This window comes from Corylus avellana, chromosome ca2 (genome assembly GCF_901000735.1).
Source record: "Corylus avellana chromosome ca2, CavTom2PMs-1.0".
Taxonomy (NCBI): Eukaryota; Viridiplantae; Streptophyta; class Magnoliopsida; order Fagales; family Betulaceae; genus Corylus; species Corylus avellana.
This window is the reverse complement of record NC_081542.1, coordinates 26,989,079-27,061,167: the sequence shown is the minus strand read 5'-3', so window position 1 is coordinate 27,061,167 and position 72,089 is coordinate 26,989,079. Positions and strand designations below refer to the sequence as shown.

Genomic DNA, 72,089 nt, shown 5'->3' with positions numbered 1-72,089 from the left:
ATTGCATTTTGATGAGCATAAAGAGACGGCCAATTGTTGATGTACCTTTGCTGCACACATGGCAGTTAGAACAACTTGAATGCAAATGTGTCTTATCAAGTCTTCAACTGTAGTAGTTTGATTTTGTTGCATTTTATGAGGTTTCTGCATTTATCATTACCATCCATTCATCTATGCCGTCAAGATTTATGGGTTGATGGAGTTAGCTTCCAGAATCAATTCCACATGAGTTAAAGTAACAAAACCTGGTGATATTGACATGCTTGAAACATAGAGCTATTAATGATAATATTGACACCTATCTAAAATATGATGGATAGTAGCAAAGCATAGAACTTCTTATGAAACATAAATTTGCTGTCTGGGGTTGAACATTTTTTAACCCATACATAAAATGTTGGTAGTCTTTAGGTGCATAATTTCCTATTGATGAGCATATAGGGAAATACCAATCCATAATGTATCTGTTAGGGTGTCATATTGAATGAAGGGCAATCCTGTATTTCTGCATCATTGATAATATATACAAATAGAAAAGCCAGCCGCTCTAGGGTTGAGTTCTTGCAATCTTTCATATTCTCTCTTTCTCTCGAAGGTCATGTAACTGCAGCATTTCGATCAGAATGATGGGAAATGCATACTAGAGAGCAACATTATAAAGAATGTTAGTTTGAAACACTGATTGTTCATCAAGTATGTGTAATTGAGAATTTACTTTTTTATGATAAGAAATTAAGTCATCAAGATATTGGAAAGGAACTGTTAGGTGGCATGGTGAGTTAAATGGGAATTATAAAATAGCATTTAGAGAAATCGGATAAGTTTTTATATTTGTCAACTTTAACTGAAGATAATGACTTCTGAGATGTCAGAATTGTTGAGGAGGATCAGTGTTGCCAACCTTGGTTCAAACAATTGTGGGTTGGGTTATTACCAACTATAAAATCTTATTTGATTGGGGGAATTAATGACTATGAGGTATCATGCAAGGCTTGTTGATTCCTGTGAGCATTATGACATGAAATCTATCTCCTTGTGGTATGTATGAGGTTATTTATATGAATAACAATGTTAGTTTATATACTCCAATCTAATAGACAAGTTTCTCTTTTGTCCTTATGCTTGGAATTTGAAAATATGGGCTTCTACATTGATGCATGGCATGCATATTAGCTAACAAAGTCTCATGTGATATATACCATGGATGTGTGTGCCTGTTTATCTTTCTGCTGACATTCTTCACTGGCTGTTATATTTGTGTTTCTTTTTCATTTTTCCATTCTAAGTATTTTCTGTCATTCATTGGGTTATGATTGAGTTTTTGCTTATTTGGTGTTCTTGTTTCAAAATCGACATGCAGAATCCAAGGAAGGAGGTAAATGCAGTGCTGAAAAAGGAGGCGGCTTACTTTGGTGATATTGTGATTTTGCCATTTATGGATCGCTATGAGCTTGTTGTTCTTAAAACTATTGCTATCTGTGAGTTTGGGGTGAGTTTGTGTTTTATAATCTATTAGTCTTTCATTGAACTCTTATTTTAAGTAGAAATTCTTCGCAAATATTGTCCTTGAAAGTGTCAGTCTTGGAACTTCAATTTTGTTGGATCCTCTGCTGAGTTGTATTCTATTCCCTCAAATGGCCCAAACATCATCCATGCAGGTTCAGAATGTGACCACTGCATACATAATGAAATGTGATGATGACACATTCGTTAGGGTTGACACCGTCCTAAAAGAAATTGAGGGTATCTCTCCAAATAAGTCCCTTTATATGGGCAATCTCAATCTCTTGCATCGCCCTCTCCGAAGTGGAAAATGGGCAGTCACATATGAGGTATGTTAGTGGTGTTGCATTTGTGTAAATTTGAACTTGTTCCCTGCTATGGTTCAAAATTCTATTTTAACTTGGTTCTGTCTTTTGGGTTTTTGATTTCTCCTAGGGCTCTTTTCATCAATATGATAATCTTAGAAGATGATACATTTGATTGCTTGGAAGTAGGATCATAAAAAGGAAGAGGAATATTTTCTTCTCATAGTATCTCGAGCTTCTTATTGTCATGTTTTCTACTAATTTAAGAAGTTTGTCCTTTTTTTTTTTTTTTTGGGAATTTATATAGACCTGTTTGATTCTCTTTGCATTGTTCCTATATCTGAAGGAATCCTGTAATGTAACAGGAGTGGCCGGAAGAAGTATATCCTCCTTATGCCAATGGGCCTGGATATATAATTTCCAGTGATATTGCTAAATATGTTGTCTCTCAACATGGCAATCGAAGCCTAAGGGTTAGTTTCATTATTTATTCAACATGCCTTCCCCCTCCAGCTTACCTCCTCACAGGTGATAACTGACAAGTACTGTTTGTTTTTGGTGGCAGCTTTTCAAGATGGAGGATGTAAGCATGGGAATGTGGGTTGAGCAATTTAACAGATCCACAGCGGCGGTCCAATACTCCCACAACTGGAAATTTTGCCAGTATGGGTGTATGGAAAACTATTTCACTGCACATTATCAATCCCCAAGGCAAATGATCTGTCTTTGGGACAAATTGGCGAGGGGTCGGGCTCATTGCTGCAACTTTAGATGACAATGAGTAGATCACAAAATACCTTCCTCCTCTCTCCCCCACTTTGTATTTTTCACCCATTTTGGGTGCTGATTTTTTGTCCATTTAGGTTAGTGGGTCAAATCTGGACTCAAGGATGAAGAATGAGAATCAGTTTGCAACAATGAACTTTATCAAAGTATGATGTGCTATATATATATATATACTATACTATATGGTCTCAATATATTCATTTTCTACTCTTTTAATTTTTTTTTTTTTAAATTTTTTTTAATTTTTTTTATGCTTATATATAATATAATGTAAAAAAGGATGTGTTCATCCAGTTATTTTCTTGTGTTTGTTACACCACTCAGAAGTAAAACACCGAATGACTATCATCTGATATTATTTTTATTTTTAATTTACTTTTGTATTGAAATAGAAAGTTAGATGAAGGGGGCAGAAATATTTCTTTTATTATAAAGCTTCTAAATTTTCACCTTTTGCTCATTACTATTTTGATCAAATTATGGACCCAAAGATGAATTATGTGAACGAGTGTGCTAAAATGATGTCTCTAGTAAAAAAGGTCCTGCTTAACTAGGGTCGTAACCGCAATATAACTATTGTTGTAATATGTACGGGAATGCGGAGTATTTGTCTTTACCTAGTCATATTCCGTTATTCGCCAACATAAGAGTGGATAGTGGATATGCTATCCGCTCACATGGAATTAGGGGCTGAAAATTCGCCCATAAACCATGTGGGCAGGTGAATAGCAGATGCAGAACGGTTTTTAACCTCTCATCTAAGCGCTCCTAAGCTTAACATCAATGATTATTACATATTATGGACCAAAAAAAGAATTATGAGAATCAATCTACAAAATTCATTTTCACTAAACATTATTCAATTCCAAATGTTTGTATTATAAAATTACAATACAATAATTTATTATTTATTTTTTAACTGCTTTATCAAAAAGGCATCCGTCTATGTTAACCTTCAGACTTCTCTCACACGTGCAACCCATAACACTCTCTCTAACAAGAAAGTAGTGCTCATTTCACCACTAATCAACACGCTTTAGGAAAACAAAAAACAACCAGAACAGAGAAGCGTAGTGAACACGTTCACCGGATATAAGAACAAGTAAAACTGTAATTGAACTTTGTAATCACCTTACCTTCTCTGAGGTTTGTATAGATGTATATATAGGAACTTACAAGTATTAGAGAACAACTACTACTCCGGTAAGAAATACATATAGAGCACAACTCTAAACTCCAATAGAGTTAGTAAACTAAAGATAAATACAATTAGAACTCTTGCATAGATGTTAGCTCTTATCTTCCACTCTCTACGTTGATGACTCTTATCATAACTCTCTTGATCAATATCTTCACTTACACGTGTGTTTGCATTTGCATAGTTATGTGCTTCAACACGGGAGATGTTCCGCCGGCATCGTTATAGGCTGTATTATTTGAATGTTGGAAGAGGAACCCGAATAGGGGTTTGGATTATCCGTTCTCTTCCTGAAGAACAAAAATATTCCATTGTGTGCTTTTGTGAATTTTTAAATTGGAGTAAGAGGAAGTTTGAGAGCCAAAGATGGAGGACTCGGATGCGGAGTTACAAATATTGGTCAAAGGGGATGAGTCTAGAATTATGATCATCTCCATTTCATTTGAACTGGAAAATATCCAGTTAGTTATAGTGGATTGATATTTTTGTTCCTTCAAAAAGTGAGAAGACAAAAAATACTCATTTACTATAACTAACTGAATATTATCAAGTTCATTTGAACTGAAGGATCCTGTTCCGTGAGTCTGTAGGGTCAAATTAGTATGTGCCCTTACTTTTCATAATGTGCTTTATGATAATACGGTCTTTTAGATTTTATATTGGATATTGATTTGTCAATAATTGTCATTTTCTAAATGGTTATGTTAATTGGTTTAACCTGTTGTATAAGTACACCAAATACCTCCGGGCTCAGCTCAAGGCTCTCTAGTCTATGCCTCACCACTCTTCCTACTGTGCCTCTTCTTTAGGTGCAGTACTCCAATAGATTCTGTATCTACTCCGAAGAGCAACTCTTCCTCGCTTTTGCTGGGTGGCGCTTTTGACAGTCCTTTATTCTGTTTCTTCTTTTGTTTTTTTGTTTTTTTTTGTTTTTTTTTTCTATATGAAAATAAAAGAATATACATCACCCTCAGCACCCATCGAGATACAAGAGGACTGGAATTCACAGTGTATGATTTTATTATTTTCAATGTTTCAGGGGTTTTTGTAATTAGGTTATTGAAGGTTGAAAGGACAAAAGTTGAAGACGGCTATGCTTTGTTTTTAATTTTTTTTTAACCCTTTGTCTTTTATTTATCAAGGCGAAGGTTTAAATAATACAAAACACGTTTTTTAATTAAAAACTGAAATGAGTAACGCACCGTTTGTTGAGACACCTAACTTAAGAGGCCATTTTGACATAACTTAACGCGACAATGTTTGTAGAGAGGCCTTTTTGACAAAAAGTAAAAACACTATGAAAGCATTAATAAACGAGACTCGACTCTCAAGGTTTAAATAAAATAAAAACTCCGAAAGCCTATAACAACCTAAACTTAGCTTTATGTTTAAAACTTTGATTTTCTAAACAGTAACACAAAATTTGTCAAATTGTCATTAAAAATCAGAAGCCCTTCACAATTTTTGATTAAAAAAACCAATATCTATATATATCGTAGCTCTTTCTGACACACTAAGATATAGTTGAAGCAATTCCACGTTGCCTCGGCAAAAAACTAAACAACCAAAGCAATGGTAATAATAGCTTGATTCTCCAATCATCAACAATTGCCTTATTGTTCATACCAACAATACAAATTAGCAGTAGAAGTCCTCGAAATAGGCTTCTACTGAATTGTGATTGGAGAAGATAAAACTAAAGAATTAAGGCAAGCCATAGATATCTTCTTCTAAAGGCCAACCAGGGGTGTAGTCAATAGATATCCTTACAGAAAATTAGACAACAACAAAAGCATATCTTACCTAAGGCTGCAATTACACAAGCAAGATTTCCAACAGAGTTCCATATCATCACAATCCGCTTCCGAACAATTTTATCCAAGAAGTTCAATATCAACTGTTTAGAGTGAATTCTAGGTTAAGACAGTAAACTCGCAATGTTGAAGGGCTGATTAGACAGACATAAATAGGTTAAAATCCAAGTTTTAGCTTTAGGATAAGCATACCTGTGCCCATGTTTCCATTGTATATGAAAAGCATCCTGGTTTATCAAAAGCTCCAAAGCCAAGAAGGTCAATTGCATATACAGTGGAATTTTGGGCCAGTGTCCAAATATTCCAATAGGAAATACCTCAAAGTAGAAGAAATAATTTGTCAACTACTTGAGCAGTTTTACAGGGCATCGTCATAGGTTGTATTATCTGAATGTTGGAAGAGGAACCCGAATAGGCGTTTGGATTATCCATTCTCTTCCTGAAGAACAAAAAGATTCCATTCTGTGCTTTTGTGAATTTTTAAATTTGGAGTAAGAGGAAATTTGAGAGCCAAAGATGGAGGACTTGGATGCGGAGTTACAAATATTGGTCGAAGGGGATGAGTCTGTAAGGTCAAATTAGTATGTGCTCTTACTTTTCATAATGTGTTTTATGATATTTTTGTCTTTTAGATTTTATATTGGTTATTGGTTTGTCAATAATTGTCATTTTCTAAATGGTTATGTGGATTGGTTTAACCAGGTGTATTTTTGTTTTGAAAGAATGTGAGATGTTGATCAAGAAGAGGCCGACATGCTTAAGGATGGCTAAAAGTATGCCAAGTATGCCAAATACCTCTGGGCTCAGCTCAAGGCTTTCTAGTTTGTGCCACACCACTCCTCCTACTGTGCCTTTTCTTTGGGTTTGGGCCAGGGCGGCGATTCAGATTTCTTGGAAAATGTGAGCTGGAAACAAATACTCCAGTTCCTCATCAACTCGCCCATATCCCAAACCGTGCATTACTCCAATGGACGCTGCATCTACTCCGAAGAGCAGCTCTTCGCCGCTTTTGCTGGGTGGCACTTTTGACAGTCCTTTATTTGGTTTCTTCTTTTGCTCCTTTTTTTTTTTTTTTTTTTTTTCTTTCCCTATATGAAGACAAAAAAGAATACATAGCACCCTCAACACCCATCGATACAAGAGGATCGGAATTCATAACGTATGATTTTATTGTTTTCAATGTTTCAAGGTTTTTTGTAATTAGGTTATTGAAGGTTGAAGATGAAAAATGTTGAAAACGACAATGCATTGTTTTTATAATGTAAAAAGGTGTTGAAATTTTTTTGTTTCTCTTTTATAGATGGACTAAACCGTTTTATACGTCTTTTAGTAGGATGAATATGTTCATTTGGTTATTTTCATGTAGGTAGATCAGTATTTTGATCAAATTATGGACCCAAAGATGAATTATGAGAACAAGTGTGCCAAAATGATGTCTTACGTAAAAAAGGCGGCTTAACTAGGGTTGTAACCGCATCATATGAGCCGCATAATACTCTTATTTCGCACCCGATTTTGCGAAAGCTACCTATGACTATACACGTGTGTGCCAATTTTTTGTTGTTGTTGTTGGTATTAATCGCATGTGACGTGGCAATAGTTGAAGGTCTTCCCCCAGGATTGAGATCCCTAGCACTTCTAGAATTGCCCATGGATTTTTTTTGAAACCCTACCCACTCATTTTCATCCAACAGCCACCAATTTGCCACGTGTCCCATCCAATATAAAATAATAAAATATTATTTAAAATTTAAAAATAAATATAAAATAAAATAATAAAGTAATTTTATTAAAAATAAAATAATTAAAAAAATAAATGGTGAGGAAATGCCACCCTAACTCAGCCTTGGGGTGGCTGTCACCAGCTTCATGGGTCACAATTTCTAGGCACTGGGTGGTTCACAACCTCTCAAGGCTAAAAATTTATGGAGTTTAGCCTTAGGGGTGGCTCGGCCACTCCCAAGTGGCCATGGGGTCACCCACCCCATAGGCGGGTTGGGCGGCCGATGACGCCTCTCTTTTGCCATGGGGTGGGTCGACTGACCCCTAGGCCAAAAATTTATGGGTTATTCTCAGGGGGGTGGCTAAACCACTCTTAGGCCATGGGGTCAGCCAGCCCCATAGCTGCCGGGTGGTCGACGCCAATTCCTTTAGCCACAAGGGTGGTTCGGGCTACTCTGATAGGCCAAACCCATAAGTTTGAATTTATGGCTTGGTCCTATAAGTGGCCTAACCACCCCATAGGGTTGGAGCCATGGTTTCTAATTAATTTCTAGGCCAAACCCATAAATTTTGATTTATGGTTTGGTCCTAAGGGTTGGTCAACCACTCCCTGTGGGCCATGACGGTGACCACCCACCCCCATAGGGTCGGTTGGGGTGGCCGACGCCACCCCCAGACTGAGCTAGGATGGCCGGCCACCCCCTAGGGGGAGAATGGGGTGGCCATTTTTTTAATTATTTTATTTTTTAATAAATTACTTTATATTATTTTATTTTATATTTTAAAAAAAAATTTAAATAATATTTTATTATTTTATATTGGGTGAGACACGTGGCAAGTTGGTGGTTGTTGAATGAAAATGAGTGGCCAAGATTTCAAAAAAAAAAAAAAACTCATGGGCAATTCTAGGAGAAGTGCTGAAGTGTCGGGGATCTCAATCCTTTACCCCATGTGGTGGGGCAACATAGTGACACCATGGATAATTTCACATTTCACTCGAAAGCTTGACCATGTGAATCAGCCATAATCACATATTCAAAAGAAAATTTTCACCTAAGGCTTAGGCCATTTATGAAATGATCTTGACCTTTGATTCAAGAATGCATGTCAACCATCGTTTCAAAACTTCTATGTACTTTATATCACATCAATCACTTTGAAACCAACAATTCACTACACAAGTCTATAGCCAAATACAACCACTTTCAAAAAAATAAAAACACTACAAAACATAAGCTTTCAAAATAACACTCTTTTCTGGATCCACATGGCATTATGGATTTGGACCCAGAACTTTTCACTTTTCCTTACAAAACATTTTATAACTTCTTTACACTTTAGATCACATTAATCAATTCTTATTAATATTAAATCAAAAAAAAAAAATCCTAAAAGTATATATGGATAAAAAATACATTTTGTGATGGTTAATTACATTGTTTATATTATGATTATATTTTTATTATAAACTTGTAGGTAAGTATTATCTTACTGATGTTGGTTATGGAAATTAAAATGGAATTCTCTCCCCCTATCGTGGTGTTCAATACCATTTGAAAGAGTTTAGTGATCATCTTTGTGAAAATGAAAAAGGAATTATTCAATCTTCTTCATTTGTCCTTAAGAACCACTTGAACGAGGATTTGGAATTTTGAAGAAACGTTTCCGTGGGTTGAAATGGAATTCTCTCCCCCTATCGTGGTGTTCAATACCATTTGAAAGAGTTTAGTGATCATCTTTGTGAAAATGAAAAAGGAATTATTCAATCTTCTTCATTTGTCCTTAAGAACCACTTGAACGAGGATTTGGAATTTTGAAGAAACGTTTCCGTGGGTTGAATGTAAAAGCCATTTGAAACACAAGTGAATATAGTTTTAGCATGTTGTATCATTCACAATCACATTATAGGTGTTGATCCAAATGACTCAATTTTGAATGAAGTTGTTCGTGATGTTGAATCTCAAAATTAAAGTGTTAAGACTCTACCAAACATGAAGAGAAGTTTAACAGGAAAGTAGAGAATAGATAATCAAAAGGAATGTAATATGTCATGTAATGTGAGATGATTATAAAAATAGGAAAAACGTGTAGATTTCTTTTTTTCCGTATGTCCATTCTTGAACTAGTCATGTTTAAAGACGATTATGTTTTTATTTGTAATGATTTGATTGTATGATACACATTTGATATTTAATTCAGCTCAGCTTATGATATGAGTATGTTTCAATCTTTTATGAGATATTGTATGTTTTTATCTTGTATTATCATTAATATGTTTGTGATTGTAGCAATGGGTAAAAGTAAGGAGAAGGATGTTGCAAACAAGCAATTTAGGTGGTCAAAACATATGCATACTTTGTTACTTGAAATTCTTACGAATGAGGCTTCTAATGGAAATAGCCTTCAAACACATTCAAACTTGCATCGTTTGCACTAGTTGCCAAGTCAATTAGCGAGAAATTCGAAGTTGAATGTGTACCTGACCATTTGACAATCGCCTTAGAACAATCAAAAGCATGTGGAATATCATCAGCATCCTCCATAAGAATAGTGGTTTTGGATGAGATTAAAATTTGAGGATGATTACTTGTGATAAAAAGGTGTATGATGATGAAGTGGTGGTATGAGATTCACTCAAGCATAGTTTCTCTAGGACTCAGTGGGCGGAATGAAGCTTAGAATGGCGTGGGATGGGGTATTTTATAGGGTTGAAAAAGGTAAGGGTGCTGCTGTGACAATCCTGTAGGTTAATGAACGTTCGGTGGTCCTGGGGCGAATGTTTGGTGTACTATGGTCCTAGGGTTGCAGGTCGAAAATTTGGTCATTACTCCATAGGTCAAAATTTGGTCAATGAATGTTCAATGGTCCCCCGGGAATGTTCTGTGTGCATTACCCAGTCGTTCTAAGGTTGTAGAGCGAACGTTCGGTGGTCCTCCCCTGCAAACGTTTGGCCAGAACCCAAAATTCCAAAATCTTACTTTCAACAAACCCTAATGAACCAAGTAATTTTGCTAGCCCTCCAACTAAGCTAAACATAGCCTACTAATTACCCAAGGCACAACAATTGTACACGGTAAAGTTAGAATATTTTCTTTGGTCGTTGAAAAGCTAAGATTTCATAGGGTTTTTCTTCTTTTTTTTACCTTTATGTTGTGTTTGATTAGTGACTGACTTCAAAACGTTTCTTTCTATTTCTTCCTCAGTAAAAACATCATAGGTTGTTGCTAGCAATAGTTGTCAAAATGGACTATTTTAAACACTTCTTACCAAAATATCCTTAAAAATCATTAAAAAGTAAATAAAAATTATATGAAAATATAAAACAAACCCATAAACTGAATTAAAAAATAATAAATTATAAATAAATGTAGTTCGGCCACCCCTTGCTTTTTTTTTTTTTTTTAATTTTTTTTTTCTTAATCTGATAATTTTATTTTTGTAATAATTTTTTTTTTCCTTCCTCTTGAAAAGCACATTATATACATTACGGTCAATTCGAGCCCAAGACTCGATTGTTTGAAATGCAATAGGATTTTTTTTTTTTTTTTTTTGATAATAATGATCACTTCTTATTAATCAATCGAACGGAGAGAGCAAAAAACTCTCAAAATAATCTCACGAATACATTTAGGGAAGATACCCAACCAAGTCCTGTCTAACCCCTCCCTATCAGCCATTTTCGCAATGATATGGGCTGCACTATTAATAGCATGGTTCACCCTCTGTACTTAACACTGTGAGAAAGCAGATAGTAGTAACTTCATATCCTCAATAATATGTCCTGTTGTGATCCAATTTGTAGCGTTTGAGTTAACTATGGCTTTCGTGTCTCCTTCCCTAGCCATAATGCCTGCACTCCCGCCCACGCCTCAGCCGCAGAAGGATCGAGGAAACTCAACATAGCCAGAGCCCGTACCACCAAGACCTTACCCTCCCAGTCACGGATCACCGCCCCCATTCCAATCATTCTGTTTTGAGTACATATGGCTCCGTCCCAATTTAGCTTGTACCAACCTGTAGGATGAGCTGTCCACCTTGCCAATAAACCAATCGTCGCCCCATCCTTCACAACGCTCTCAACCTTTTGAACTAAGGAAAAATTTGCCACTGAAGTCAAAGCTTGTTGGACCAACAGGTTTGGATGGGCAAAGGGACCTCTATGAGTCACTTTGTTCCTCCTACTCCAGATTTTTCTCGCTAGGCAAACAAAGAGCTTTATTTCATCATCTCCACAGCTGTTGAAGTCCTCTTTCACCACATGACAGAAAGTCGGGCCACCAAGAGAACTCTTCTGCAACTTTCTACCACTGCTACCCCATACATCCTTTGCAAATGGGCAGTCCCACAGAATATGAAGGGCAGTTTCAGCAGCTAATCCACAGATAGGACAAAGTGGGTCGTTTATTACCTTACGTTTGCACATATTTGCTTTGGTGGGTAGGATGTCATTACAGGCACGCCATAATTTTTTTTTTTCCACATTAGGGACTCTTCCACAGGGAATCAGGGATCTCTAGAAGTCACTAAGCTCCCCTTTTTCTGAGGATTCGGCTTGCAACATTGCCTCCTCCTCCTTTGCCAAATGATAGGCACTTCTGACCGAACAAATACCCTTCATTGTGCCCCTCCATATTAAATGGTCATTCTAGCTTGTACAACTCAAAGGTATAGACAAAATGGCCTTTACCTCATCAGATATAAATAGCTCGTCCAATAACCCTTTATTCCACCATAACATATCTCTATCAATTAGCTCAGACACTTTGGCATCCGAGTTTAGTAGCCGAGTAGAAGAGTGGATGGAAAAAGTTGTAGGTATAGGAACCCATTTATCCTCCCAAATTCTCGTTGTCTAGCCATTCCCAATTCACCAATACAAACCCTGCTTCACAAGGTCACAAGATCCCACAATGCTTTTCCATGCAAAAGACGGCTTATTACCCAACCTAGCTTCAAGAACAGAACTATTTGGGTAGTATTTCGCCTTTAGAATTCTGGAAACAAGGTTGTCTGGATCCTGCCACAATCTCCAAAATTGTTTGGCTAGCAATGCTTTGTTAAAGCACAAAAAATCCCTAAAGCCAAAACCACCTTTTTCCTTCGACTCACCCATCTTTCTCCAACTCATCTTATGAGACTTCCCCCACCAGAACTTTTGCATCAGAGAATTAATTTTTGAACATAAAACTTTAGGGAGCATAAAGACACTCATACAATATGTAGAGATAACTTGAATTACCGCCTTTAATAAAATCTCTTTCCCAGCTTGGAAGAGGAATTTTAATTCCCAGTCTTGAAGGCGCTTCCAAACTCAGTCAATAATGCCCTTAAACTCCTTTGTACGCGATTTCCCCACCAAAGCTGGCAAGCCCAGGTATTTATCATACCTTTGTGAGCTAGGGATCCCCGACACTTCCAATAATTGCTCTTTTATTTCCGAAGGAGTATTGCTGCTAAAGAAAATGGCTGTCTTGGCGGTATTCAATCGTTGCCCCAAAGCTAGCTCATATACCTTGAGTAAGCTTGAAAGCCTCGTCCAATGGCACATGTCTGCTCTGTAAAACAATAAACTATCGTCAGTAAAAAATAGGTGGTTGAGGCAAGGACCCCTCTAGAGGAAGGGACCCCCCCTCAACACACCATTGCTGTTGGCCCGGGACAATAAAGTGCTCAATGCTTCTACACAAAGCAGGAATAAGTATTTCTAATCCCAGTAGAAAGATGGAGGATTGAGATCATATAGATGGACGATTGAGATTGATTGAAAATATTACAAAGTATCTAGGAACAAACAATATATATATATATATATTGTTTGTTCCTATATACCAACTGAAATCATTTTACTACACTCTTGAAATCGTGGCTAAAAAGATCTGTAAACTGCTATATTGGAGAAAATGGGCTTGGTTCTATCAAATGGGCCATGATGTTAAACATAGCCATAAAGCCCATGGCCTGAATATCTCTTTCCTTAGTTGGGTTTCTTTTTCTCAAGGTGGCCCATTAGAATATGGGTTAGGTTGGACGGACTTGGCCTTTTTCTTCATTTTAGAGCACTAGTAGCTTATTTAAATCTCATTTTATTATCCAAATGTAGGAAAAACTCATGCAATAGATTAGGAAACACTAAGGGAACCAACTTCCCTTAATATTATTTTAATATAAAAATATTTTATTTTTCTTTTAACATTTATGTGAACGAATATTTAAATAATTTTCTCTTTTCTTTCTCTTTCCTCTAACATTTATTTGAAAGAATATTTAAATATTATAAGGAAACGATAAAAGAAGAAAAATCTGAAAAAACTGCTGCTAGTGCTCTTAGCTACTTGTTTTTTCACGAGACAAATTGTTAGGCGTGACTGCAAACATTAATTTTATTTTCCTATTTTAGCGACGTGTTCAATTTTTAAGTTTTGAGTTGATGTGCTAATGATGTGGCGCATCCAGCATGACATGTATGTGATGTAAGCTAGCTGACTGAATGATGAACCAATCTAGATAGAGTAAGATTTGTTAACTAAACCAACTGATTTTTCAGAATATATAATTAAATATAAAGTCACATATTTGCAGGAGTTCAATATGGGTTTAGGACTTGGGCCGTGGGCCTGGACCATTTTCATAATAGGCATCTGAGCCTTTTTTATTTTATTATTTATTTATTAATTTTAGGCATGTGAGCCTTTGAGTCTTCATTCATGGTTATTGGTTAGGCACTTAATAATTTGGTGAAGTTTTTGTCTTTTGTGTAAACGACAAGATTGCAATTCACAAAGTGGAATTGAGCATTTTATTCAATCTAGTTATACTAAAAATTAGGCAATATTCCATGGATGATTCTTTCCTTTACCCAATTCAAACCATGTTCAAATTTGAATTAGATTCCAGTCATCTAAAATTACTATATATATATATATATAATAAAATAAAAAGTAACTTCTTTTCTTTTCAGAAATGACAAAAATTTTCTCCAAAGAAATATCCTCCAACCCATTTAAAATAGTGACAAGTGTTTATAAACATTTAAAGCGTTAGTTTAAATTAGTAAAGTGTTATAATGACCTTAAAAATTTAATGTGCGTTTTAAATATTTATAGATACTTTGCACTATTTTAAATGGGTTGGAAGATATTTCCTTCATACTAGTTTGGAAAAAATTTCTGTCATTTCAAAAATAAGAACCACAATTTTTGACTGATTTTTTTTTTTTTTTAAAAAAAGATTAATCGCTCAATGATAATTTAATTACCTTGACAGGAATTAAAGGTTTCAATATTTTTCCAATATTTCCATGGCCAAATTTGAACAAGAATTTCCTATAGAGTTGAATGTTTGGAAAGCCATAAAAATATGCAACCAATCTGAAAAGACATGGCTTGATTTTGATTTTTTTTTTTTTTTTTTTTGCTTTATCTAAATTCTGTTCAAAATATTCAAATTATATTTAATCATTTTATGCAAAATATGTGTAATTATATGTAAATACAAAACTGACAGATTAAGAAGTATATATATATATATATAATTCTCAAGAACAGTGAAAAAGAAAAGAAACCAATAATTTGGAGTTGTGATACCTTGAAAGTTGGTCATAAAAGTCATGGGAGAATCCCATGAGAAAATGAGATTAGGGCAAGATTTTCTTATCTAAGCAGATTTACCTTTTGAAAATCGGCATAGTTATCCTTTTTGGGCCTTTAGTGACTTCCAGACCATATTAATTAAATGGAATAATGCTAATTAATTAATTCCAGAGGTGTCCCCCTCTGCTCATCTTCCTTAATTAACTTATTCCCATGGCCTACACTATCTACCTGATGCCTTTGCAAGATCTTAAAAGTGCTTTATACTCATATTAAACTTGTATTAAATTTATCACTATACATAAATACTAACACTATAATTGTGCTCATTATTCTCTCTGGGAATCAATGAGATGACTGACATTTTAAAAACAAAAAAAAAAAACAAAATCCCTAAGATTGCTTAAACAAAACTGTACTTTGATGTGCTTTAGATTTGGTCCCTTTTATAATCCATATGTTCTTTCTTTAACTTCAAATTACCTAAAATATACTTGTGGAAACCAAGTTACTCCGGAAGATCAGATCATTTTTGCTTAATCTACAAGCCCTTTACAAACTTGCATGGTAGTTCATGTGACACTTATCACATCAGTTATAAACTATTAAATTTGATTGTAGCTGACACTGTCACGTCAGTTTATAAATTCACGTAACACTTACCATGCTAACAACTAAATAATTTAATTGTGCATAACGTGGCACTAGCAGGACCACATAACTAAACCGTCATATCAGTTTGTAAAATTAATGAATACTAGTGGGGTTTGGACATTGCATTTTCAAGGGATTGCGGCCGGTTTACCCTAAAGCTTCAACCAATGCCTCTTGACAACATAGGAGGGAGAGAGACAGAGACAGAGAGACAAAGAGATTAGAGTTGAAAAGAAAATGGATTATCATAGGTGACAGAGATTTGACTTGGAACACATTTAGATTAGTGTGGAGTTTGTAGGTTGTTTTTTTCACTAACCCAGATGATATACAAATGATTAGAGAGGTGTTTGGTCAGGAAAAAAAAAAAAAAAAAAACATAACTAAAACAAAAAAAAAAGGGAAGTTTGTTAATTGTTGGAAGAGTGCATGTCACCCAGAACATGAGCAAAGACAGCAGATCTAAGAGCTGCTGGCTTGCTTTCTTGCTTTGCCCCCCTTACAAAAAAAACCCATTGAAAAATATCAAAAAGGGAAACCCAAAAACATCTGGTCAACATGTTTGATTCTGTGTTTGTGTCTCTACCATTCTCTATGCTCTTTTTAATGTCAGATTTGAGTGTTGAGAAGGACATTAATGACGACTAAACACTTTTAATTATTATTAATCATGATTAGTGGCCCTTTCAACCCCTTTCTCTTTCATTAATTAGTCATGCTATAGACTGCATTTACTAACATCATTAACAGATGGGCTCCACATTGATCCAACTTGTTTTGGGGTAACCTCAGCTTTAGTGTCGTATTGTTCCTTAAATCTATGTTATCCATGCACTTTTTCTATACAAATAAAATCTTGGTTGTTAGATTAGAGGAGGACTAATTTTGGATTATCTCTGCATAATATATATATATATTAAAAACTTGATTATCAGTATTCATTCTGCGCCGCAAATCTCGACTCTCATTTTAAGAGATCTTATTAGAGGCGTGCATGCAATTATATATTCAGTTGCTCACCTTTTAATTTTAACGTTTAATTAAATATTTTTTAAATTTAAAAAAATGAAAATGAAAAGAAAAAAAAAATACAAAAGAAACCTCAATTTTTTTATTTTTTATTTTTTATTTAAAAAAAAAAAAAATCCTAAAATGTATCGATCCCTAAGCACGATTTTGGAAAGTTAAAAGTTGTAACACATCTGTGTCTCCTGTTTGTCAAGGAAAGGTGAGCAATTAGGTCGAGAAAATACTGTGTGTGATACTCCAAGGAAGCTTGCTGCTTTCATATATATATATATGCATTCACCATAGAGAAGACAATTGTGGCTGCTGATATTAGGATGTTTTGCAAAAGCATGTAATGATTATCAGGTACAATTGTTGGCTGCACTTGATCCATCTTGATTTTTTTTTTTTTTAAAGCAAGATACAAAATATATTTTTACATATAATTTAAGTACAATTTTATTCATGTGTATATAAGATTTTCGACACTTTTTAGATCTTTGTAACTTGTAAGCTAATTTTTAAAGTTGAGTTCTACCTGAAGTTTGTATCAGTCGACTAAAGCTGTCACCACGTTGAATATGGAATCAGACACGTACGATTCATCGATTATAGGATCGAATTTATTGCGACTTTGTGGTTGAATTACAAAGGGGGCGACTGATAGGCCGATTTAAAATATCTTGATACATAAATTAATTTTCAAAAGTCAATTTTATTTGAGGTTTATATCAAAACACGACACGGGCATTAACAACCCTGAAAATAGCAAAAAGATCAGGTGTGTTGCAACTTTTAACACACAAAAGAAAAGCCCTGGCCTCATCAATGTCCAAAGACTCAAGAAGAGTTTGTGGGGAGCAAGAGAGGTTTGTGAGTGTGTTTTCCTTGTATATCCAGGTTCTATCTTTCATTGGACACAACATGGGTGCGGTGTATATTCAGCTTGCTTTGGCTGACAAAGCATGCAATAACTAGATGGTTTCTGGTTTGGTTTGATTAAGTCGCACAACCTTTTTGAGTTTGAACATTTGTGTTAAACAACAACTATTTCTAAAAGCGTAATTTGATACGAAGAGATAAATTTAATAATGTAATTAATACTTTAATAATATGCCACTGTCTTGCTTAACCTAATTCTACTCAAGCAGATCGATTCTCCAGCTTGCAAGTGCGTGTGCAAATAGAAGTTAGTGTAAATTGTTTCTTTTTCTTTTTAAATGTCATTACCCGAGCAAATTATTCCTATATTGAGATTGAAATACGTGTTCTTGTTTTGTTATAGGACAAAGATACGAGTCTATTTTCAAAGCGAAGCCAAACCCCCAATATTTATTTATTTTTTTTTTGTATACAATTAAAGGGTTTGTATATAAGCAAAAATAAATTGATTGTCAGTTTCTTGATCAAGTGACCAAGCACAGCTACTATAGGGTGGAGATAATGCAATTTAAATCGTCAATTAGAAGAAAGGAAAATGCCCAGAAAAAGAGAGAGAAAAAAAATTAGAGAAAAAAAAAAAAAGTACGAATTAATGTGAATGAATTTCGATCACATTCTCAAGTTCAAACTGCCCTAAAAACCCTATCAAACGGGCCCTATATCATCTCTTAATTCTTAACCTCAGATATTTTATCATTTCCTATTTTTATAGCTAATTAATGTGAAATATCAAAATTTTAATGGACCTACAAGGGTTGGGTCGACTTGGTACAATGGTTCCATCCCAAATTTCAAGATAAATTATGAAACTATGATAGGTGACTTTTTATCCGCTCAAACAGCTGTCTTCTAAAATTCAGATAACAGAACTCTCAAAAATTATTATTCTCATCAGTCCTTCTTGAGAACCAAATCTAAGTGAAGCTCTTGCTACTTTCGTGGTAATTAGGCTAGTCGTCTCCCTTCACCTCTATCCTTTCATTTTGAAAGGTGACATGGTACATTAATCATTCAACTACTGAGATCCCAAATTTCGAGATAAATTACGATACTATCATATGTGGCTTTTTTTTCTGCTCAAACAGCTGTCTTCTAAAATTCAAATAGTAGAACTCTAAAAAATTATTATTCTCATCAATCCTTCTTGTAATCCAAATCTAAGTGAAGCTCTTGCTACTTGGTGGTAGCTAGGCTAATCGTCTCCCTTCACCTCTATCCTTTCATTTTGAAAGGTGACATGGTACATTAATCATTCCACTACTAAGATCCCAAATTTCAAGATAAATTACGATATGGCTTTTTCTTTACTCAAACAGCTGTCTTCTGAAATTTAGATAGCAGAACTCTCAAAAATTATTATTCTCATTAGTCGTTCTTGTGATCCAAATCTAAGTGAAGTTCTTGCTACTTTCGTGGTAGCTAGGCTAACCGTCTCCCTGCACCTCTTATCATTTCATTTTGAAAGGTGATATGGTACATTAATCATTCCACTACTAAGATCCCAAATTTCAGGATAAATTACGATACTATCATCTGTGGCTTTTTCTCTACTCAAACAGCTGTCTTCTGAAATTCAAATAGCAGAACTCTCAAAAATTATTGTTCTCATCCTCCCTTCTTGTAATCCAAATCTAAGTGAAGCTCTTGCTACCTTCGTGATAATTAGGTTGACGATCTCTCTTCACCTCTATCCTTTCATTTTGAAAGGCGACTCCTTAGTCATTACACTAACATTAAAACATCCTAATATTATTTAAGATTAACATATCTCCTCACCATCTCATACCTTCTTACTACCATTTCAACATCCTCCTCGTAGAAAGCTCCGAAAGTAAACAAAAGAATCAACTTTTGCGCCCTCAACGCAACATGTCAGAATAAATTAGCCAAATTGTTATTTCCTATCACCATATCAGCACATTTTACTATAAGATCAACACTCTTAACCACTAACTAAATTGATTAAAACCGATCAATATCAATCAACGGATTGGATTAATTCAGTTCCACGGTCGAAAATAATCATAAAAAATATAACACTAATTATTTCCTGTTTGATATATTCTTTTTAGAATAATAATAATAATAATAATATTATTATTATCATAAAAATGCTTAGATTAACCAATATTTTCAAAATAATACAACATCAAATAAATTTTTATTGAATTCAGGGGAAGCAAAACCCTAACCCTAGTCCCTAGTGTAGCACTGAGCCGCGGCGCAGGAGCCGGCTGAGAGGGAATGCGGTCTGACGCCAGCAGGGCTGAGCCCCACCTGTCCCGTCAAAAAGGGGACGACGAAATCTAGATTGAGAAATTTGATGGGACCCACAAATCTATACGGTGAGCTGTTGCTTTTTTGACATCTATCGCTTTTTCCACAACTCTCTCTCTCTCCCACCCTTTCTTTCTACTCTAAAATAAAAACAAATAAATAAATAAAAGAAAATATGGGGAAGAGAGAGAAAGAGAGATAGAATGAAAGGCTAGCTGTTGATGATTCATGCAAAGTACTAAAAGTGCGTTTATATGGGTAATGGGTGTATGACATTATATTCCACCAACCTTTATTTATTTATTATTTATTATTTTTGCTCTTAGTAATCATCATTCTTTTGTGTATATTACATGGTTGCCATGGTCGGTGATAATTCTTGAATGGGATATTTTGGCCGACCTTTTTTTTTCTTTTTTTTTTTTTTGGGTGCCAAATGGCCGACTCCCTTGAAAAGAGAAATGATTTTTTTCAAAAAGAGTGAAAAATCTTGACCAACTTTTCTAGGTTTTCTGTCTTTTGTCCAACAAGAGGGAAACGCAATTTCTATAACTTTTTTTTTTTTTTTTTTTTCACAAGTTTTGATAATTTTATGGGAGGAATTCAGATTTTTCTTTTTTCTTTTATCTTTTATCTTTTTTTAAAAAAAAAAAAATCAAATTGCAAATGGGGGAGCAATTTCAATTCCATTTCTTTCCTAACTTTCAACCTTATTTATTTATAAAAATGATATGATACAATTCATTTTATTTTTAACTATTTCCATAGTTAATAAATGAATCCACTATTAGATTTATGTGGGGTACGTTCACATGAGTTCACAAATTCAATAATTGATATAATGAATTTATAGGATGAGATGGAAAAAAACTGTGAAAAATATTAATGTGAATCATTATTATTATTATTATTTCAAATCAACCCATGACCCAAGTATTTTTTTTTTCAGCAAGAAGGGGGATATACCACATGGGCTAAATTCCAAATACTCTAAATCTAAACCTAACTTTAACTTGAATTCATTGACTTCCGGTTGCCTAATTTTATGATCTATAAGTTGTATTATTCAACAACAACACTATATATGTATCCAAGCTACTGTTTTGTCCATTGCTAAGCTAACATTTTTGTCAAGAAAACTAATTATATATAGTTTGATATTATGAGTAGTAATTCGTGTTCACGTGTCAGATTCAGATCGTATTAACGTATAAATCTAAGGTCATGTAAGATAATTCTAATTTTATATTATGTTCGTATCGAATTTGCACGTTATGTCAAAAATTATCAATCATTATATCATTGTATGTCAATTTTAAATTGTGTCGAAATATAAATATAAAACTATTTTTGTTTTCCGACTTTTTTTCTCACTTGTTAGTTAATTAGGATACCGATCATGCACGTTACAATCTCCAAATATAAAAGATTCTATTCCTCTCCTTTTCAGATGCATTAGTTTCTAATGGAGACATGTTGAAATATTGACTGAATTCCAAAATGACTAGCTGCCAGGCTGTCGGCAATCGACATGCAAATTTAAACAACTTAAAAGACACGAAAATATTTAAAACTGTTTTTATAATTTTTAGGAAAAAATTATATTTAGTGTTAAGGTTTTATTCAAGTTTAAAATAAGTTTCTCTATCACTTTACCATCAAAGTTAACAGTTTATCATCTGTCATATGTATCTCATTGGACATGTCAACGTTAATCTCAATACAATGCCATGCCAACGCCATGCCAATATTAGAGTGGGGTAACAAAATTTAACCATGGTTTTTTTTTTTTTTTTTTTACATTTTGGTTTGATATGGATGTTCTCACTTTTACTTTTTGTATTTTTCTTAAATTGATTATGTGTCACATGGTAATTGGAGGTTGCAAAATGGGTGTTATCATAATAGACATGATAATAGAGGCTCTCATTTAAGAATGAGGTCTTTAGGTTTTATCCGAGTTTAAAATAGGTTTTTCTATCACTTTACCATCAAAATTAACAGTTTGTCATATGTGAATGTTCATCTCAATGCAATGACATGCCAACAGAACCGAAGTATTTTGTTAATGTGGGTTTTTTTTAAAAAAAAAATTCTTAAAATTTGTGTATATGTCTACGTTCTATGTACCAAGATTTTTTCAGGTCTCCTTTTTTTCTTTTTCTTTTTTTAATATATGAATGGCTTAACACTTGTTAATGTGGTGGCATTGCATTAGAGTGTTTATGATGTATCAAATGAGACTTGTAACAGATGATAAAGTACCGATAGATTTGACCGTAAAGTGATAAATAGAACATATTTTAAACTTGGATGTAAAACCTAAAAATTAAATTCAAATCAAATGAAAACTTACGGACTATATATGATATTTTCCTAATTTTTATCGTATGTGAAAACACTTTTTCAAATAAAAAAAATAACAAATATATTTGTTCTTATTTTCTTTTGTTTTGTTCTTATCGTAGGTATATAAGACATAGAAAGTTGCGCGCCAAGCCTGTGACCATGTGCAGATTCTATATATATATATATATGAAGTTAATTTAATGAGTGATTAAACAATATTGAAAGTGAAGCATATATAAAGGGCATTAGCTTTAAAGATGTTACGCGTTTATTAGTGGGAGGAATAAATTCGAACAAAGCATGTGTGTAAAGCATGCAGTCCAAGGAACCGCGTTGGATCATGAGATAACGTACTTTCCTTCACCTCATTTCGTATCACTATATATTAATTACCCTAACTTTGAAATTTGTTCTCCTATACCTTACCCTATGATTCAATGTGCCCATACAAATGCTTGATGATATGTTTGGATTAACATTCGAGTATTACCCACAATGACCGACAATTTTTTTATACTGCTTACGAATTCAATATAAAATTAATGAGTTAGAGTCGAGGACTTCTCGTCTACTTATCGTCTTTTTTCAGTGTTTTCAGTTTTGGTTCTCCATAATTGATTTTTTTTATCTTTTGGGCTTTGTAAATCATGTTGTTGGGCATCTTTCAATGCTTGTTCTATTGTTAAGCTCTTTATGATGGTTCGAGAAAGGTTGAAAAGTTTTTTGATGTCCGCGCCCCTTTCAGAACCTTTTTCTTTGTCTCTGTTAACTGCCCTTTGTGGTTGCTTCTCTTCTCTTAATGGACTGAGTCATTTATTTGACCTATTTTTGCTTGTTCTTTATTCCTTTCTTATTGTGCTACCATATTGATTTATGGTTGTTTAGGGCTTTTGTTTGGATTGCCCATCCTTTATGTGTTTTTCTTTTGTTGTATTTTCCCTTTTTCATCTTGAATAAAAACCAAAAACATGAAACAAATTAGAATAAGGTCATTTCTGCAAATAAGTTGTTTTTATTGAATGGATGCATTATGGTTGCAAAGAAACCCAAGATAGAAATATGATCGAAAATCCCTTGCAACGACATACAATGAACAACCTCATATTGTAAAGAAACAAACATATTTATTGTAAAGATGAACACCTTTTTTCATCCTTTTTTTTTCCTAGTTAGTTTAACTTGTGCCAAAATCAAATGTCGTGGTCAAGTTATGGAAAGTATGGCCACAAAAAAGTCATCGTTGACGGAGCAATTGTGTACAAAATAATTTTGTATAACAATTTAAAATTTGTTTGAGTTGCCAAAGACCCGCAAATGATTCAAAGTGTTTATACAAATGCTTGATGATAGGCTAGGATTAATGGCATACTACCCATCCAAAAAAATAAAAAATAAAAAGAGGAAAATTAATGGCATAGTATAATTGAGTGGACCTCACCAAGAACAAATATCTTGTATCAAAATTCACTTTAAATCTAGACGGGTTTTTTGCCAAAAATAAAAAAGAAAAAAAGAAGAAGATATGGATGCTATATATATATATATATATATATATATATATATCATCATCAATCAGTATATATAGTGAGGACCCACCAGCCTGTGTGTTCTGATCTACTTGGCGAAAATGCGATCTACTTGCAGGACACATTCCTTGAATTTGAGAAAATTGGGCCATACAACAAGCTGGTCATTTGGTGAGCTCAGGGACCTACTCAAACTCTATATCTTTTTCAATTTTTTTTTTTTTTTTTTTTTGGTAAGGAAATTTCAAAAATCCCTCTGAATTTTCACTCGTTTTGATACGACCACTAAAGTTTAAAAACTCTCAATTAAAGGTATCAAACTTTTAATTTTTTTTGATTACTCAATTATGGTAAATTTTTTTGTTAAATCTTGTCAAAATTTTCAAAATAGTCATTTTTTTTTATATAAAATATTACAAAAATGTTTTTTTATAATAAAATAAACCCCCAAATCTTTACAATTTTTATACTAAAAAACCACTAGTATTTTAGAAATTTTGACAAGATTTAACGAAAATCTTAATAAAGAATGGGGTAATAGAAAGAAATTAAATGTTTGATACTCTTAATTGAGAATTTTTAAACTTTTAGATTACTTTCGAAATGCATGGAAGTTAAGGGGGTTTTGTGAAGGTTTTTTTTTTTTTTAAAAAAAAAAAACAATAATTTTATTTCAAAAGATTTGATTAAATTCCAGATATATTGACCTCGACTGGGTGATGGAGATCATGATCCAGTTGGTGTTCAATCACATGGGTCGTCGGTCGTTATTTATTTTATTTTTAATATTTTTTTTGGTTTGAATATTAATGTTGTTATCATCTTGACAAGATTTTCTCGTACCCCACGTTGATTGTTGTGTTGAAGTATGAAGTAGATCGATGGGTACTAGGGTTCTTAGTTTAGAAGATGAGATAAATGTAATTCTAAAGCTGATTGGTTCTTTTTCCTTGTGATATCTATCTTTCTGTCAACCACCCTTGCACCCATTGAAGTGTTAATTTGTTTTGTATATATATATAGCAAGCCCACAAGGTACAAATAATGCTGGTGATCGATTAATTATAAGGTACAGATTTTGTTCTTCAAATATTTGGTCATCACTACAGTCAAAGCTTACCCAAATTTATTCCTGAATATCAGTCAAATATACTCTTAATTATGTATTATTAGCTTGGGTTCTATTTCATATAGGTTAAGGCATTCCCACTTAGAGCCATCAAACCCTAGAGAGAGAGAGCAACGCTAAAAGAGCATAGCAGAGTGGAAGGAGTGAGTTACGATTCCCTCCTCTTCGCCCCCTTAATTTCCTCATTCCCCCTCATTTTCCCTCTTCCACCGACCATCGTAGATTGACCGGGGCGCGTGTGTTAATGGTCCTCGGAGTGCTTTCTAACGGCGCGTGGTTGGCCAATGGTGGTGCGTGGAACTTGTGAAAGTGTGTTGGGTTTTTGTTGTTTTTTTGTTGTTGTTGTTGTATTTTCGTTGTTTTTAAATAAGAATGTCTTCTCTCTAGATTTGCTTTTAGTAACGATCTATAGGGTAAAGTTTTAGTCATTTTCTTAGGTTTTGTTTTCACGAATCTTTAAGAATAACAGAATTGGTTTCCGGTTGGTCTTTTATTTTCTTATGGTTCATTTCTGAGAGCAAACAATAGACCGATGATAAAGGAGTTATCAGGCATAAAGACGAATTGTCACTATGGTAGAAGTAGCAAAGGTGATTGCGTTGCCAAGAAAATCAATGACCTGACAGTAAATAGAGATGTGATTTATCGGTCTTTGCTGTAGATCTAAAACTGATTGGGACAGTGACATTTCATACATATTGTCTTGTAAATAGCTCGAGAGGTTTTGTGTGTCATAGATAATGTTTAGGTTGTGAAGATTTTAAATTGTACTAAAAAAAAAAAAAGTTAAAGGCATTTCTCTTATGCTTTTTCTTCGTACTAAAGTATTAGATTAAACCATTAAATTCATCTCTTCCAATTAGTTGAAGCTTTTGGGATAAGCGGTGATTTAATTAACATTGTATCATAGCTGAAGTCCTAAGTTCGAACTGTGTCTTAGTTAATTCACCTCTCATTTCAACTAAATCACGTGTTGGATCTCACCTATGAGAGTTTAAGCTCACTTGTGAGGAAATGTAAAGGTCCGTTTGAGTTTGCGATTTTAAAATAACGATTTGAAAATATAATTTTTAAAAACACAACTAAACGTTTGGCAAAATCGTAGGTTTTGTTTTTTAAATTTTGTATTTTCAAAAAAAAACACCACATTACCTGCGATTTGAAAAAATGCAAATTTTCTACCTTTTCAATTTGTAATTTTTTAAAAACGCAATCCCAAACAATTCATTTTTTACTATTTGGTTAAAAATCTCTCTCTCTTTTTTTATTCTTTTTTTCTTTTTGTGTGTCTATGAAATCGCAATCCCAAGTACACTCTTAAAGTATTAATTAAATTTATCTCATCTTGTCAGCTTAAGCTTTTGAAATAAATTGTAATATAAGATTTGTATGCCTTAAAAAAAAAAAAAAAAAAAAAAAGGCTCTTTCTCCATATAAAAATACTTTTCTATTTGCTCAATAATTTGAAAATAAATAAATAAATAATAATAACAATAATAACAATAATAATAATAATAATAGGAGAAAAAATGGAACAAGAACATGAAGAGGGAAATTTGTGTGAATATATAGCATACATGAGTTTTCATTGGATATCAAAAGTTAAACATGCTTTCATTGAGACAATGATTAGGTCTTGAAAGAGACAGTATTGTCCTCCACTCTCAACTTTTGGTTTTCGGCTGCAATTCTTAACCACAGCTTTAAAATGAAAGTGATTTGGTCTAAATCATTTCATATTTAGCCTATCGGCATCGTCTTCCCCAAGCTTTCTTCCCCTTTTTTATACACTTTCTTTCAAATATATGGAAGTCACTAAAGAAAGATTTGATTATGATTCTAAGAATTTTAGTCAATTTGGCTTATCAGAAGAACAAAAGGTCATTTGGACTTGAATCACAAGAATTTGATGTTTATTGAGGTTAATTTGGGTGCTTAGATTCTATATCCCTTCTAATTTTTCTACTTTGAAAGTGTATGATATAATTATTGAAGATATCATGCATGATATATTTTTTTATTGCACAAAAAAGTATAAAGTATAAGGATAGATGCATATATAGTTTGTTTTGTTCATGCCATATTATTAATCGAATTTCCTTTTCAAAAAAAAAAAAAAAAAAAACTTTTTTGATATTTCATATACTGATTAACTTGCCAATAGGCATAGGCATGTAGCACTATACAATATCTGATAACAATTATAGGATGCAAAAAATTTGGTGTCACTATCTTGCTAGGATCGCGCCTTGTCAGCAAGAGACATCCGACAAAGGACGTACATTAATAGATGACGGAAACTAAATGACACGCCTAGCAAGATCATGCCTAATTAGCAGATAAAAAATGGCTAGAGTTATTGTTAGAACTAGTTGTTCATATTCTCTCAGGCATAGAGAGTAATATTAGAATACTAGTGGTTAGCCGAGTAGACAGAGCGGAGTGAACAGAGTTCCCAAAATACCCCATACAATTAGGGTTTTCCTATATATATATATATATGTTATGTTGTAACCCTAAATTATGAATAGTAACATATAGCCGTACTCTCCTGTAGACGTAGGCACCTCGCCGAACCTCGTAAAAATCTGTATCTCAACTCTTTCTTGATCTTTCTTTTCGATTCCAAATTATTCTCTATTGTTGTACACGATAACAACAGTCATATAGGCTAAGTAAGAGAAGACAACCATTCCAAATAGACACTTTGAACACCTTTCTCATACTCTACTTTCCTTCTAGCTTAGGTTTCAGAAGTATCGACATGGACAAGTCTCCGAATTTACTTTCAATGTCTCTTTTACAAGCTTTTTTTTTTTTTTTTTTTTTTAGAACATTAGTCATGCAATCAACTCGCGCATCATCAAATTTTATATATAAATAAATGTCTTTAGGAATCTTAAATTCACAATTTTCTAAATTTTCTTCATCATTAATTTCAATGTAGCTAATTGTACACTTGCACCCCTAATCAATGCCAGCGTTTTCATTGCATTATAGGAAGTATATTAACGAGAATTATGTTAAATCATCACTTATTTTTAAAGTTTAAACTAATATTAAAAAAAATGATAATTATTTAATAATATTATAAAATTTTCTCTCAGTAAGTAAGACCCGAAATTTTAGATAAATTAGTGATTGATCATATTATCAGAACAAAAATCTTAAATCTAAATATTATTTTTATAATTTACCTCTAATTTTAATTAAATATTTTACTCTGTATTGAGCCTCACTCGATAACATGCCATATTATCCAATTGACTAGCATCAACATGATCACGACCAAAAAAGTGATTTGATCATAATGACTTTACCACTTATAGCTGCCGTGCACATGCAATTTTCCCTCACGTTTCATTCATGCAGTTAGAAAACTTGAGCATTGAAGTAGGATTCCCCTCAATTATGGGACAAATTCAAGAAGACAGGCCATGTAGCCCAATAAATATGTGTTACACCACGATAGATTTTTCCATTGTTACCACAATTGCATGAGACAATAAGCTTTGGACCTTCATCAAAATTGGTGGATGATGTTAGGTTGATTTGGATTTGAAAATGGGATACTTTAAATGCATCTCTCATCTTTCTACCAAGAAAAAAGCACATGCGCTTGGCCAACTTCAGTGACAATTGATAGTTTCTTTGGACATGGATGTTTCAACTTATGCTTCTATCCATTCACATGGAAAAGTGAGTGGAAGACTTTGAAGTTTGATGGCTACATGTCGAATTAAGTTTTTGAAATAATTGATGATTTAATATGGCATTTGTTAGATCGAGCCTTTGACTATCTTATTTGAAAACTAACTGGTGCATGTTCAGTAAAGGAAAGCCAAAGTCTTTTTTAATGTTTGAAATCGTATCACGTAAGACATGTTCTAAGAGCCTTTAAAGTAAATAGAATTACACTATTGCACCTTAACAGTATCAAGGTAAAAGTCTTGCATTCAAACTTTGAATCCACTATTTACCTTTCATTTCATTTAAATATTTTATTTATTGGATTTAATGAAGAATTTAAAACCACATGCGATGCGATGAGAGTGTTGATATAGAAGGCAAATCCAATCTCCTCCTCACCAAGGTCCTCTCAAAACTTTTAGGGCAATATTAAAACGTGTGCAAACCTTAAAAATGTTTGGGTATTTTTAGATTAGCCTAAATTTATAAATTAGATAAAAAAAGAAAGCCCCAAAGAAATCATGGGTATATATATATATATCTTTTCAAACTTAAATTTCCAAAAATTTTCATCTTAAATTTGAAGGGATTAGAGTATATTTAGATTACCCTAAATTTAAGAATTTGATGAGTATTGAATTACCCTATCAATCATATCAATCAATCAATATAGCTAGGGCTCTATCCTAATAATAGAGGTAAATATCTAAAACCAAACTATCCTTAAAATCATTGTTCTCTATTTTCTTTATTCCCTTGTCTCATTTAATTCTATGAATTTCTTCAAGCAAATGTATGGGGGACTGAAGTCACTTGCACCTTTCCTTGGAACTTGATTCAACCGACCAAATATTAAATCAATTTTTATGTTAGGCCTAGGGGTAAGCACAAATTCAGTATAATAATAATAATAAATTAAAAAAAAATAAAGAAAGATAAGTCCCATCTCGTAAACTTTTTTTTTAAAAAAAATAATAATAATAATAATAATAATAATTTATTTTAGCAATATGTGTAAATATGTAAGCGAGAAATGAATTCTGTTCAATTGATTTTAACCGCGGAGGAGCCGATCGTTTAAGTAGAGGACAGAATTGTCATCCAAATGCATGTAATCACGGGTCATGGAAGTGTTCCAAGCTTTACTAATAAATAGGGGCGTCAAACTTTTAAAGAGTAGGGGAGAGGTCCCCTAACTACAGAAGGCATATATAGGTAAAGAGAAAAAGGAAGCCACTTTTTCAAATACCTTACAAAAAGTCGATGCCCATATAGCATTTTTGTCAACAAATTCAAACGTAGAGTTAATTATAGCACTCTTTTTTACCTATTCAAATGTTATTTTGATTTAATTTTGTAGTAACAATGTGTAAACCAAAAAAAAAAAAATCAATTTACCTAGTTATTTTAGCTTAAATTTACCTAGTTATTTTATCTTTAAAAAAAATTGTTAATAACTTTTTTGGTACTTGAGTTTTGAAGTTTTTTAATTTTTCTTTATAGGTTTTAAAGCATGACTAATCTAGTACCTCAAATTTTAGAAAAGACCGAATCACCATCTCTAGTTTGAAAAATTCTATGGGGGTGGCTGAATCACCCCCAGAGAGTGGCCGGCCGCTCCTAGTTTGACCTTAGGAGCCACACCCCAAGGCCAATCTGGGGCCACTCTCATAGAATTTTTCAAACTGGAGGAGGTGATTTGGTTTTTTCCAAAATCTGAGATACTAGATTAGTCATTTTTTAAAACCTAAGAAAAAAAATTAAAAAATCTCAAAAATTAAGTACCAAAAAAGTTATTAACCCTTAAAAAAAAAAAAAAATGGCTGACTACTATAGTATTGAGTAGTAAAATTAATATGATTCTCTCTTTCTTTTAGAATAGTAAAAGTGGACAAAGAAATAATATTTTAAATGAGACAATAAGAGTTGATAATTAAAATAGAGAACAGGATAAATATTTTGAAAATGTTGATGGTTAAAATTAAAAAAAAAATAATAATTCTTTAACTAACATTTGTTGATTCGAATGTAAATGCTCTGAATTATAAGAGTCAAAAACAAAATTAGAATAAGATAATTTGAGGAAGTTGTTTTTATTGAATGAATGAATGCATATTATGGTTCCCAAAAAAAAAAAAAAAAACCCTAGAAAGAAACATGATCTAGAACCCGTGCAATTTGGTACATGCAATGAATAACCTAGATGGACAGGACCACTCACCATAAAATAAAATAAAATAAAAATTGGAAAGGACCTAAATCCAAAAAAACAAGTGAAGTGTAAAGACCCCTTTTGTGCCAACAAAATCAGATGTCGTGTTCAAGTTCAAAAAAAAGCCCTACTCACAACTCAAGTATATATATATATATATATATATATATATATAGGAAGAAATAATACATATATGTCGACTTACAAGAGATTAAAGTTTAAATAAGTATAAGTTTTAAGGGGAAAAAAAGAAAGAAAGAAAGAAAAACCCTTGAAAATTTTATTTATTTTTAATAAAAAAAAAGGGCATACATGAGAGATAAACCGTGAATGTGACCATATTAATACTTGTATGTTGAAAGCCGCACATAAAAAAACTTAAATAATAGAACCGTAGATATTTCCTTAAGTTTAACTGAACTATAAAGCGACCGAACACTACCGAGGCATAAATAGAACTCAAAACCACTGATATAAACCATGAATGTGACCATATTAATACTTGTCTGTTGAAAGCCGCACATAAAAAAACTTAAATAATAGAACCGTAGATATTTCCTTAAGTTTAACTGAACTATAAAGCGACCGAACACTACCGAGGCATAAATAGAACTCAAAACCACTTATACTAAATGAAATGAAAATTTTTATTTCAAAAAAACAAATTCTCACCTTAATACATTTTCAACCGCTTAATAAAAAGAAAAAAGAAAAAGAAGTAGTAGAGAGTGAGAAAGATAGAGTGACCCATTTAGAAGTTTTGTTGGGTGGGGTGATAATGGCTGTGAAAGTTGGGAAAATCACAGTAGTGTAACGCAACACTGGTCACCGGGGTCTGGAGTTAGACGCGTGGACAAATTTATTGCGTGTGCCATTTCTCCAGGGTACGACTGACAGCAAACCACTGCTTCACGTCACGTCCCATCACAACCCACTGGGTCCCACTCTTTCCTCGGCCAATGGTTGTGATTCCCACTACACATTCCCCCTACCCGATCACCATTCTCCTTCTATCTGCCCCTCTACCTCCCCTTTTTTACATACTTTGACCTTTTTTATTTTTTATTTTTTTTTTAAAAAAAAAAACAATTTGAGCAAATTAATTCCCTGGTTCGATTTATTGTGGTTGATTTTTGATGCTACTCATAAATTTAATATCCAATTAGTGACATGAGTTGAGGTGTTATGTTTAATTTAAATTGGTAAGATTATAGTTGACCTATCTAATTTTATTATACTTATACACCGACACAATTCAAACTTAATACATGACATTACAACTGATAATTTTTTATATAACTTAAAAATTCAAAATAAAATTAACAAGTTCGAGTTAAAATGTCTGACTCATTTAATTAAATGGATCGAGTTATGATTAACTTTTATAATTTTATATTCATATTCGGACACAACAGCTTTAATCCAACATGCAAACATAAATTAATGTAACCACGAATTCAAAAATTAATTCATATTTTAGTAAGTGTTTACTACATTTAAGTTTACCTTAAATTTAGCTCTCTTGTATTGTTAATATACATGAAAATAATAAATATAAATAAAATTTTATTGAAGGTATTTTTTTTTTCTTTTTGGGAATATTGTCCCATAAAAAAAGTGAAATCTTATGCTTTTATTAATAAAACATAAACTCATACAACTCTCGGAGATGACAATAGCATAAAGAAAAACATGATATTCTCCCATCCAAATTTTCTCTACGTTTTATTGAACGGGCTTTTGCCAAAAGATAGGCTGCCTGATATGCTTCTCTCCTAATATACAATACTTGCTAGGATTGGAGACTATTTAGGATTAACTTCGAATCATCTATCAAATTCTCATACTTGCTTCTTGATTACTCTTCCTTGTGTAGTGCATGTACTATCTTTAAAGTATCACCTTTCAAAATAACTTTTCGAAGACTCATATGTCTGCAAGAGGCCACAGCCTTCCACGCCTCATAAGCCTCCGCCATAGTTTGATCAATGATGAACCTTCTGGAATAACACATTGTTGCTAGAATCTTTCCATCAAAGTTTCTAACAATAACGCTCACGCCCACCAATTTTCTTCTGTGATCTAGGGCCGCATCCCACTTAATTTGGGATCATTATCAACCAACAAAAAAATTTCATATGTGTGCAACTACCCAAATACGCTCAAACTTTAACGTTGAGTAGTGCTTCATGTTGACACTCTACTCAAGTGCCCCTCAAAGTGGAGTATTTTGCTTTGGCTCTACTCAAGCGCCCATCAAGTGGACATCGATCGGAGCATTCTATTGCTCCGGCTTGTGTCACCGCTCTAGTGGTGGTCAAGCCTAAGTATAGCATAGTGTTCTACATTGACCTTCACTTGAGCGAAGGACTAGCCGACACCTATCAAAGTGCCCCCGCGTTTAGCAGTAGAGAATGCATCCTTCCTCTTCGACAGTGTGCAACATGCATAGGTAGGTGAGAAATGAGATGTTTGCTCAAAATGGCAAACTAGCTCGGCTACTCTTGTTTGGTATTACTTCTTTAAATATGCAAGTTGCAAAGTGAGAGATTTAGATTTCACAGAGAGATTATTGGTCAAAACTGCTTGAAGGAGTGTTCCGCACCCCTCCCAAGTCCTTTTGTACTTAATTGATTAGGTAATATCACACACACAATAGTAATTTAGACGTAACTTGGGTTATGAATGTCAGAATCACACATACGACCTTAATCTATAAAGTTTTCCTTTCGTGCGCATGTTGTGGTCACTAGTTATTCTTAGTGAGCACATTTTCTAGTTTAAAATCTATCATTTTCACCTTGAAAAATCTTGTTTTAAGTTATTCTCCATTGTTTCTATGAAATACTTATTTCTTTTCGGGGTGGCTAGGGTTTGTTTTTTTTTCCCTTATTTATGATTCATTTTTCTCTTCTCCTTAGTCTCTTTTCACGTCTTGACGCTTCAAGGCAATAAGATCTATGTGGCTCAACGTCACGTCAACGTCTTGACGTGCTTCCGACGACAAGAATAAAAACATCTAAAGCCTTATCTAAAAATAAATTTTTTTTGTTAAAAAAAAAAAAAAATGATAGTTGACCACCACTCATCTAATGATGGGGTCGTGGCCCCTCGGTAGTGAGAGAGGCCGAACCTCATTGATGGGAGAGTTGCTCCTTTGCTATGAAGGGCTGCCTCCCCTTATAGAGAAGTGGCTACCTTCTCTCATGAGGGACAACCTCTCCTCACCAAGGGGCGGTTGCTACTCTCCTACAAACCCTCTATGGGAGGAGATTGGACACCCTTCTTTTTCTTTTCTTTTTCTTTTTTATTTATCTTTTTAAATTTTTAAATTTTTATTATTTTTTTAATTTATAGTAAATTTGCAATATAAAATGCACAATTCACACACACACACACACGCACATATGTGTGTGTGTACGTGTGTCAAACATGATCCATTTATGGTTTGATGTGACACACTATCAATAATTAACTAAGCAATAAGTTGCCAGAGAGACTTTAAAATTAGGATAAAATTTAAGAACTTAATTGTCAAAATTAAAAACTTATATAGAGACTAAGATGAAATTGCCCTCAAACCTATAGCCTAAATTTGATATGATTTTTTTTCTAAAATATTAATAGAATCATTGATTTGATGGATTGGGAGCACAAAAAATTGGAAATGGACCCTCTCCATTTCAAATGAAATGGAGAGGAGTCATTTAGGCAAAATTGTGTAAAAATGAAGACAAAAATATCTTCATCTCTTTTTCTTTTTTTTTTGAAAAATAGTTCACTTCTCATATATATCAAAAACAAGTTGAAGCAATTTGCTCAGCTTGAATAATATTACAGATACAATCGGGTGTCGCATTTCTCCATACACAATCTATGACATTTTTTGTAGCTAATTTAGCTAGACTATGAGCAGCACCATTTATGTTCCGGCGTACATGGTTGGCTTTCCAATTTGATATCGTATTCAAATTAGTTTTGCATCTTCTATTAACTGATCATACCGACTTTCATTTTGTGCCTTAGCCTGCAATGCCATTATAATTGTCTGTGCATCGCCTTCTAGAATTATGTTTCTCACCTCCATTTTCGAGCAAAACTGAGCTACTTTTACTGTAACCATCGCCTCTACCGTAGTTGAATCTAGCCAACCCAGTCGCCTAAAGCTCCGAGCGGCGTAGACCCTTTCGTCGTGGTCTCTGAGAATTAGGCCCACTCCCATCCGTCCATTTTTCGCATCCACGTACAACCGCATCACAATTCATTTTAAACCACCCAAGGGGAGGTCTCTTCCACTTATTTTTCTCCATCTCCTTGTCGTCACCTTCCTCATTAAGAGGTGCATTACATCTTCTGAATTCCTCCACTGCTGCAGACACCAACCTACCCACTTCATTCTGAGGGGTGAACAAACCCTCATGAATCCACCTATTCCTGTGAAACCAAATTTTTCTCGCAGCTTCCACAAAAATAGTGAATTCCTCTCCCCGACTCCTTTGAAGAATTTCTTCAGCCAGAGACAAAAAATCATCATCTAGTGAGATGAATTTTTGAAAGAAACGTAGCCCTCCACTCCAAACGTCCATCTTCATCTCTTAAGAGAAGGGTAATTATGTCACAACATTTTATCTAAATGACTCTTCTCCATTTCAGTAGAGGAGCTGAAATTTCAGCTTCACACATTGATAATAAGAGGAGCAATATTTATAGCACACCCTTCTTTAATTATCTCTAAAAATAGGTTGTCCTATAACTACCAAATAGCCATTACTATCATCCACTTAGCCAATTGGTTCCATTATATTAGCACAAGTAATACTAGAAATTATACTTTTATTTATTTATTATCTCACTAAGTAGTGCTAATCAACCATTGAATCAGCCTTTATTAAAAAATAAATAAAAATCAAGGATTGATTAGCACTGTCATATCAACAAAGTGAAATAAAAATGTAATTTCTAACATTATTCTATAAGCAAACAGAATAATGCTTACCGATAAATATCTTCATATTTCAAATTCACAAAATCACTTGTATTCATTGAGATTTGTAACAAGTGTAAAACAAAACATGCTATAAATTAAGAATGTTCAAAACATCGATAAAGCACAAATATATGCATATGCATAAAGATATTAGATATTAGCAACTTTATTTATCATTAGACATGACAATTTTATTTTTCTTGTAATTTTTTAATTTTTTTAATTTTCATATATAAAACATGACAAAAATCTTTAACTATCTTTCTAAGAATCTTCAATCCTAAGGGTATACTATCTCAATAGAAAATGTCTCCATTAATAACTTCAATATCTTTGCTTAGGTAAAAAAAAGAAAAAAGAAAAAAGAAAAAGAAAAAGAAACTTCAATATGTTTAGGAACTTTCCCTCCACCAATTAGTTAGACCAATGTCTTTTGCTGAAGATTCTCTCAAGATGCCGTGCCCTAACTAGCTAGGCAAATTTTCCTGGTCAAAGTAGCTGTAAACTCATCTTTGTCATCTCTAAATACAACTTCTTTATTTATCATGAGATAAAGTATAAAATAATTAGGATTGATGAGGAAGAGTTGTTTAATTAGTTTGACCATGTGTAATGATGACTGCTAATTAATGCATTGGAAAAAAATAGTTAATTCAATTAACATAGTAGAAGTCATTTAATTCCAGTTCATAGAGTGAAAATAGACAGAGGTAGAGTAAAAACTACAACGAGACAAAGTGATGATTAAAATAACATGAACAGAAATAATGAATAATTATATATTAAATAGGAAAAGCATTCAAAAGCTAATGGTAATCACACAAAAAATAATAATAATAATAATAATAATAATAATTACCTATGTGGATTGGAAATTGAAAAGAAATAATACAATGGAAAAATTGATTGAGATCTCACTTTTTGTTGACATTTCAAATCTAGTCAAAGATAAAGAAAGAATAAAAAGGTCATAAGTACCTCAACTATTAACTCAACTATAATAGTATAAATACAAACACTTAGAGGTACGGGTGGGCAAATACCCGCCACCCCGCCTCGCTCATTTTCTCCAAGAAAAATATAAATTCGGGTTGCGTTTTGGGTTAACCGCAAGGGCAGGTCAGCTTATGGGTTGTATTTTTTTTAACCCTCGAGTACCCGCTCCACCCATATAACCTAACCCTAAAAACCCAAATATCTCCCACCCTCTCCCTCTTTTCTCTCAAGTCTCATATCATGCAGCCTCCACCTTCCCGCCCTTCTTTTCTCTCATCTCACGCAGCTCAGGCTCCATCTCCCTCGACTCTCAATCTCTCATTTCTTTGATTCTCTTAGTCACGCCTCCCTCTCCCAAACTCTCTCAGTTCTCTCACGAGTCACGCCTCCCTCTCCCTTAGCCTCACTTAGTCACACTGCGCTGCTCCCGCTCACTCTTCGTCCACTAGAGCTCTGATCACAAGGTTTGTTTCTTTCATTCTCTCTCTTTCGCTCTCTCTCTTCCGCTCTCTCTTTTATTCTCTCTCAGTCTTAGTCTAAACCCTAATTATTTTCAATTTTCAAATCAACCTCTTAATGTTTTTGTCTCTAATAAGTTTATTTCAATTATTTCAGATCAACCTCTCTCACTATCTCAACCCTGATGCCCATAAAACATTTGACCCGCTCTGCCCTACCCGAAACCTGGCAGATATGGTGACTTGAATTCGAGTAGCGGGTAGGGTTTTCCATACCTGTTGGGTTCGGATCGGGTAGCCAAAAAGGCCAAAACCTGCCCCGAATTGACCCATGCCCATCCCTACTTAGAGGGTTAAATACCCTTCCTCTCCTAAATACTATTTACTTTCTTTTTTCAAAAAATTAACATCAAAAAATTTGTCAATTTTTATATCACATCATTCACTTCTTATATTACATCATTTATGTCCCCAAAGGGTAGCTCAATTGGCTGGGGACCACGCCTTATGAAGCGAAAATCACTAGTTTGAATCCCCCTCTTGTGTGGACATGCCAAATATATATATATCATTTACTTTTTACTACTATTCAAATAAAATAAAATCTGTACAAAACAAAACTTTTTTTACTTCAATACCATTTTTTTTTTTATACCAATCATTATTCTCTATTTTTTTTCACAAAAAAATGTACAGTACATGGGTTGTTAACAAACAACCCCTTAGTCTTCTTATTAACCATTTCTATTATGGAAAATATTTGGAGAATTATAATTTTTAATACTACCTGTTATAACTTACATTGTAGTCTACACATGTACTGCTGCGTGATAGTCCAAATTTTAGCAACTAACAAGATAAGTGCTACGAGAACTGCCACGTGAATTCATAAACATAAAAAAGGTCACGTGGATTGCTATGTTGCGGTCTAAATTTTAGTAGTTAAGGGCTAATTTTTTTTCTACTAGCACATGCACACAAGCCCATCTATTGGAGAAAGCAAGTTCGAACAAGGCCATATTTTTGGGTTGAAATGTCAACAAAAAAGGCCTTAAGATCTCAATCAATGGTCTAACCATCATTTTACTCTAGAGTGCCCACGACCCGACAAGCATTCTTTTATTGAGGGTCGGTCACTCAGCCGACATTCATTTGTGAATGGTCAATCACTCAGCCTACATGGAAGGTCAGTCACCCAACCAATATTCTATCATAGAAGGTGGGTCACCTAGCCTATATGAACTGTCGATCATCCAACCAACATTTAATCATGGAGGGTCAGTTGCCCAGCCTATACGAAGGGTCGATGTAATGACCCAAATAATTAATTAGGCTAAGATAACTTCGTTAGATGGTTAATTGGACTTTTGGTTCACTATGAGTAGCTATAGGGTCATTTTGGTGATTTTGGATTTTCTAATCGAACGCTCATGTGGGGACCAGCCCAAACATATGTTGAATCTTGGTTGACCACTAAATATTGCCTGAGCGTATGACTGCAACCCTAAAACCGCTAGGTAAATAGTACACGAACGTTTGGCACAATAGTATCGAACTCTCACTGCACAGCAGGCTTGCTTCTGCAGAGCTCACAGCTTTTTTCAGCCTATAAATATCCCCCTCCCATGCCCATACCAACCTATTATGCCCTTTGAGCCCTAGAGAAACCATGTTGGAGTGTTGTTGTGACCTTTTGAGAGATTTCCTTAGTGTTCTCGGAGAGGAAGGAGGAACCTCTTGAGGATTCTTGCAGTGGAAAGGTAATCATATCATCTCTAGTGTTTTCTTAGATGTTATGCTAGCCTTATACTGTTACAGTAGCTATGTTGTTAGAAATTAAGAAGGTTTTGGTTTTAATCATGTTATAAGCGTTCCTTTTCCTTAGACTTATTCTTGTTGCATGATGATGTTATTTTGGGCTAGGATGTGTTAGAAACCCTTTTGCAGTTTTGGAACCAGTTTAGGACTGCTTAGGAGATCGTTGGATCAAATGAGGTTCTACCTGAACCTCTCTAACCAAACGCTCGGCCTCGAGCCTGAACGTTCACCTAGAAGCACTTATGGGGAACACCATTTTGCCCAGTCGTTCAATAGCCGTTGTTTTCATGTTATAGGTTCATTTTAGCTTGGACTTTGGACTAATATTAGGCTTTCTACATATTTGGAGAACTTGGAACCACCCGAGAGATTTTTGGAGGATTTATACGACCTAAGTGAGTGCAAACTCACATGATACTAGCCGTTACTTTTCCGCATTACACGTCTATTTTGTGTACCAAAACATGCACTTTTACAACTCTCGTGAAATACATTTTGTGAAAATTCTCTACTTGACAAGATAACGAACATGATGAAGTTGTAAGAACTACATGTAAAATATAGATAAGATTAATTGCATCGTATGACATGGTACATTAGTACGTGCGGGATGATGGTGATGGACTTACTATACATATTAACTCTATGGTCAAATATATATGTGGATGTGATATATGGACCTTGGATCCAATGGTTATTTTGTGGCTGATGCAACCTTAATTGATGAGTCACTACAAGATGTACACCATTAGTAGCGTGAGCCACCCAAGTTCGGACTCAGTCGGGCTGCTAGTATTATGGATGGTATCGTACAATAGTCGAGGCACCGGCATTATATTACAGGTTCCACAGGACAGCACCAACCCTGCTGAGAATGGGTAATACCTTGGGTAGACTATACAGTTGAACTATCATTAATTCATATGATTATAGCATGTACTATACCTATACTGTGTTCATGAATAGTTGTCATACCAAAATGCTGCATACTTTATCAAAACAGAGTTCATCATCAAATGACATAAGTACTATGTGCATTTTTATTCACTAAGTCTTTAAACTTACTCCTTGTATTTCCCCCTCCATTATGTATAAATTGCGCGGTTTAACTAGCTTAGCAGATGATGAATTCAAACAGCCAGCTGGTGGTGGTAAAGGACTTGATACGGGTCATCTTTGAGGACTTAGACTCAGTATGGCCAAAGTCCATGTGGGACGATGGAGGATCTATCCGAACAGAGATGATAGGGATTGTTCTCATGTTAGCTTTACTTAGGCTTATGCATTGATCTTATTCTCAAACAATTATTATGGTTTGTAAAATTTGATGATCGGTCTCTGACTAGCACATTTGAGAGTAAATACGCTTTGTTATTACTCTAGTTATTGTGATTATGTTTTTAATTATCGTTACCCTTATTCTGTGGTTGAAAGTCTTTCGCTGTAGTCTTTCTTAGGAGAGGTTATGATCTCTGAATTTTGTTCTGTAAGGGACAAAGCTAAAAGGCAAACCATGAAGTCAATTACCAGTTAATTGATTTTCACGGAACGTTACAATTGATCATCAAGCTAGCATTCTATCATGGAGGGTTGGTCCCCTATACTTTACAAAGAGTAGATAAGGCAGCCAACATTCTTTTGTGGAGGGTCAATCAACCAACTAGCATTCTATCATTGAGGGTTGGTCACCCAGCTAGTATTCTATCATGGAGGATCGATCACCAGCCATTATCACAAAGGGTTGGTTGCCCAGCCTTAAGAAGGGCTGATACCTGACAAGTATTCTATCATGAGATAGTAAGTTGGAACCTAGAAATTTAGATGAAAAGAGACTTAGAGCCTGTTTGGGATTGCGTTTGAGAAATAGACCTTTTAAGTCAAAAAGAGCTTTTGGGCAAAAGCTTTATTTTTAAGCTTTTGCCAAAAGTGTTTTTTAGTCATTTTTAGGCTTTTTAGACCCTTAAAAGCTTTTTTAATTTTTTTACTAAACGAGCACGTTTTTCTTCAAATGGACTTTTTGAGTATTAAAAACACTTTTAGGCCCTTCAAACGCAATTCCAAACAGGCCCTTAGGAGAAGAGAAAAATGAATAATGAATAAGGAAAAAAGAAACCCTAGCCACCCTGTAAAGAAATAAGTTTCATAGAAATGATGAAGAATAACTTAAAATGAGATTTTTCGAGGTGAAAACAATATATTTTGAACCAAAAAATGCACTTACCAAGAATAACTAGTTACCACAACATGCGCACCAAAGGAAACTTTCTGGATTAGGGTCTTATGCGCGATTCTAATAGTCATAACCCAATTATGTCCAAATTACTACCATTTGTGTGATATCATTTTATCAATTAAGTACATAAGGACTTGGGAGGGGTGCATAACACTGCTTCAAGCATTTTTAACCAACAATCTCCCTGTCAAATCTAAATCTCTCACTCTATAACTTGTATGTTTAGAGAATTATGACCAAACAAGAATAGTCGAGCAAGTTTGCCAGTTTGAGCAAACGTCCTACTTTTCACCTACCTATCATGTTGCACATTGCCCAAGAGGAATGGTACATTATCTCTTGCTAAAAAGGGGTGATGTAGGGCAATTGGGAGGGGTGCAAAACACTTGATGGACGTGGCTAGTCCTTTACCATCCAGAGCAATAGAATGCTCCGCTCAACATCCACTCGATGGGTGCTTGAGTAGATGATGCAGGAGGAATTTGAGAAAATTGTTATTTTAATTATGCATGTTCTTTTAGTTTTCCTTTTTTCAATAAGGATTGGGTTTATCCTTTCCAATTAGGAATTGTTTTCATTTTCTTATTAGGATTTGTTTTCCTTTTCCGATTAGGATTTGTTTTCCTTTTCCAATTAGGTTTGCTTTTCCTTTTCCTTGTTAATTTAGGAGGTGCCTAGCCTATATAAATGCATCTAGTCTTTGTTATCTTTAAATTCAGTTTATACTATCAATTAAATTTAAGTCTTTCAGAGTTATTTATCTGTTTGCTTAATTGGGGCACTTAGGAACTTTCTCTTCCCTATTTGTTATTTTCTCTCTTCCTAAATTTCCTTTTTTATTTTCAAATCTTAGTTTCTGCTACTTTTATATGATGTCAGAACAATCTTAGTTCTGCCCGACATCAATAGAGCTGAAGTAGAATATTCCACTTTGAGGGGCACTTGCGTAGAGCATCAACATGAAGCACTGTTGGACGTTAAAGCTTGAGTGATTTGTGCAGTTGAATGGATATGCAAACTTTTTCTTGGTTGATCATGGTCCCAAATATGTTATTTATGCATTTTGAATTAATCTTAGCATTACCATTTCCCTTATTAGGTTAAGACTTGCCATTTAAGACTTAATTTTCCAACTTTAAGAATTCTCATCTTTAGATTATTCCTAGCATTAGTTAGGTTTCCCATATTTAAGGAAATGTCCATCTTTTGATTGATTCTTAACATTTAGTTTCTTGCCTCTATCAGCTTTGATTATTGTTCTAAGTTTAGAACCTTTGTATTGATAATTAAGTTTTAAAGAATAATAAAAATCTCAGGTTTTCATCTCTTTTTCAAGCTACTTGCATAGTTTGCTAAGAGTTTTAGGATTGAAGAGACATATCTTCTTCTTGTTTATCGCTTCTATTAAGTTATGTGGTTCATTTTCGTATATAGGCAGGGCTTACCCAAGCCTTAAGGAGATATAGAATAGCATAACATATATGAGAAACACAATAAAACGACACAACTACATGAAGAGAGAGAGATGCAACTGATATTCTTGCTGGAACCAAATTTAAAAATTGTTAATTGTGTTCATGTCGGCTTTCTTGTCTTTGGAATTTTGCATTTTAGTCCCATTTTGTAGGCCTATTGTATTATGGTAGCAGCCAGCTATCCAATTTGGTGTGAGTTCTAGACTTACTTCCTCTCTAATGGATTCGAGCTCAAAGTAATTGCCTACTTAATGTTTTAGAACAACTAAGAATTGCCCCCATAATGTGTTAAGTGTCACGTTAGCTTAATAAGAAACTTGTACTAAAAGTTGTACTACCCATAACAACACTTTCTAAGTCTATTTAAAAAAATTTGAAAAAGAAAAATCATGTAAAGCCCCTTCAATAGATAGAGAAATGAATGGTCCCATGTAAAGTTGTAATCCTCCTTTACATTTAATTGAGATGGACGCTAAAACTTCAAAATCTTTAATAGGGTCATCCCCAATTGTACACACATGGGACGGGTGGACCTAAAGAAAGATAATTGGGAAAGTCCATCACCTATCATTTAATGAAATATCTCACACCCATGCATCTCGAGTTGTATAGCCTTGATTTAATGAAATATCTCACCCCTATACAACGTATTTGTAGAGTAACGATATGGAATAAGATTTTCTCCGATTTATTTAAATTGAATAATATCTAGCTAGTAATTTTAAAAGATATTTTTGTCTTTTTACTTTTTTAAAAGGACAAAAATACTTCTCCAATATAACTAACTAGATATTATTTAGTTTAAATGAATTAGAGATGATTCAATTCTAATGCTATTTAGTAGATTTTTATACAACATATATACAATTATGATGATGTAGAAGTAAAAATCAACTTTTAAATTAATAAGGACTTATAAAAATAAAAATTAATAGCTAATATTTACTGTCACATTACTATAATTATATAAAAGAGTCTACTAAATATTTGTAATCCTTTTGCATGTTCTTCTCCATTGATCCTCAAAGTAGGTTCTCCCTCTATTTTTATCAATTTAATGGCCGAATCATATATCAAGAATAGAAAAGGTTAAAGTCAAAAGAAAGACTCTCTAAGAGGAAATGCTGGACGTGGCTATACCTTTTCCACTCTTGCAAAGTGAATCATTGAAATCATATCCCTTTCAAATATCATTTATTTAAATTTGAATCAACCCATGATCAGAGGTGCCCACCCCAACTTCTCCTTCTTCTTTCTTTTTTTTAATAAAGAATTTCTTATAAATTTCTAATCCCATGATCTGCATAATTTTTATTTTTTCTTGTTAAATACCCTTTTGGTTTATGAGCTTAAGTTTTATTTTGTATCATAAATAGTACATTTTTTATGGGTAAATACAGATATGGTACTTTCATTTATCTTTCATCAATAAAATTAACGGAATTACACATCGCTGCCCTTCAAAGTTATCTACATTTTAAACTGACAATTTTTTACATAACATGCAAATTCAATACGAAATTAGTGAATTAGAATCGATGTGTCTTACTTGTTTAATTAAATATATTGAGATAAAGTTGACCTATATATGTCTCGACTCAATTTAAACCCGACATGCAAAATTTAGAACTAATAAAAATCAGACACAAATTTAATAAAAAATTAATAATTTAAAATTAAAAAGTTTAACTGAATCGAATTATAAGTAACGTGAGAATATAAATTGCCACTAAGCATCTCATAACATTTGAAGGGGGAGAGAGAAAGAGAGAGAGAGAGGGAGAGAGGCATGATCTTCAATTAATTGGGCATCAAAATTACCTAGGAGTAAAAAAGGAAGGTGGGTGATGGAAGGTAGAGGGAAAATGGTTGAACACAAGTGAGTTGGAGTCTCCGAGGTGGCCCATCTTTACATGCATGAGTAGCAAGTTGCAAGTTGGAACAACAGCCATCACCACAGTGCATACAGTGCTTCCTAATCATTTCATGCATGTCAAATTCAAACTAATTACGACACTTTTCTTTTTCTTAACAAAACACTCATGAAATAATGCACCACTCTTTTAATATTTATCAATTTTAAAAAAAAATTAAAAAAAAAAAGGAAAAGGAAAGCCGAAGAACTTAGATGATGGTAGTTTAGTAAAAATTGCTGAATACAGAGGCTTTTTTATTTATGTGTTTTCTGTATGACCTGAAACTCTGGAATGAGAACGAAAAGTCACTGGGAAAAAAAAAAAAAAGGAAAAAAAAATGCAAAATCTTCTGTGTCTATAAAAAAAAATCTGACACTCTCTCTCTCTCTATTGGGTCTTTGCTTCTCTTTTTCCCTGGTATAAAAAAGACAGCGAGAAATAATGGCGGTTGTATGTTGATTGATTGGAGAAGGGAGAGAAAACAAGGAGAGAGAGATGGAGAGGAAGTGGTAAAGCAATAGTGATAGCAGAGGCACCAAGTAGTAGTAGTAGCAGTAGAGGACTAGTAGTAGTACCACTACCACCACCACCACAAGATTCAGCAGTTCTCCATTTCCATTAGTAGAAACACAGCCAAAACTATTTCAGTCAATATTTAATACACCTGTGCGTATGCATGTTTGGAACAGTGATGAGTTCATTATCTAGTAGCTTCAGTCTGCTCTGAAAATGCTTGTTCTGGCTGTTTTTGTGTAGCTCTCAACTGGGTTTTGTTCTGTATTGGGATCTGGTCCCTTGTGGGGCTCATTGTGTAGCCAGCTTTGAGGCATTCAGGCTGAGATCTGGTCTCTCTGTGCCATATTTAGCTGCTTTGTGTTGTGGGTTTTCTTGGCTTTGTGCCCAAAATAGTTCTTCTCTGAGATTGGGTTTATTGGGTAGTGGAATCAGCCGACTCTCGAGCTGTGGAGGCAAGCTTTTGTGTAAATGTTGAGGTTTAATTAGTTGCTGAAGATTGTAGCATGAAGTTTTTGATTGGAAGTTGGAATCTTTGGGGGTTGGGGGTGAGGACAGTAAGGAGCGGATGAGGCTGAAATCGATTGTTCTTTGTAGTGGAACCGGTTTCGGTTGAAGATTCGGGAGTGGGTTTTTTCTGGGTTCCTTTGCATGAAGCTTCATAATCTATAATTTTTGTTTCAGCCGTGTACTCTTTCCTGTGCTTTGGCTTAAAGGGGAGGAAAGGTAAAAGAAATGGTCTTTTGCAGTGAACGAGCAGGAGCCGAAGAAAAAGATTATTCAGTGGTTTCTGGGTTTCTTTGGGGGTAATTTGTTGCTCAGAAGATTTGCTTCAAGAGTGGGTTCGGATAATTTAGTTACTGGCTCAAGTTTGAGTTTTGAACAACTTCAGGAATATCTGCAGAAATGAGGCTCTCTTCAGCTGGTTTTAGTCCTCAGCACCAAGAAGGTATGCTAAACATTTTCTTACAGATTTGGTGTTTCTTTTCTCTCTCTCTCTCTCTCTCTCACCAAATTTTTCTTGGAAAATTCAGTTTTTATGAAGTTGGGATGTCAATGGGGGCTCACTGGTTTCTGAGAAAGAGTAAGAAAAGGATAGAACATAAGAAATGTCGAAGATCGAAGATGGCTGATAATTCCACTTTTGATTAAGTTTTTGTTTCTCTCTCTCTCTTTTTTTTCTTTTTTCCTTTCTTGGACCCCGAAACTGCATGAAACTTAGTATTCACTGCTTTCTCTCATCCACGTTCTGAGCAACCAGAAGGTTAATTTGGCTGCGTCTTGCTGAGTTTCTGTCTGTTTCCTGTCCCTTTGGGGTTTTGTTTTATGTCGTAGCCTTGATTTAGTAACTTAATTTCCTAACGGAATATTCCTTAAATAGTTCTGAGAAAGAATTGGTGTATTTAATTGGAGAGGGTCTAATTTCCAAATTTTACATTTACGCCTATTCTTCATCAAACTTTGTGTCACTGAAACGATTTGCAGTGGAGAAGAGAGTTCTAAATTCAGAGCTTTGGCATGCTTGTGCGGGTCCTCTTGTTTCACTGCCGGCTGTTGGAAGCCGCGTTGTTTATTTCCCCCAGGGCCATAGTGAGCAGGTTAGTATATCCGGATTTACTTGTGTTTTTGAAATAAAAATTGAATCATGAATGTATGCTCTTTGCTTTCTGGCAAGGAAAGTGCGGTTGTGTGATCCATTTTATATGTATTTTTTATTTTCTTTTCTTTTCTTTTCCCCATCTCTCCTTTCAGATGTATATACTGATTGTGACCTATACAGTATACAGTATTCAAAGAGGACAAGAAATCTATATATATATGCTTGAGATTTAAAAGTTTTCTGTTTCCTCCCCCTCCCTCTCTTCTTATGTGTTTTTGGTTGGAGATTGCCATTTTGAGTATGAATATATAAGCATATACATCTCTCTCTCTCTCTCTCTCTCTCTCTCTCTCTCGTTTGTTTATCTATCAATGCTTCTGCTCAGTGTTGGGAGGCAGAAATTTTTTCCATAGGGGGGCTAAACAATACAACAATATGAGAAATGCTAGGATGAGTAACGATCAAGAGGCAAGGTGATATTTTCCATGTTGATTCACCTTGTTTACATGTTGAGAGTTTGCAATTAATGAGCATTATGGGTGCTTACATATTGGCTATTGAGTATTGATTGACAAACGTCTCACACTGATATAGTAGTTGTAAGTTTATAATTTATTGTCACATTAATTGCTACCTTTTAGCTTTAAAGAGAGTTTAAGAAGAATTGCAAAAGCATAATTAACTTAAAAGTTAGTGTTTGTAATGTTGGGAGGGATTATATTTAAATTATGTGGAGCAACCAAAAGAATGAAAAAGCTATGGTTGAAAAACCAAGAGAGGCCATGTGTAAATACTGGGGTCTCATAAATTTAAAATCAGTATGAAGGGGCTAAAAAATGTAGAGCTGGCTGCATGTAAATAATGGGGGCAAAAATATAGTTATACATCACTATCAAGGGAGGGTTCGAAAAGCCGTCTCTTCTCCCTCTGCCACTCCTACTGGTCTGTTTTCCCTTTCTCTGGAGCTAACGTCAAATTCAACCCCGCATTGTTTTCTTTTCCTAGTAATTGATTTGTACTTGATAACAGCATGTACATTCATTGGTGCATCTTAATAGTCGAATGATCTATACACATTGAAATGAGATATAATAAGTCATGACCTTCCTACATATCTAAATTGTATCTCAATGCTTCAATGCAGGTTGCTGCATCAACCAACAAGGAAGTTGATGCCCATATTCCTAACTACCCAAGTTTACCTCCGCAACTTGTCTGTCAACTTCACAATGTGACCATGCATGTAAGACTTGTAGTTTTGTTGGTTCGAGTTTCCAAATTTTTGTAGAGGCCGGTGCCTAATGGCTCCAAATTTGTGAACTTCAGGCAGATGTTGAGACAGATGAAGTATACGCTCAGATGACCTTACAACCACTGAATCCGGTATGCTACTGTGTATTGATTGGCATTTTGATCTTTTGGTCTTATTGATTGCGTCACATATTTATAATGACCTTAATTGCAGCAAGAGCAGAAGGATGCCTACCTCCCAGCAGAGTTGGGCAGCCCCAGCAAACAGCCAACAAATTATTTTTGTAAAACCTTGACAGCCAGTGACACAAGCACTCATGGAGGTTTCTCTGTTCCTCGCCGAGCAGCTGAAAAAGTGTTTCCTCCACTGGTAAATTTGTTTCACCATCGATTTAGATCACACATTTTTTATTCTCCTGTGGTTCACAATCTCTTACGTTGTTTCTAACATCATACTTCTGACCTGCAGGACTTCTCACAGCAGCCTCCGGCTCAAGAGTTAATTGCAAGGGATCTACATGATAATGAATGGAAATTTAGACATATATTTCGTGGTGAGCTTTTAGGACGACCATTGTGAAAAATACTGATTTTTTTATTTATGATTTTGTTTTCAATTTTTTTTTCTTTGGAAATTCTGTTTTTTTTTTTTTTCCTGAATATTGGAAATTCTGTTCAAAATCCTGCAAGAAGAAATGCAGTAGATGGTTGAGAATTAGATTAAAATCCATAATAGCCTCCTGTCAAGAATTTCGCTGTACTTTTCCAGCTAATTAAGGGTGTTTATTGTGTATAATGATAGGTAGTGGTGTACTCTCTATAGACTTTCAAATTACAATAAACACTCTAAAAAATAATTTCCTTTTCTTTATGCAGGCCAGCCCAAGAGGCACCTCCTAACAACAGGATGGAGTGTATTTGTTAGTGCTAAAAGACTTGTTGCTGGCGATTCGGTGCTTTTTATATGGTAGGCAGTTTGCTAATCCCCCAAGAGTGACTGTTCTCTGTTAAGATCACAGATTTTGTACTTGGATCAGGACCTGACATAATTGTTTCTTTTTCTTTCTTTTTTTCTATTGCATTTTCCCCCTCCATCTGTTATATTTGTGTACATTGATACTCATGTGGCCTGAAAAACTTATCTGGGTGATCCAAGCTATGTAAGTTATTAATTTCACCCGGATAGTGTCGGCAAATATATGGCAATAGGTTTAAACATAAGGCAATTATATGATATGTTTAGTCATATGCCATCAAGCTGATTTTGAGCTGAAATTTCCCTTGATGGACTTTCTGAGAATAGTTTCCAGTACTTGCATTATGTACTGTGTGCGTAATGCAGGCATGGAGATTGCAACTTCTTTGACACTTTCATCATCTTGGCTGTTTAATGTTATTTGAACTTGTATAACTATGAATTATTATTATTTTTTTTTATGCTCAGACTGACGTCTTTTCCTTCATCAGGAATGAAAAGAATCAATTACTTCTTGGTATCCGGCGTGCTAATCGGCCACAAACTGTGATGCCTTCATCAGTTTTATCCAGTGACAGCATGCACTTGGGTCTTCTTGCTGCTGCAGCCCATGCGGCTGCAACAAACAGCCGTTTCACCATATTCTATAACCCAAGGTACAATTCTTCATAGGTGGTAGAAATTAAAAATTTTGAATTGTCTTCTTCCTCCAAATCACATCAACTTTTATTCAGGGCTAGCCCGTCGGAGTTTGTGATACCACTGGCCAAGTATGTCAAAGCAGTCTATCATACTCGTGTTTCTGTTGGCATGCGCTTTAGGATGCTGTTCGAAACAGAAGAATCAAGTGTCCGGCGGTATGTATCAAACCAGTTCTTGTTAATTCCTATGTCTTTGCCTTTGTCTTTGAAATAGAATATTACAAAGTAAAATTAATAGGAAGTTTTTGGTACATTAAGGATTCCCAAGAGTGTGCCTTGCTTACTGGACAAGGGTGAAAATATTAAGCAGTTGATGTTTAGCACACAAAATCCATGAACAAATAGGGAATAATGGAATGAATATTAAGCTGTTGATGTTTAGCACACAAAATATTAAGCAGTTGATGTTTAGCACACAAAATCCATGAACAGATAGGGAATAATGGAATGAATATTAATTTAGTTTTTCAATATAATCACAATGCTCTATGGGTAAATTATGGTTTGATTTCAATAGGCATGGAATTTACTGCTATACTTTTGGTTGAGATCTTATGTAACCTTAATGGTTAATAAATTGATTTCTTCATTTTGTTTAGTTTATTCTTCTCTTTAACAATGAGCTTTTTTCTTAGACGATAGATATGAAAACATAGACTGACCCTTGTATATTATACAGGTACATGGGTACGATAACTGGCATAAGCGACTTAGATCCTGTTCGGTGGTCAAATTCACATTGGCGCTCTGTCAAGGTTTGTTGAGAACAAATATTTTTCTATTTTGCATTGGCAAGTTGGTTGATAGAAACATTGCCTCGTCTAGATTAAGTTTCTTTCGGACTGATTCTCCATCCTAGATGAATGGATAAAATTGAGAGTTTCTTTGACTTGATTATTGCAGGTTGGCTGGGATGAATCCACAGCTGGTGAGAGGCAGCCAAGAGTATCACTATGGGAGATTGAACCACTGACAACGTTCCCAATGTATCCATCTCCATTTCCTCTCAGGCTTAAGCGACCTTGGCCACCGGGACTTCCATCTTTCCATGGTATGCTTGTCTCTCCTACCTAGGACTGTACATGCAAAATAACTATATACTGACATCCTATGGTAGTTTCAAGGTCCCGTTTTCTACTTCCTACCCCTCCGATCCCCCGCACACTCCATTTGACCATCAAAGCTAAGTTTCAACTCTCATTTCATTTATCTAATTTATCTTTTGTTGTTCTTTTTCCCTGCAGGAATCAAGGATGATGATCTGGGAATTAATTCTCCTCTTATGTGGCTCCGAGGAGATAATGGAGATCGTGGAATCCAATCCATGAACTTTCAGGGAATTGGGGTCACGCCATGGATGCAACCAAGGCTTGATGCTTCCATGCTTGGTTTGCAGACTGACATGTACCAAGCTATGGCTGCTGCGGCACTTCAGGAGATGAGAGCTGTAGATCCTACCAAACCGCTACCTACATCCCTTCTTCAATTCCAGCAACAGCAGAATCTCCAGAGTAGGTCTGCCGCTTTGGTGCAGCCCCAGATGGTGCAGCAGTCTCAATCTCAACAGGCCTTTCTACAAGGTGTTCAAGAATACCAGCATCAATCTCATTCTCAGGCTCAAGCTCAAGCTCAAGCGCAGCTTCTTCAGCAACAATTGCAGCATCAGCATTCGTTCAATAACCAACAGCAGCAACAGCAGCAGCAGCAGCAGCAGCAACAACATCAACAACAACAACAACAACAGCAGCAACAACCACTGGTTGACCATCGACAGATGTCATGTGCTGTCTCTACGATGTCTCAGTTTGCTTCATCCTCTCAATCCCAGTCACCATCCTTACAAGCAATCCCTTCACTATGCCAACAACAGAGTTTTTCTGATTCAAATGGGAATCCTGTGACCAGCCCTATTGTTTCTCCTCTACATAGTCTTTTGGGTTCGTTTCCCCAGGATGAATCATCCCACCTGCTCAACCTTCCAAGAAGTATCCCATTGATGCAATCTGCTGGCTGGCCATCAAAGCGAGCTGCAGTCGAACCTCTTCTTTCTTCTGGAGCTTCTCAGTGTGTTCTGCCTCAGGTGGAAAAGTTGGGACAACCCCAGACTAATATCTCTCCAAATTCTATTTCCTTGCCACCCTTTCCTGGCAGGGAGTACTCACTAGACCAAGAAGGGAGCACTGACCCTCATAGCCATCTCCTATTTGGTGTTAATATAGATCCCTCGTCTCTTCTAATGCAGAATGGGATGTCAGGTCTTAGGGGAGTTGGCAGTGAGAGCGAATCCACAACCATACCCTTCCCTTCTTCTAATTATATGAGTACTGCAGGCAACGATGTCTCACTTAATCCAGCAATGACACCTTCCAGTTGCATTGATGAATCTGGTTTTCTGCAGTCTCCAGAAAACGTGGGCCAATTAAATCCACCAACCAGAACCTTTGTTAAGGTGGGCTGTCTTTTTTGGTTTATGTTGTTTATGCAATGAATTGTTGTTTTCAATTATATTCCTTCTATTATATATGCGATCTATAATAGCGGCCTTACGCATTCTGTCTTGTCTCTGGTCTGAATATTGTAAATGTTCTCAGGTTTACAAGTCAGGGTCCTTCGGGAGATCACTGGATATCACCAAATTTAGTAGCTACCATGAGTTGCGTGGTGAGTTAGCTCGCATGTTTGGCCTTGAAGGCGAGTTGGAGGACCCCCTGAGATCAGGCTGGCAGCTTGTATTTGTTGACCGGGAGAATGATGTTCTTCTCCTCGGTGACGACCCCTGGCCGTGAGTTTCCATCTCTCTTGTGTGCTATATAAGTCTGTTAAATTATCTTGGGAATGGTAATTTTTGGCTTTTAGGCTGTTATTTCCATCTGAAATCAAAATGAATTGAAATACAAAACCAACTTGATGAAATGAGATGGTTGATGGTCGTCTTACATGTGTTGATGCTTTTGACTCCAGGGAGTTTGTAAACAGTGTGTGGTGCATCAAAATACTGTCACCACAAGAAGTGCAGCAAATGGGCAAGCGAGGTCTTGAGCTTTTGAACTCTGTACCAATTCAGAGGCTTTCCAGTAGCAGCTGTGATGACTACACAAGCCGGCAGGACTCGAGAAATTTAAACAGTGGGATAACCTCTGTGGGATCTCTCGAGTACTGATGAACTATTTAACCATTAAGAACACCATTCTCTGCTTCTTCTTCTTCTTCTTCTATGGTATTTGCCATCTTTTCCAACCTTATGAGGGTCGTCCTGGAAGGGTGCTTAATTCTAGCTTCTTATAAGCTTAATATACTGTAATTATATCGTTTACTTTCAAGTTTCTAAGCTTTTGGAATACATATACTAGCTACTATACATAATATATATATTAGGAGATAATGTTTGTCAAGATTAGAGAGTATTTGTTTTTATAAATCTTGCAAATCTATATGTTTAAGGATGTTTCTTAGCAAATGATGTTGATGTTGATGTTGTTGAGTTTAACTTTTGACATGTCCTGGTGTTTTGTGAATGGCTTTGTGCACATGTGATGGGTCTCTATTCCAGATAGGTATGGAAAGCTGCAACTGTGTTTCCATTAATTCTATAACAACCTTGGCGGTTGTTGTTAGGTTTTCAAGTGTTGGAAAACAAACCTATACAAGCCCCATGCTTGCTTTGGATTCATCATTTTATTAGTCTCTCCTGCCCCCACTCTATCCTTCTATGATTCTATCATCTCTCTCTCTCTCTCTCTCTCGCACATGCTTATTTCTTCTGATTTTATAGGAAATTCACTTTTTTCTATTGGCCTAAGCATTTGGAATAGAATACTGCTTGTGATTATTTATTTTTAGAGTTTAAACTGTAGGATACAAATTTTTTTCAAACCAGTTTGAAGGAAATTTTCTTCATACTATATAGTAAGGAACAAATGTCATTCAACATTTTTAGAATATTAAAAAAAAACATGTGAGAGACGATACTTATCACTTATAGAGCAAGTTGAATGATATTTTCTTCAAATTGCTTGAATTTCAATAATGTTTTAATATATATGTTTTTTTATTTTATTTTATATTTTTTGTGTGGGTTTAAATGTTCTTTTAATAATTCGGGCTGAAAATGTAGAATATTTAAATTAATATTCTAACAATTTTTTTTAACATATGAGTTGGTGCAAACTATTTCTTAATAAGTGATATTTTAATGATGAAATAGAAAGCGAGTGACAAAAACAAAGTTCGAATTTATTATGTTAAATTATCACATATTTCAAAATTTCAAGTTGATAAGAAAAAAATGATTTAAGATTACTGTTATATACAATATTTTAATCTTTCAATGTTTTTACGACGGTCACAATTAATTCTTGATTTTTGTTTTGTTTTTAACCATGACTGATTTAAGGGTTAATTAGAATTGTCATATCAGCGTTGCAAAATAATTTTGAGATAAAAATATAATTTTTACCATTACTTTATGAAATAATGAGTAATTTAAAATGATAGTTCTCTCAATTTCAATTAAATATTTAATGTGTTAGATTACTGTTATATACATATTCAATAATGAATTTTAATGGATAGAGATGAATCGGAGAGGAGATGAATGGGAGATAGAAAATTAGTATTTCTCTTAATTAAATAATTAATTAAAGTTTTTTCCAACCAATCCTTTTCCGTTTGACTGTTTCAAAGTTGTTTTTTCCGCTCTTAGCCGATGAATAAGAGATGCTTAAGCTTAGCAAGCGAATGACTCCATGACAAGACAAAAGAATGTTTTTGTTTAAGGAAAAGCCAAAGGTTCTATCACTTTGACAAATCATCATCTATTTGGATAAAGTTGAGATTAGCAACAATAATACTGCCTAATTCATTTTGCCTCAAAATTGATTAACCGCAAAGATCTAGTGATTAAGACAAGGAAAAGTTTGTACAAAGGAGTGCGACAACCTCTCTAAAGAAAAGACATTTCATCGTTAAGAATAACTTCAATTAAGTTGTGCAAATTAGATGTTTAGCACCCTCTAATAAGAAGCTAACATTTTAGCTTGAAACACAATATATATATATATAAAAGCATTCATACCAAATAATTTTCTTTCTCTTAACAAAATAACTCATACATGAAATACCCATTAATAAAATCACCGGATTTACCGTCTTGATTGCTTTTGGAGACTCTGTTGTTAAGGGCTCAAAGGTGGGTGAGGGTTTAGTGATGAGTAGTGGGTGTTGGGTTAGAATCAATAAAAAAGTTAATGGGATTGATTTGAATTAAAAATATGACGTTTTCATCTCCATTGTATTTGGTATTTTTACTTTATGTGTCAAATTTCTATCTAAGGCCGTAAAAATAAATTTTGCACCTTATCCTAATAAAAGGGGCTCTCTTCATCATTATGATTAAATACTGTTGTATTTATTAGTATAAATAATGTTATATCATTTAAATTTTTTGAATGACTTACCATAAAACTAAATAATAATAATAATAATAATAATAATATTTTGAAAGTATGGTAAATGCTAAAACAATAATATATATATATATATACTTTTGTGCGGTAGATCAAAAGTATTTAAAAAAAAAAAAAAAAAAAAAGAAAGAAAGAGAAAAACAAGAAAAAAAAAGAGAACTTCAAATTGAATTGCAATTATTTGTAGGGTACAGAGAGGTTACGTAATATATTTTGTAGGGATCCCCCCCGATGTGGCCTTAATGCATGGGGCCAGTGTGATGTCGGCAGAGTGGACAGGTGATCAGGCACGTGTCATCCATCCATGATGGCATTTGATCATCTCATATAATCTTCCTTTTTTCGTTTTTTTCAAGGAGGATAGTTTTCAACCCATTTGGGAAGAAAAAGTTATATAATTAGTTGAGATCTCACCCATCACCTGTGGGGTTACCCACTGTGTGAAGGTGAAATGGTTTGTATTTTTTTGATGCATGTTGTGGGGTTTGAGCATAAAATACAAGCTTTTTGATGCATGTTGTGGGGTTTGAGCATAAAATACAAGCTTTTTGATGGATGGAATGGTGACATGGTAGGGCACTATCTATCATCAATAATACTACCCAATATATAAAGTAATGGTGACCCCATGGTAGGCCACATTTTCTTCAACTTTACTTTCATATTTTTTTAGGGGACCCCATGCTCTCTATCAAGCATGTAACATGATGATAAAGAAACCATCTTCTTTCTTGTTTAATTAAACAGTGGCCTCGTGATTCCACTGTCAATTCATGTTTTTAAACAAAATCGAAGAATGTGTATTTGTTCAAGAGTGTGCATTTGAAAAAAAAATGGCAGATTAAAAACGTGTAAAAATCCAAGAGGGATCGAACTGTTTTATAGGTTCAATTGAAGAAACATATTTTTTCTCTAAATTTTATCAAATGCTTAAATGCGTTTTGAAATCGCTAAGCCAAATGAAGAAAATGTGTGTGAATTATGTTGGTCTATTAATTACTAGGATCTAGGGCTAACAATCTAGATTGGTATGTCAGGTTGACCAACCCACCAACCCATTAAGGTTAATCCTAATACGATCTATTTAATTAAATGGACTAGATCTCTCAACTCGACTGACATGACTCATTTAAATAAGTAGGTGAGATATGATTCGTTTGATAAACAATGCATGTTGGGTTGACCCAAACCGAATTAACCCGCACAACCAATTTATTAAACAAGTCGTGCTAGGTTGACCCAAACACGGCATGCATGTTGGACCCACTATTTGAAAACTAACTCAAAAAATGAATAACCCATTCGACCCATCCCGCCAATGCATTAGGGTTTCGTTAAAAGAAAAAAAAAATGATTCAACCATTGCTTAAGTAGGTTGACCTGAAATTGATCAATTTATTAAACGAGTTAATTTTAAGTATGCCCAAACTCGATTATACCAAAACCTAACCTATTAATCCCGTGCTAAATTCGCAAATCATACCCAAAAAAAAAAAAAAAATTCCAACCCTAATATGAATCAGCTAAGTTGATGAATGCCAACTTTGACTACTTTGTTTATTAATGTAGGCTCTAAAACTTGCCTTGAGAGTCTAGCTGGAGATTGCGAGGTTGGAGTTGTATCGGGGTGTGAACTTTTAAACTCAGTAAAAACAAATTTCAAGTTTGGTTGCATATTAATATTAAAACACTCCACTCCCAAAGATTTGATTCTCAATCTGAAAAATCTTTCTTTTGTTTAGTGAATAGTGTTGGTTAAGCCATGGCTTGGGCCTGTACGTAGATATATTGTGTGAGCGGTGCATTGGGATTTGTCATTATACAAGTCATTAATCATCTTACTATGACCCATTGTGAATTTTATCCGTAACAATGTTTTTACATTTTTTTTTTATTATTAAAAAATAAAAAAAAATAAAAAAATAAAAAAATAAACCAATAGAAAAAGAGATGTAAAGAAGATATATATACATGTCACAGGTCTCTCGGACATATGTTAGTCGTTATTTTTTCTTAATTTATAAGGAATAGATTTGACTGAAAAAAAAAAAAAAGAAAAAAAAAAGAAAAGGTATATATATATATATAGTCCCTGCTGGCTAAAATTCCGACCACATGAATACATAGTACAACCTAGCTAATGAGGTATATCATGATTAAGAACTGTTAGTTATATATAGTTCCTAAATAAGCCGACATGCGATGAGCACAACACAACAAATATGCCACTGCAAGAAGTACTAGATTAGCTCCAGTTGAAGATAATACAATGGGAAAAACGTTTGCCTGCATGCATGTGATCCCCTAAGGGTGATCTGACCCCAAAAACCTGTCCTCAGTAGTTTATCGGCCTTAATTCGGTTTTTTGTTTTTTAATAAAATTATTAGTTATTATACAAATTTCAGGTAAAACTCGCTTTTGAGACAACAAACATCATAACATGTACTAAATCAACAAAGCATGTCTCCGTTAATAATGCATGTTTTGCACGAATGATTTTGAGGACAGAATGCCATATACGAGTTAGAGTGGAAATCATAGCATCTCATGTATAAACTTTTTAGAGATAGGATGCTTTGAACCTAAACATTTTTCGATCGCCTGTTTTGTAAAAGCTGCTATATATATTCTACTTGTTAAATGTTAGAACAGTTTTCAAATAGAGTGAATATAAATGGGTATCTGCAAAATGCAAAAAATTAGACAAAAGAGTTTGTCGGGAGGTGCCGGAGGGAGATAGCTCTGATGCCTAAATTAGTAATATTTTTTGAATAATAATCACAACTCAAATTACAAAAAGTTGACCATTTTTATGTGAATGAAGGCCTCTTATATAGAAGGATGTGATAGTTAGCATCAGATACGATCTCCTAATTCTCGAGATTGGCATGATCCTGAGAATCCTGAAAGTTGAGCGTTAGATTAAAGATTGTGCCTTAGCCTCGAACAATTGTGGTAAGTTGCAGTACCGGATTCCTGAGTTTATTGATATTGGGTTCCCGAGAATTCCTTTAACAATGAATCCGAACAATCAGGGTGGATCCGTTGCATAGGAATTGGGCTCAATTTTTCGGGTCTCGGTGACCTTTAGGACTTTCTCTTCAGCCCATTTGAACTTTCTCTACGGCCCAATTCCCAACACTAAAAAAATTAAAAATTAAAAAAGGGAGGGGGGCTGATACATTCCGTAGGTTGGAAGTTTGCTCCAGGAAATTGAAATTCTAGGATATTAATTTGAGTGATTTTCCTAGAGATGACTTGTAGGATCTTATCTATGACTTACACTCTACAATGGTTGTGCTAGAGAATCTGCTCATTGCTACACTTCTGCATATTTATTCTACTTGGTTGGTTGGTGGTGGATAGTGCAATGTTCATCTGTACCATCCAACAGTAATAAAACAAAAAAAAAATGTGATTGTTTATTGGTTTATTCCATAGATTTATTGACGCAGGACGGTAGGAATTTGCCAACAAAAGAGATAAATACGAAGAGAAAGGAGTTGAACGAGAGTCATTGGTTTTGATAGAGTCTCGCCACCAAAAGAGAATAAGAACCGCACACCAAAGAGAACGTACCTTTTTTATTCATCATAATCTGTTTATTACAATGTAACATTATGCTTAAATAGCCTAAGAGATTAAACCCTAACCCTAATAGACTGAGTTTGGGTCAAGCCCATTATTGAATTACAAGTAAGACTGATAACATAAATAAAACTAATTATATTCTAAATAAAACTAAAGGACCCAATTTATTTTTGTCTCATTCTCAATCATTTATAGATATGGCAACCTTTATGATCACTCCTTCCCTTGCTTTTTTTTTTTGTTTAGAGTTGTTAATTTTAAGAATAAAAGGACATGCACTGAAACTCTTATAGAGGATAATAGTGATGCAAAATCAACTAAAGACATGGACAAGGACAGAACAAGTTGTAAGAATTAATGATTCCTGAAGACAATTTAAGCTGTCTGGATACGACTTCTGTGAGTTGAGTATATATTTTAGTATCAGTCAATTACTTTGCTAAAGGTGGAAGTTTTATTTTGTTTTGTAAAGTCTTATCATTTTCATGTATACATGAAAGAACTAGTAAGAGAGCTTGGAGGGACCTTCCTTCCAACCTTATACCAATTACTTAGAGTAAAGTTAAAAATCAAACTTAAATCTTAGGTTTTCATGTGATTTTAATTTAAACTCTCCGTTTTCAATTCCGAAAATTACGTCTTTAATTTTTCTTATGGTATAAATTAGATCCCTTCATTAACCTACCGTTGAATTAATTAATGGTATACCACATCAGACCAATCAATTAATGTTATGTGATTCTCTTTTGACGCTTCATGTATTAACTATACTTGTAAAGTGGCATAATTAATTTAAATTATCAATATACTCTAAATAAAAAAAAATAATAATAATAAATAAATAAATAAAAAAAAAAAGAAAAAAAAAAAAGAGAGGTGGTGGATGGCCAACCACCCCTAATTGGTAATGGGATCGCCCCTAGCCAGACAAGGGATGGCAACCCCTCTCCTATAAAGAGCAACGTCCCCTCACAGAGTGGTTGCTTCCCCTCTCTATGAGCGGCCAACCCTCACTTTGAGGGATAGCCTTCCTTTGATAGGGGCAACGACCTCCGCTCAAACAGGGTTGCTTCCCTTCTCGGGAGGTGTGGTTTTCCGCTACTACACATGATCAAGATAGATTATCATGATAATGTGTTATAATCTTATCAAATGGAATGGCTAATTCTATTACTAATTATGTACAATAGTTCATAAGTTACAAGTTTTATGGCTTAAATCTGCTACATATCTTTGTTTATCTTGTGTTTCTACAATAAACAACTTCCCCGTTGGAAAGTCACATGTGCCGGCTGACAGATCTCCATTGCCATAGGTCGCCACCTTGTGCATCCAAGCCCTCGATCAGCGCCCACCCTACGAGGGCCCTCTCTCAGTACCCACACCAAGTAGGCTCTTCGATCAATTTACTCTCAATACACACACCGAGGATGTCATTCAATCAATTTACTCACAAGTCCCCTCACTAGGTACCAGCATCGAGAACGCTCAAAGCCTTTGGTCGATTTACTCTCAAGGCCTTTCTCTTAGTACCTATGCCGAGGAAACTCCTTGGTTGATTTACTCTTGAGGCCACTCCCTCGGTACCAACACCAAGGATGCTCTTTGGTCCATTTGCTCCCAAGTCCCCTTAGTTTGTATCCACACCAAGGAGGCTCAAAGCCCTTGGTAGATTTAGTCTCGAGGTCTCGGTACCCACACTGAGGAGGCTGTTCAATTGATTTACTACCAAGGCCCCTTAGTCGGTAGCCATATTGAAGAGGCTCAAAGCCCTTGGTCAATTTACTCCAGACGCCCTTTTCTCGGTATCCACGCCGAGGAGGTTCTTTGGTCAATTTACTCCCAAGGCCTCTCACTCGATACCCATGCCGAGGAGGCTCAAAGCCCTTCGTCTATTTACTCCCACAACCCCTCTCTCAGGGCCCACACCGAGAAGACTATTGGGTCGATTTACTCTTGAGGCCCTACTTCCGACACTCATGTCAAGGAAGGTCCTTGGTTGATTTACACTTAAGGCCCCAATACATAAGTTGAGGAGGCTCTTGGGTTGATTTACTCCCAAGGCCCCTCACTCAACACTCATGCCAAGGAGGCTCAAGGCCCTTTGTTGATTTACTCTTGAGGCCCCTCTTGGTACCCACACTGAGGAGGCTCCTGGCGATTTACTCGCGAGGCCCTTCACTCGCTACCCATGCCAAGGAGGCTCTTCAATCAATTTACTTCCAAGGCCCCTTATTGGTACCACACCAAGGAGGCTCAAAGCCCTTGATCAATTTACTCCCAAGGACCCTCTCTTGGAACCCACGCCGAGGAGGAGGCTCTTCAATCGATTTACTCCCATCGCCCCTCACTCGATACCCACGCTGAGGAGGCTTGTCAATCAATTTACTCCTAAGGCCCTTCAATTAGTACCTACCCCGAGAAAGCTCAAAGCCCATAGTCAATTTACTCCCGAGACTCCTAACGCCAAGGAGGCTCAAAGCCCTTGGTCGATTTACTCCCAAGGTCACTCACTCTTTACCCATGTTGAAGAGGCTCCTAGATTGATTTACTCCCGAAGTCCCCTTCTTGGTACACATGCCAAGGAGACTCTTCGGTGGATTTACTTCCTAGGCTCCTCACTTGATACCCACACCGAGGAGGCTCCTCGGTCGATTTAGTCCTCAAGCTCCTCACTCGATACCCACCTAGAGGAGCTTCAAAGCCCTTGGTCAATTTACTCATGATGCTCCTCTCTCGATACCCACGCTGAGGAGGCTCCAAGCCCTTGGTCTATTTGCTTCCGAGGTTACTCACTCTTTACCCATGCCAAGGAGGCTCCTAGATTGATTTACTCATGAGGCCCCTCTTAGTACCCATGCCAAGGGGACTCCTTAGTTGATTTACTTCCGAGGTCCCTCTCTCAGTACACATGCCAAAGAGGCTTGTCAGTTGATATACTTCCATGGCCCCTCGGTCACTACCCACACCAAAGAGGCTCAATTAGTTTATTTGCTCCCTAGGCTTCTCTCTCGGAATTCGTGCCGAGGAGGCTCGGTCGATTTACTCTCAAGGCCCCTCACTTGGTGCCCACATCATGGATGCCCAAATTCCTTAGTCGAATTACTCTCAAGGCTCCTCTTTCAGTACCCACACCGAGGAGGCTTTTTGGTTGATTTACTCCCAAGGCCCTCACTCGATGCTTAGGAAGCTTAGAGCCCTTGGTTCATTTGTTCTGAAGGCCCCTTACTTTGTGCCCTAGCCGATGAAACTGCACTCGGTCACTAAACAGTAAGAAATGAAGACCTCAAACAATCCCCAAATGCTGAGTACTTGTTTTGGGGCAAAATCCATTCACCCTGCTCCAATGAGCTTGTATTCCCTTCTCTTTTAAGTACATGCATATTTTCAGCATTAATTGATTGATTGGTAGCAGTTTATTTGCTTATCAATGATTTACCTTATCCCCGTGAGTTTTGAACCTGTAAAGACCAAAATCCATGATGCATCATGAGATGCGAGAGCAGCAGAACCCTTTCTGATTTCATTAGGTAATCATCATCATATGGTAGTATGGAGTGATATAGATATGACTCCTTACATGGATAACTATGAACAATTCCATGACTAAACTTTAACGCATAAATTGCAAATTTTCTTCATATAACAACTTACACAATGAGGTTGACTAGTAAATACAAGGCTGATAAACAAACAGAACAACACTCTCTAGGTCAAGAATTCTTTCCGAAACAGACTACAAGAGGGAGGCCACTTCGGCAAAGCCACTATATGAAGCATTTCCTTTATCCGTTGCATCCGGTTTATGATAGCCAACCACAACAGATGTAATGTGTGGATGGCAACCGCCCTGTTTGCCGAATATATTCTGCTTGTGCTGCAGTTCTTTCTGCCTCGCGATTTCTTCTGGCTTCCGCAGCAGCCCGTTTATTTTCTGATCTTTGACTTGCCATTGCAATCTTCTTCACCATCTTCACTTGAGCTTGGGCTCTCATTTGTTCAACTTGGTACTGAAAATTGTTATACTTCACACTTTAGAGTCTAAAAAGCATGTTCAATGAGAGATTACTATTCCAATTAATCGATGAATGACACGGGCTTTCTAGTTGACGGGTACTCTCCTCCTTTCAAAGGTGGAGGGCCTAGCAACCAATCTGTCATGGGTGTTCTAAGGGGTTTGGTTACATTAAAGGATAGGCAATGATTGAATCAAATCTGTCTCAGTTTCTCTTTTTTCTTTCTTTCCTTTTCTGTTGATCAGTAAATCTGTCTTAAGGTTTGACAACAGCACAAGTTATAGTTGACTATAAAGTTAAAACAAACTACTTGCTTGACATGAGAGTGACTGTTCAGTTGTCCAAGTTCAAAACTATACCCCATCAGAGAAATATGACAAGATTAATTGCATGGAGTGAAGTTGGGGACTTAAATTTTTTTTTTTTTCCCAAAGCACAGTGATTTTATTTCCTATTTTTAGATAACCATGATAAATATTAGTTCGATAAATAACCAATTTCTGATCCCATTACATTACCATCCAACAAGAATGCAGGTTAAGGTCTTAGACTACATGATAAAGCATTTATGCTGAGTAAATATACTCGAGGAGAAAGAATTTCAATACCTCTATTCTCCGCATCTCTGCTTCTAGTTTTGCCTTCTGCTGACTTTCCCATGCCTCGATTCTTATTTCTTCACGCTTAAACCTAACGATATTTAACATCCTCTTGTCAAATTCTGGCGGCAGAACATAATAAGATAGCATATACAAGCAAATACACATGCAGCATGTATTTTCAAAATAATTGTGATCTGGTATTAAAAAGTATGTGGGTCATTGAAGAAACCTTGCCATATGTTTTGATTTTTCAACTTCCTCCCATGCAGCCGCGCGTGTCTCAAATTCAATCCGCTCATAATCCTCCATATTAATAGTTTCAGCACAAGGTTTTTTCTTTTCATGCTCATCTTTACTTGCCCATTCAGCAATATTCATCTTACCTAGCTGGACACCAAGGGCTACAATTTCTCTTCTTGTCTTGAGCTTCAATTCTTCCCCGGACAATTCTTTTTTGCTTTTTTCTGTTCGAATCTGTGATTCATCATCAGTGGTGTTCTCCACAGGCGTGGAAGCAGGTGCCCCTCTTCGGGGAGTAGATGGGATCGAGGAAGTGGGGCTGCGGAGTGGAGTTGTTGCTCCTACAGGAGTAGCTGTCCTTGAAGGCTCTTGACTTGGGACAGGGGTCATTTCTGTTCCCATGTCTCTCATTGAGACTGATCTTATCGCAGGAGTGCCTGCATAATTAGGTCATCAAATCATCAAATCGTCCATTCGAATAAATCATTGCAAAGGAACCATGAATTCAATTGCATTTTGACAAAGGCACTGTTATCTAATAGCCATATAGTTGACTAGACAAAATTGATCAAACTCTTTCTCTGCCATACATGTTGAGTATGTCAACTAGGGAGAAAAACATGAGTGGAAGAGAAAGAAGTAAGGAAGTTGATAGAAGATACATATAAAAATATTATTACCACTCGAAAGTTTGATATCATTCACCATGTTATATCATTCACCATATATCGCCAAATCCGTAGAACTAAAATTTAAGTCTAAATTAAGATCACTAGACAGGCTCTATTGTTAAACCACCACATCAATGTGACCGGATCCAACCTACATGATCCATCCTCTGTTCCATGATTCTTCGCATTGTTTGTAGAGCAATGTTTGGGACCAGACCCAGATTCCTAAACTTCCTACCAACTTAAGTTGTTAATAACTTTTTTCCCATATAGAGAATCTTTAAGCTGTTTGAATGTTACATAAATTATCACCTTATGCACATGAAAAAACATGCAGTGTATAGCAAACAAGATTTTAGTGCAGAAATGTAGTTTGTCCTGCATATACTAAGAGAAACACCATTCATAGAAGCACTATCAGGTGGCATTTGTCAAAAGCAAGAGACATCTAAAAGCACATCAGCATCTTTATGAGTTTCTAAATTCTGAACCTATCATTTAATGTAAAGCACAATGAAGGCTCTCATATACCTGTCATATTTTCTGTCGAACATTCTGTGCTGGATAAATCACTGTGATCAACTCCCTTCAAATCCTCACTTAGAGGACATAGATTGGTTAATGCATTCCCCCCATGTGCTTGATCTGAAACAGGGTGACTCCCAGAAGGGACAAAAGAGAACTTTTCATGCCCCATATGTAACGCAGGTTGACAGAAATCAACCCTCTTTGTCTCTGCTGTTCTGCTAATCATTAACTTGTGATCATAACTAGCAGATTCTGGAGCAACCCTAACAATATTTGTCATTGGCAGCCGGTTTGTTTGGTTTTGTGAGGAATTCTTTTTAGAATAATGAACAGGTGCATTTTGCCTATTCATTATCCATTTCTCTGCATCATTCCACTTAGATGGCATGGGTCTTGAAAGCGATCTTGTGAACGGATTGTGTACTGATCTCTCTCCTTTATGAAACTCAAAGCTAGATGAGCTAGCATTGCTATCATAATCAAGATTTTCATCTTCCATGATTCTCATAGGATGAATTGCACTTGAATTAGCACTTTCACACTTTGAAAACTGTTGCACTTTAAGGCGACCCATTTCGCCATTTTCCTTCTGCAATGACTCTTTCTGCTGGCAAAAAGTCTGGTTTAAGACTGCTTCACTGGGTAGCTTGATCGGCAGAACTTCTAAGTTGGGAGATGTAACTAGATGGCATATATCCAAATCAATACAAATTTTAGATATTGCATATAAAACCCTATTTATAAACAACAATTAACAGCTACTACACCAAGCTGAGTGAACTTGGTATATATTAGTGCTCTAGTGCAAAAATAGTCTATCCGATTACCAACAAAAAAAAATAAGGAAGAATAAAAGTTGCAAACCTTCATCAAAATCTCCATTGTTGGACGCTAACAAGCCGTTCCTCACAAATTCGGTATCCTCAAGCTTGGAAGGAGAAGTTCTGGCAGAGTTACTGTTTGATCCATCCTTTTTTTTATGGTGAGGCCCCATGAGCTTCATCCTCAGTTTACTTGGAGAAATTATACCAGTCTACAAATAAGAAACAAAGTATTAGTCTACAAATAAGAAACAAAGTATTATAACCTGTCAAATCCCAAAGCCTTTCAACTTTCAATAATTCATTTCAAACCCAGTAATTACTTAAACCAATTTCATTCCCAAACAAACACCAAATGGGGATTCTTGTGGCTTACTTCTGAGGAAAAGCAGAGTAATAGTTGGCAAACGAATATAAAGCAAAAATCAGGTATGTCCAAAATCTTTTTTTTTTTTTTTTTGTTCGTTTCTTTTTTGTGTTACCAAACCTATCCGGTCTGCAGATATAAAAGAAAGCTTAAGAAAAAAATCATGACAACATTAACCATTCCACTCACAATAAACTTACAGAAAGTGAAAAACAGAACAAAATCCAATATTATGTAGAATTCAATCCAACACAACAAAACTCCATAACAGTCCGAAATGGAAAAATTCAATCATTTTTTTTTTATGAATAACATGTTTTATAGCACAAAAAATAAAAACCGGTTTATCATATCAACCCTTGTTAACCTCCGGTAGTCTAACTTGAATATCCACCAAAGATTCAGATCTGGCAGGCCTCCAGTACCGGATTTTTCAAAACAGTAGACAATTTGGCCTCCAACCTTCTTTGAGCATCATAGACAACTCTATACCCAAACTTATCAATTAAAATTCCATCAGGATGCCAATTATCCATCCACATACGAATACTTTCCCCATTCCCAACCTCAAATTTAAGGAAACTTTAAGCAATAGTCCTTAACTTGAGGATTTTCCTCCAAATACCAAGAACAATTTTGAGTAACACCAACACTCCAAAAGTTCCTACCTTTCAAGAAACTGATGAAAATTTGAAAACTATAATAATGATAATAATAATACATGTTCTGCAAAACCATTTCAAGACCAAACCAAGTACAAGTGTGCAACAAATGTAATGTTTTAGGCCAATATTCAACAATTTCCCGTCCACCCTTCATTGTATAACAATGACAGACAAATTTATCAAAAACCCAAGTTAAAAAAACGCACTTTCAATTTGAAAAGAATAAGGGAAAAAAAACACACACACACACACGTTCATAATTCCCAAGAACACAGAAAAATAGGACATGGGTGTTTGATCTTTGTTCTTTGGGTGCAAGAACATGCCGTACCTGAACTTTGTGTATCCTCTCGTACTCCATTAGATCTCTCTCTCTCTCTCTCTCTCCCTCTCTCTCTCTCTGAAAAATTTCGCAAAGAAAGGAAATTATAGAGATTGCTTTGCAGATGGGGAGGTGAAGACGTTTCAGAGACTCTGTTTTGAGGTGTTTTTCTAGTCTTACATACTGACAAAGTTGTGTGTCTGTGTTTGTGTTCCCACTGGATCGCGATCCAGTGGGCCTCCTCTGAAGTATAGAACTTTCTGTACCCAGCTCTGATCTCGCCACGTCATGATCGGCCTCCGCTTCTAATGGGTCCCATATGATCTGGCAAGATCTGGCTGGTTCTGGGTGGGGTTCTATGCTTCAACTTCTCGCCTACCTTTTTAAATTTTGAGGTCGGCGTAGTTTCCACCCATACCAGCCGAGGAATTGCCGATTTTCAAAACTTCTTTTTTTGAAAAAACAAAGAAGAAAACAAATTTGGGAAAAAGACGAGGGAAAACGTGGAATGATTGAAAGAGCAGGGGTTTGAACAGTGGCAATGATGAAAGAGGAGAGATTTTAGTTTCCCATCTATAGCAAGTGTGCACAGTAAATGGGTCACATCAATCAATCACAGAAATTGGTCTAAAAATTTAAAAATTAAAAAAAAAATGATAATAATTAATGTATGGAAAGATGTCAATCACTCCAGTTAATCAACTGTAGCCCTTATTTTGCTTTTAATTATCACATTGTTTATGCTTTAATCATTAATGGATTAATACTTGTCTCTTTGCCTTTTACCTGTCCCCACCTACTCTCTTTGAACCAAGTTTCTACTTCTCTTACATTTGTTATTTTTGTTTGTTTCCCAAATTTCTTCTTCAATTTATCATCTAGTAATTTTTTTATTTTTTAATGAATCTAGTACTTTTTATAAAATCTCTAAAATGTAATTCAATCAAGTAAAAATTATGGTTTGTGAAGTGGATGTTATTATTATTAATTAGAATCTTATTTTTTGCTTTTATATGGACATGTAAAAAAAAAAAAAAAAAATTATGAGGCTTAATTTATGTGGACTACGGATCTCAACTTAGATAATTTATATCTTTTACTACGACATAATTAATTTTTTTAATTAATATTTTTAATATTCCTTTTAACAGTGCCTTCAAACTTATTTTTAATAAGTAAAGTCTAATATATAAAATATTTTATTGATATAGAAGATAAATTATGCCAACAGTGTGCAAATCTAAGACCGTTATTCTTATATTATATTAAATCAAAAGTTTAATAACATTTAGATTTGATACAACGATAATATTTTCTTGATTCTTATCAAATCATTATTTAGGTCCCACTTAAACATTGTTGGGGAACTAAGCTAATCATGGTAGGGTTAACACTTTGGTCTTTATCTGTGTCATTAAAAAATAAAAAAATACAATGAAAAAGGTTGAGCTAAAGTTTTAAGGCAATAATATAAGGTAAATTTTGGGGCAAGCTGATCGTAATATGGTGCCAAACTATAATATGGTGGGAGTGGAAAGAATCAGCTGGGAGCTAGGGTTGGAAATTTGGGTTGTCGTGTTGAATTCATGCCGATTCACTTGACCATCCAACCCGTGATTCCGTGAAGGGTCAACTACTAACACAACAAATTTAGTTAAATGAGTCAGACTTTTTAATCTTAACACAACCTATTTAAATATGTGGGCGACACGACATGACTCGTTTGTTCCATCTAATAAATAAGCCGTGTTGGGTTAAGAAAAAGATTTTAGTATAAATGTTACTCATAGTTTAAGCGGGTTAACTAATGATTGACCCGTTTATTAAACGAGTTGAAACAGGTTGACCCGAATTGACATGAACCCGATTATACAAAATCATAAACCGTTAATTTGGTGTTAGTTTCATGTCAAATTTGCTAGTTATGTCAAAAACTATTAGCCCTACTTAGAGCATGGAAATAAATGGCTTCATGGTGTCAAAGAGATGGTAGCAACAACGCTAAAAAGGTCTTTTATGAGCCATTGGATCTTGGGTAGGGTATTTGATAGATAATGATTTAGGCCTTGCTCTCTCAAAACTAATCACTATATATTAGGGTTGTGTAGGCGGAAGCGATTTTGACTGCCAACCCACTATCGACCCGTTTACGACCCACTTAAGCTGGCTTTTAATGAAAAACAGAGAGAAGAAGAGGTCCATTTGTGTTTCCGAAAAAATTTGAAGGCAAAGACATAGATTGAATTCTGTTTCAGTTGAAATTTCGACTCGACCGACACCTATTATTACAAATTATAAAGCCCATATTTCCTTTAAATCTCAGTTCTCATTCTCACATGCGAATTCCTCAACGTGTTGCCCTTCCTCTCGCTCCTAATCCTTCTCAACTTCCTCTGTGTTTCACTCTCCTAGTACCAATTCCCAAAGGTTTTAAATTAATCGTGCCACAACTAACAAGTCTATAATTGATGGTTGGCAATGGCTCCCCCAACACAGACTTCATGCAACATGATTGATGGGACTTCGTGGACGAGTTCTTCGTTTCTAATTTGGCCATGACAAAGAAGATTCGTCTCACTAGATCTCTTCCAACACTTTCATCCAAATCTGCCTCCAACATTTCAAAGGTGGAGGCCAGGCAAAATGACCTCCATTGAAAATCGTGGCCAACTTTAAGTATTCATCTACTTCTTTCTTTCTTTATTTATTTTTTTTAGAAGATTGTGGCCAACTTTAGGTATGTGTATCTAGAGGAAATGTTGTTCACAATCCCAATCAAATTCAGTACCAATCAAAACAATAGTTGTTGTAAGTAGATAGTGAAAGGGACTTTTGAAAACTCTAAGAATGAATAGTGTTAACAATATTTTTGATAGGTAAATCCTTTTTTTTTTTTTTTTTTTCTAATAAGGTAAATTCTATTTTGAGTCAAGTCCAAAGAGTTTCTTGCAAATCAGGAAACTACAAGTGGGTAAAAATGACTCTTTAACTCTGTATTTTAAGCGGAAAAAAAAAAAAAAAAACTACTAATTTAGTAAGAAGCACTTTTTTATGGGAATAAAAAAGAACTTGCCAAACCCTAAGTGCATGTGTATGAAAAATATTTTAAATTTGTAACAGCCTATATGTTTGAATTTGATTGGAAGAAACAGATTTTAATAATAGATCATGTATAGAATCATAATTGGTGCAAAATACCCTTGATGGGAACACAAGAATTAGATTAGGCATTAAAACAAGGCATTTGATTAGTTTACTTTGGAAGACTAGATGGAGGCTCCACATATGATTAGTCACATGGCTAAAGTCTTTTGATTGATAGGAGGTGATAAGGCCCATGGATAAACTCTTTTGATTGATAGTTGGATTTGTCACATAAGGTAATTAGAATAATAGTTTAAAATATGGCCACTATTGTCAAAATAGTTAAACCAATTTCACCAATTGGATTACTTTTGGACATGATATGGCAATCTAAATGGAATAGACTATATCTTTGATTAAAAACAAGTACACATCTTCTCTTACAAGTGAATTGCTTGTGATCCTCCTCTGTCTAGTGAGGATTTGTCTTTCTCCCAATGAATGCATACTGAAAAGGAGGGAAGAACTATACCTCCTCCCTCCTATTTTTCTCCTTCTCTATTTCATCTCATTTTTTGTCCACGACTTTAAATCTAAATTTATTGCACATCCATTTCCTCCTCGGCCCATGTGCCACTCCTTCGTCTTCATCGGCTTCCACTCCTTCCACCTCTGTCCCCATCCACCAACCCACGCACTGCCCTAGTGTGCACGGACTATATAGTCAAAGCTCCCCCTTTTGCCTATGGAGATTGCCTGACCCAATTGCACATCCAAATGCGATCCACTATGCCTTGATCGTTGAACACCTTCCTTGTTGGACATCACGGTGGCACTAATCTTTGACAACTCCGATCCAGTCACTATTAATATTCTCCTCTCAACTATGACTCCCAAGATATCTTGTTGTCGTAGTATGCATTTTTCTAGGCAACCCATCCTTTGGATTGCTTAAAAAATTGTCAATCCAAATTGTCTTTTCTTGGCTTATGTACCAAGAATCTAATAGGTTGAGCCATTCATTTGACCTATTTTCAACTGTTTTTAAGATTTTTCTTACACTATAATGTTTTTATTGGGGTCCTTGTTGGGATGCCCCACCCATCTTAAAGGTTATGAAAGTTATAAAATGTTATGACATGAAATGTTTATGAATCGTTATGAAATGCCATATACAGTTTATGTTGTTTTAGAATGTTAAGTATGTTTATGATTTTACCACGAAAGCAAAGAGGAATTATATTTTATATAAATTTGGTAAGTGTATGTTTACATTGTTTTTTTAGAAGAAAATAAATTTATTTTTTGGATAAAGTCCACTTAATCCCCTTAAATTATCACCCTAATGACAATTTATCCATTAAATTATCAATTACAACAATTTACCCTCCAAACTATCAAAATAATGACAATGTACCCCCCCAATGCAAGCAAAATGACGAAATTACCCTTATAGAATTTTCAATAAGAAAAAAATACCCTTAAAATTTTGAAAAAAAAAATTAAAATTTAGTATTTTTATTTTATTTTAGTAAGGATAATTTCGTCATTTTTAAAAAATTGAGTGTACATTGTTATTGTTTTGGTAGTTTGGGGGGTAGATTATCATTAAGGTGATAGTTTGAGGGGATTAAATGAACTTTATCCTAATTTTTTTGAAACAAAAGTTTTTATGAAAGAAAAGAAGGAATAAATTATTTTGAAAACTATTAACAAAGAATTTGATTTGTCAACTTAATTAATTAGCAATTAACTTTTAAACTATGTACTCTTTAATTATTATATCAATTATAAATCGCCACCTCAATTTATAAATAATTAAAAAAAAATTATAGTATCCCAAATTAGGTTCCAAATAGAAATGACATCCCATCAATCTCAATGCAAAATCTGCTTTTTCATCTTCTCTTTTGATTTGTCCATTTTAAGATCAACAACCTTTCATCTTCCCGTTCGTGTAAATTGGGCCCATGTAATAAGGGTTCGGTTAGATTGCTTTTTCAATTTTTGTATTGCCTTTTGACTCTTTTGCTGGTTATGGTGATGGTGACGTCTGTTACAAGGACTGGTTTGTGATTTACAGGATAC

General features: G+C 35.0%; 3 protein-coding genes across 5 annotated transcripts in view; 2 read left to right on the top strand and 1 right to left on the bottom strand.

The window, feature by feature from the left end:
• LOC132168602 (hydroxyproline O-galactosyltransferase GALT2) overlaps positions 1-2,801 on the top strand; it is an 8,629-nt gene extending 5,828 nt beyond the window's left edge. Inside the window, exons 4-7 of the mRNA XM_059579596.1 lie at positions 1,361-1,489; positions 1,659-1,832; positions 2,174-2,281; positions 2,374-2,801. Of these exons, the coding sequence (XP_059435579.1) occupies positions 1,361-1,489; positions 1,659-1,832; positions 2,174-2,281; positions 2,374-2,583 (621 nt within the window). The 3' untranslated portion in view covers positions 2,584-2,801. The remainder of the gene's footprint in view (positions 1-1,360; positions 1,490-1,658; positions 1,833-2,173; positions 2,282-2,373) is intronic.
• A 42,179-nt stretch (positions 2,802-44,980) lies between these two features.
• On the top strand, positions 44,981-53,086 carry LOC132168435 (auxin response factor 6). Its single transcript, XM_059579417.1, has 14 exons — positions 44,981-46,049; positions 46,586-46,698; positions 47,845-47,943; positions 48,027-48,083; positions 48,166-48,321; positions 48,421-48,505; positions 48,828-48,918; positions 49,419-49,583; positions 49,662-49,784; positions 50,308-50,383; positions 50,532-50,679; positions 50,873-52,077; positions 52,220-52,410; positions 52,590-53,086. Exons 1-14 carry the CDS (start codon positions 46,007-46,009, stop codon positions 52,786-52,788), a joined length of 2,751 nt encoding a protein of 916 aa, XP_059435400.1. The 5' UTR covers positions 44,981-46,006; the 3' UTR covers positions 52,789-53,086.
• A 9,100-nt stretch (positions 53,087-62,186) lies between these two features.
• On the bottom strand, positions 62,187-67,073 carry LOC132173114 (uncharacterized). Of its 3 annotated transcripts, none has more exons than XM_059584692.1 (6): positions 66,927-67,073; positions 65,607-65,775; positions 64,746-65,423; positions 63,533-63,980; positions 63,310-63,391; positions 62,187-62,695 (listed from the first exon to the last, which is right to left on the bottom strand). In XM_059584692.1, exons 1-6 carry the CDS (start codon positions 66,954-66,956, stop codon positions 62,489-62,491), a joined length of 1,614 nt encoding a protein of 537 aa, XP_059440675.1. In that variant the 5' UTR covers positions 66,957-67,073; the 3' UTR covers positions 62,187-62,488. The 3 variants fall into 3 exon arrangements, with proteins under 3 accessions (XP_059440675.1, XP_059440676.1, XP_059440677.1); XM_059584693.1 differs by having other exon boundaries at positions 63,533-63,959; XM_059584694.1 differs by lacking the exon at positions 62,187-62,695 and having other exon boundaries at positions 63,538-63,980.
• Positions 67,074-72,089: the final 5,016 nt, after the last annotated feature.

Bases quoted from the DNA above. Each gene is read 5' to 3' on its own strand.
- LOC132168435 (XM_059579417.1), top strand. From the start codon at position 46,007: ATGAGGCTCTCTTCAGCTGGTTTTAGTCCTCAGCACCAAGAAG. The intron at 48,084-48,165 runs GTATGCTACTGT...CCTTAATTGCAG, and splicing joins CCTTACAACCACTGAATCCG to CAAGAGCAGAAGGATGCCTA. The intron at 49,584-49,661 runs GTACAATTCTTC...ACTTTTATTCAG, and splicing joins ACCATATTCTATAACCCAAG to GGCTAGCCCGTCGGAGTTTG.
- LOC132173114 (XM_059584692.1), bottom strand. From the start codon at position 66,956: ATGGAGTACGAGAGGATACACAAAGTTCAG. The intron at 65,776-66,926 runs GTACGGCATGTT...TCTTATTTGTAG, and splicing joins AGAGGATACACAAAGTTCAG to ACTGGTATAATTTCTCCAAG. The intron at 62,696-63,309 runs GTATTGAAATTC...AACAATTTTCAG, and splicing joins CAGAGATGCGGAGAATAGAG to TACCAAGTTGAACAAATGAG.